At 48.6% G+C, this 68,011-nt stretch overlaps 5 protein-coding genes and 1 long non-coding RNA gene across 30 annotated transcripts in view; 3 read left to right on the top strand and 3 right to left on the bottom strand.

The window, feature by feature from the left end:
- ZNF250 (zinc finger protein 250) overlaps window positions 1-14,111 on the top strand; it is a 20,815-nt gene extending 6,704 nt beyond the window's left edge. For 4 of the 6 annotated variants that reach the window (XM_060611633.3, XM_060611634.3, XM_060611636.3 and 1 more), the window contains exons 2-6: window positions 271-366; window positions 602-743; window positions 948-1,061; window positions 1,529-1,591; window positions 10,448-14,111. In XM_060611633.3, coding sequence (XP_060467616.1) covers window positions 325-366; window positions 602-743; window positions 948-1,061; window positions 1,529-1,591; window positions 10,448-11,772 — 1,686 coding nt within the window. In that variant the 5' untranslated portion in view covers window positions 271-324 and the 3' untranslated portion in view covers window positions 11,773-14,111. The remainder of the gene's footprint in view (window positions 1-270; window positions 367-601; window positions 744-947; window positions 1,062-1,528; window positions 1,592-10,447) is intronic. The other 2 variants (XM_060611637.3, XM_060611640.3) reach the window with 1 other exon arrangement.
- Window positions 14,112-20,657: 6,546 nt separating this feature from the next.
- Window positions 20,658-35,762, bottom strand: ZNF34 (zinc finger protein 34). Of its 3 annotated transcripts, XM_060611651.3 has the most exons (7): window positions 34,285-35,762; window positions 33,818-33,913; window positions 29,705-29,788; window positions 27,757-27,806; window positions 27,253-27,338; window positions 26,257-26,376; window positions 20,658-24,319 (listed from the first exon to the last, which is right to left on the bottom strand). In XM_060611651.3, exons 4-7 carry the CDS (start codon window positions 27,795-27,797, stop codon window positions 22,959-22,961), a joined length of 1,608 nt encoding a protein of 535 aa, XP_060467634.1. In that variant the 5' UTR covers window positions 27,798-27,806; window positions 29,705-29,788; window positions 33,818-33,913; window positions 34,285-35,762; the 3' UTR covers window positions 20,658-22,958. The 3 variants fall into 3 exon arrangements, with proteins under 3 accessions (XP_060467634.1, XP_060467632.1, XP_060467633.1); XM_060611649.3 differs by lacking the exons at window positions 29,705-29,788; window positions 33,818-33,913; window positions 34,285-35,762 and adding an exon at window positions 26,814-26,958 and having other exon boundaries at window positions 27,757-27,776; XM_060611650.3 differs by lacking the exons at window positions 29,705-29,788; window positions 33,818-33,913; window positions 34,285-35,762 and adding an exon at window positions 26,814-26,940 and having other exon boundaries at window positions 27,757-27,775.
- Window positions 35,763-35,867: 105 nt separating this feature from the next.
- RPL8 (ribosomal protein L8) lies at window positions 35,868-38,594 on the bottom strand. The gene is made up of 6 exons (XM_060611702.2): window positions 38,466-38,594; window positions 38,088-38,234; window positions 37,867-38,008; window positions 37,119-37,337; window positions 36,296-36,411; window positions 35,868-36,065 (listed from the first exon to the last, which is right to left on the bottom strand). The coding sequence occupies exons 2-6, from the start codon at window positions 38,223-38,225 to the stop codon at window positions 35,907-35,909; spliced, it is 774 nt and encodes a 257-aa protein (XP_060467685.1). The 5' UTR covers window positions 38,226-38,234; window positions 38,466-38,594; the 3' UTR covers window positions 35,868-35,906.
- Window positions 38,595-43,858: 5,264 nt separating this feature from the next.
- Window positions 43,859-44,874, bottom strand: LOC132664778 (uncharacterized). Its single transcript, XR_009603829.1, has 2 exons — window positions 44,802-44,874; window positions 43,859-44,603 (listed from the first exon to the last, which is right to left on the bottom strand). It is a non-coding gene; the product is annotated as an uncharacterized LOC132664778 (long non-coding RNA).
- On the top strand, window positions 44,227-53,847 carry ZNF517 (zinc finger protein 517). Of its 4 annotated transcripts, XM_078442425.2 has the most exons (6): window positions 44,574-46,386; window positions 46,493-46,630; window positions 47,124-47,268; window positions 47,945-48,071; window positions 48,356-48,469; window positions 49,256-53,847. In XM_078442425.2, the coding sequence occupies exons 1-6, from the start codon at window positions 46,331-46,333 to the stop codon at window positions 50,455-50,457; spliced, it is 1,782 nt and encodes a 593-aa protein (XP_078298551.1). In that variant the 5' UTR covers window positions 44,574-46,330; the 3' UTR covers window positions 50,458-53,847. The 4 variants fall into 4 exon arrangements, with proteins under 4 accessions (XP_060467645.1, XP_078298551.1, XP_060467644.1 ...); XM_060611662.2 differs by lacking the exons at window positions 44,574-46,386; window positions 47,124-47,268 and adding an exon at window positions 44,227-44,281 and having other exon boundaries at window positions 46,493-46,631; XM_060611661.3 differs by lacking the exon at window positions 47,124-47,268 and having other exon boundaries at window positions 46,493-46,631.
- A 2,343-nt stretch (window positions 53,848-56,190) lies between these two features.
- The window catches only part of ZNF7 (zinc finger protein 7), a 16,084-nt gene continuing 4,263 nt past the window's right edge, over window positions 56,191-68,011 (top strand). For 2 of the 15 annotated variants that reach the window (XR_013553812.2, XM_078442410.2), the window contains exons 1-5: window positions 56,856-57,234; window positions 58,193-58,235; window positions 58,573-58,732; window positions 63,811-63,927; window positions 67,391-68,011. The exon at window positions 67,391-68,011 is cut by the window's right edge. Coding sequence is in view for 14 of the 15 variants with exons in the window: in XM_078442410.2 (XP_078298536.1) it covers window positions 57,020-57,234; window positions 58,193-58,235; window positions 58,573-58,732; window positions 63,811-63,927; window positions 67,391-68,011 (1,156 nt within the window). In the remaining variant the exon portion in view is untranslated. The other 13 variants (XM_078442421.2, XM_078442418.2, XM_078442419.2 and 10 more) reach the window with 13 other exon arrangements.

Below are 68,011 nucleotides of genomic sequence, written 5' to 3'. Positions count from 1 at the left end.
GCCTGGCCTGGCACCCACACCAGACCTGATGAACATTTCACACCTATGTGAATGCTCTGGCATGGGCCCTTGTGCCTAGACTGTGGGCCTGAGCAGGTGCCTCAGAGTCCTTGCTAGCTCCCTAGCTGATCATAAAGACCCCAGGTCTGGAGAGCAAAACCTTGTGGCTGGGCCCATGGGAAGAGTTCACAGTGGGGGCTGGACTCCCTCAGAACTCAGGGTCTGTGGGGGCAAGGGTGGGCCCCTCATGTGCTCCCTCCTCTTCCTCAGCCCCACAGGCTCCTCTGACTTCCATCTTCCTTGGAAACCTCAAGGGATCACGCGATGGCAGCAGCCAGGCTCCTACCACCACCAGCAGGACCCCAGGTGAGCTGCCTCCAGGGCCTTTGTTGCACCCCTGGATTTCCTCACAACCCTCCCATGTCCAGGGTTCTGGGTGACAGCCTGAGTGTCACTGTATCTCCTGAACAATGTGGCCCCTTCCTGATACCACCCATCTGCTCGCATGTGTTTCCCTTCCCCCCGTGACCCAGGGCATCTTCACTCCCCCCACCCACATTGCTCCATCTCAGACATGGAGACTCAATCCAACCTTCAGCAGCCCCTGTCATTCCAGGCCAAGGTGACCTTTGAGGATGTGGCTGTGCTCCTCTCCCAGGAGGAGTGGGACCGCCTGGGCCCTGCTCAGCGGGGCCTCTACCGACACGTGATGATGGAGACCTATGGCAACGTGGTGTCACTGGGTATGGCCCCTCAGCAGGCCTCTTCTGTGTCTCTGTGCTTGGCCAAGGGCAGGGACCTGGGGTGGGGGGTTTGGGGTTGCCTCCAGGTGTTACAGCTCTAGAGGGACATCACACCTCTCTGTCTCATGCCTACAGATCACTCAGGTGGGGTAGGGGTGTTCACAGATGTTGTGCTGACAAAAGGCCTTCCTTCCCCATGAGCAGGACTTCCAGGATCAAAGCCCAACGTGATCTGTCAGCTGGAGCGAGGAGAAGAGCCATGGGTCCTGGATGGGCAAGGGGCTGAGGAGACTGGGGGCTTGGGCATTGGCCATTCAGGTGAGTGAAGGGAGCTGGCTCTCCTTCAGTTGGACTGATCAGTTCCTAGCAGCTGTGCACACTGACAGGTGACAGAGAGCAAGAGTAGCTTCCACCTGGGGCCTCTTCTGCCCGAGGAGCCTGTGGTCTTAACTTTGTGAATTGCACTTACCTGCTGTAACAGCCAGTGGAGGAAGTTCCTGCTCTTTTTTTTTTTTTTTTTTTTAATGTTTGTTTATTTTTGAGAGAGAGAGAAATAGAGTGCAAGCAGGGTAGGGACAGAGAGAGAGGGAGACACAGAATCCTAAGTAGGCTCCAGGCTCTGAGCTATCAGCACAGAGCCCAACGCGGGGCTCGAACTCACAAGCTGTGAGATCATGACCTGAGCTGAAGTCGATCACTTAACCCAGTAAGCCACCCAGGTGCCCCAGGAGTTCCTACTCTTAAAAACTGTTTTGTTCTCTCTTAACTCTCTTTTCTTTTTGCAGATAACTCCAAACGTGACCACATGGCAGCTTGTAGGCAGCAAGACAGTTCACCCTGTCCATGGGGTAGGTGTATGTCTTATCTTTTTAACCCAGTACAATCCCTGAAGGTGTTAATGCTGATGATTCACCAGAACGTAAAGAAATTCCTGGGGTTCTCTGATGCAGAATGTATGCTCTTGTTATACAGTACATACACTCTATACAAAATCATGGAGAGGGGTTTTTTAAATTAAAATTTTGTTTCAGTGGAATTTTTTTTTTTCCTTTGTTTTGTCCACTGTAAAACATTCTTCCTAGTCTGTACTTGAAACAACAGCTGAAGCTGTATTGTTCTGAAAGTGAGGGCTCTGCTCTTGCAAGTTTGGTCATGTGTTGCTTTTATGCCATGGATGATTGAGTAACCTTTTGTACAATTATTTATTAAAGTCATTTTGCTCATCTCGTTACTTTGGCATCAGGAAAGACACTACCTATTTAGGAAGCTTCAAACAATAGAAGAAATACTTTTCAATGGAAATGGGTAATTATTTCTTTGGCTTGCTAACTTTATGAAGATGAGGCTTCTTAAGTAAAAAAAAAAAAAAAAAAACCATGTGTTCTCCAGTTTAAAAAACATATAGTATAACTTCTAAAAAATGAGGTGTGTAAAAATTTTGTTGGCCATAAACCCAGATTTTTTAAATGAAGAACTTATTGGTATTGCCATTTTTCAAAACAGTATATACACTTAATAATTGCTCTGAAGAGAATTTTAAAAATGCAGAAATATCAAATAAGAAAAGTGGGCACAAAACTTGAACAAGTTCTATAGAGGAGGAAATCAAAGGGCTAATAAATGTGAGAACGTGCTCAGCCTCATTATTTATCAGTGACATGGAAATTAAAACTGCTGTGATATACCGTGTTAGACCTTCAGTATCAAAAAAAAATAGATCTGACATTATCAAGTTTGGTTGAGAATATAAAGCAGCTAATGATGATGTAAACGTGCACATTCACTTTGGAAACCAGTGTGCCATTATCAAATGACATTGAAAATATGGATCCCTATGGCAGATGTTCCACTCTTAAGTGTACAGTAAGGACGTTTGTGTGTAAACCCCAAGAAACATGTACAAGAATCTTCAAAGAAGCATGTTTCAAGATAGAAAAATCTGGAAACGACCCAAGTGTTCATCAGCAGTAGGCTAGACAGATAAATAAGCTATGGTGTTGTAATAGAACAGAATGTACTGTAGTGAAAGGGATTTGATAACTGTTGTAGAACAATATAACGAATCAGGAACACAGTCTTGAGAGGAAATTAAGTTGCAGAACACCAGGTAACACAAAATTCTAGAAATCTCAGAAATATGCCTAATTAAGTTATTGGTTAGAGATCCAACCTTTAATATAAAACTATTAAAAAACCCAGCAACAACAAGGGCTTCTATTTCCAGCCAAGATGGAGTAAACAGAGATGGTAGTTACCCTCTCACTTGAAACAACTGAAAAACTGGACAATGTATATGAAACCTCGGCTCTCAAGATGTGGGACATCATTCTCTCAGTGGAAGTCAGTCAGTGAAGGAAAGTAATTCCCAAAAGACAGGAAACAAAGGGATGATCCCTACAATTGTCCCAGCTCACCACTTGGAGAAGATCCCAGTGCAAGGAGGGGAACCCTGGCAGAGCCCAGTGGCGTCCCAGACTTGAGGACATTATTGCCAGGAGTCCCGAGATGCCAGGGAGGCCAGAAGTCCCACAGGGGAGTCTGTTTGACAAAGAATTCTGGAGATCTGCAGGAAGACTTCTTGAGTATTAGCAAGGAAATCCAAAGCCAGGAAAGAGCTGCCTCTTTAGAAGGAGTAGTAACTGGTAACCAGGATTTAAGATGGTCCTCATAATAGAATGAATGTTTGTGCCCCTCCCCCATTCATATGTTGAAGCCCTGACCCCAGTGTAAATGTATTGGTGATGGAGGCTTTATGGAAGTAATTAAGTGACCTCGTAAGGGTAGGACCTTGATTTGCTATGATTAGTGTTCTTAGAAGAGGAAGAAAGACCGGAGCTCTCTTTCTCAGCACAGGACCTGCCCTGCCTGCATAATCCCCAAGACTGTGAATGTGGATTTTATTCTCGTGATTATGTTACGTTAAGCTTTTGCCTTTAAGGAATGGAGAACTCTTTAAATCGGGGTCTGGGGGGTCTGGGGGTTGGAGACCGAAGCCAGATTCAAAGAATGGGAAGAAGGATTTGATGCACCATTGCTGCCTTGAAGGTGGAGGGGGCCACATGGCAAGGAATGCAGGTAGCAATCAGGAGGTGAGGGTGGCAAAGGAAACAGTCCTCTTAGTCCTATAGCTACAAGGGGCTAAATTTTGACAACAGTAAGAATGAACTTTGAAGTGCATTTACTCCCTGAGCCTCCACATGAGTATTCAGTCTAACACTTTATTTTTCAGCCTTGTGATACACTGAGCAGAGAACCCATATGGAATTCTAGCCTGCAGAGCTATAGGCTGGTAAATACAGTGCCCAATGCTCACATAAGGCTGGGAATGCTATCTGCTCCCAACGGCAAGAGTGGGAAACTTGTAACTCACAGGGAATCCTCAATTAGAGAACTAACGTGTGTGTGTGTGTGTGTGTGTGTGTGTGTGTGTGTGTGTGTGTGTGTGTGTTGGGGGGGAGTAGGGGGAGGGCTGGTGAAAGAGCCCTAAGCACTATTCTGTTCTGGTCTAGCAAAGTTCAAAGGCAAGAACCATACATGCTACTTCCAAGTAACTTAACCAAGAATACTTAAGTTCAAGACAATTTCTAGAAATAAAAAATATCCAACATGAAGCAAGGTAAAATTCATAATATCTGGCATTAATAAAAAATTATCAAGCATTCATAGAAGTAAGAAAACCATAATTAGAAGAAAAAACAGTCCTCTTAAACGGACCAGAAGTGACATCAGTGATAGAATTGGAAGACCAGGAGGAGTGCCTGGGTGGCTCAGTCCGTTAGGCATCTGACTTAGACTCAGGTCATGATCCCATGGTCAGTGAGTTCGAGCCCCGCTTTGGGCTGTGTACTAACAGCTCAGAGCCTGGAGCCTACTTTGGTTTCTATATCTTTCTCTCTCTCTCTCTCTCTCTCTCTCTCTCTCTCTCTCTCTCTTTCTTTCTCTCTGCCCCTCCCCTGCTCACATGCTGTCTTCTCAAAAATAAATATTAAAAAAATAAAAAGATTTGGAAGACCAGGACATGAAAACAAAATAAATTTATTCTGTATGTTCAAGGACTAGAGGGAATATTCAGCATGTTAAGTAGAGTCTTGGAAGATACATGAAAGGCCCAGTTCTGATCTCTAGAGATGAAAACAATGCATGAGATGAAGAGTTTACTGGGTAAAATTAGTGACAGGTTAGATATTGCATAAGAAAGGATTAGTGAAAACAAAAATCCTAGAAACTACTGAAAAGGAAAAGGAAGGAAAAAAAGACCACAGGACATTAGTGAGCTGTGGGACAATCTGAAATTGCCTAATATATATAGCTGAAGCCAATAAAGCAGAGGTGGGAGCATCAGAAAAAATATTCTAGGAAATGATGGTTGAAAACTTTCCAAATGTGATGAAAACCATAAACTCACAGATCTAAGAAACTCCAATGAACCCCTTACATAATAAACTTGAATAAAATCACTAAGCTATATCATAATCAAAAGAAGTGTTAAAGCTAAGAAGCCAACAAAGGAGATAAGATAGAATTATGAGAAGTAACTTAATTTTTTTAAAGGGAGAAAGAAGAGGGAACAAAGAACAGATGGTTAGTGGCTGCCCTAGGGTTCACAATATACATCTCCAAACATTCAAAGAACACAAACACCGTTTCATATGTGTTAGAAGACTGTTGGGGTAGCATACTTGTTTATTGGTCCATTCAGGCTGCCATAACCATGCCATGCCATCGGTTGAGTGACTTAAACATGAAAAATTTCATTCTCACAGTTCCCTAGGCTGGAGGTCCAAGACAAGAGTGAGTTGGGGTGCCCGGGTGGCTCAGTCGGTTAAGCATCTGACTTCGGCTCAGGTCGTGATCTCGCGGTCCGTGAGTTCGGGCCCCGTGTCAGGCTCTGTGCTGACTGCTCAGAGCCTGGAGCCTGTTTCAGATTCTGTGTCTCCCTCTCTCTCTGACCCTCCCCCGTTCATGCTCTGTCTCTCTCTGTCTCCAAAATAAATAAATGCTAAAAAATTAAAAAAAAAAAAAAGAATTTGGTGAGGGCTCTATTCCTGGCTTGCAGTATGGCCACTTTCTGTGTGTTCACATGGCCTCTGTGTGCCTGTGGGGGGAAAGTGAGTAAGCTCACTGAGGTCTTTTCTTAGAGGGCAGTAATGCCATCATGGGGGCCCCACCCTTGTGACCTCATCTAACTCTCAATTACCTCCCAAAGTCCCCACCACCAAATACCATCACATTGGGGGTTAGGGCTTCAACATGTGAATTTGCGGGGAGAGACACAAACATTTGCTCCATTACAACTATTTTTTTCAGGTTTATTTAAGTAATCTCTACACTCAACATGGTGCTTGAAGTCATGACCCCAAGAGTAAGAGTCCCATGCTCTTCCAACTGAACCAGCCAGGTGCTCTAGTGTGTAATCATTTTTGCTTTGGACAATTCTCTTAGAGTGATTTAGAAAACCGTTTTACATAGTCTTTTATATTTACCTTCATTTTATTCCAAAAGCCTTCATTTCTTGTATAAATCCAGCTTTGTCGGGTATATTTCTGCAGCCTGAAGAATTTCCTTTAACATTAGTTTGGATTTGATTGTTGGATGTTCTCTCCATTGGTGTTTGTAAATTGACTTGTTTTTTCTTTTTCTGCCCTTCAAGGGTGTCAGCCCATTGTTTTCTGACTTGTTTCTGATGAGGAGTCTACTGTAATTCTTACATTTGTTCCTCTGTGTTGTATGTGTTTTTCCTCTACCTCTAAGATGGTCTCTTTGGTTTTTGGCAGTTTGAATATGATGTATCTAGTCAGATTTTTTTCTTTTTTTTTTTTTTTTTTAATGTTTATTTTTGAGGGAGACAGAGACAGAGCATGAGCGGGAGAGGGGCAGAAAGAGAGGGAGACACAGAATCCAAAGCAGGCTCCAGGCTCTGAGCTGTCAGTACAAAGCCTGATGTGGGGCTCAAACTTACGGACCTGTGAGATCATGGCCTGAGGCGAAGTCATATGCTCAACTGACTTGAGCCACCCAGGCGCCCTTCTAGTTGGTATTTTAAAAACATGTTTGGGGGCACCTGGGTGGCTCAGTCGGTTAAGCGTCCGACTTCAGCTCAGGTCACGATCTCACGGTCCGTGAGTTCGAGCCCTGCGTCAGGCTCTGGGCTGATGGCTCAGAGCCTGGAGCCTGCTTCTGATTCTGTGTCTCCCTCTCTCTCTGCCCCTCCCCCGTTCATGCTCTGTCTCTCTCTGTCTCAAAAATAAATAAATGTTAAAAAAAAAATTTTTTTTTTTAAAAAAAAACATGTTTGTAGGGCGCCTGGGTGGCAGAGTTGATTGAGCATTCCACTCTTGATTGCGGCTCAGGTCATGATCCCAGGGCTTGGGAATTGAGTCCCATGGCAGCATGGAGCCTGCTTAAGATTTTCTTTCTCTCTCTTCTCCTCCCCCTACCTGTCTCCCCCACTTGCACTTGCGCTCTCGCGCTCTCTCTCTCTCATATTAAAAACAAAACAAAATGTGTGACACTAATATCTTGAATCTGTGTTATGATGTCTTCCGTTATTTTTAGGAAAATCTCAGCCATTATCTTTTCAGATATTTTTACTTCCCTGTTCTCTTTCTCTTCTGCAATTCCAACTACATGCAGGTTAGGCCATTTGATATTGATCCATATCAATTTTATTTTTATGTTTCATACATTTTTGTCTTTGTGTTTCTTTTTGGGTAATTTCTGTTGACCTATTTTCAAGCCCACTGGTCTTTTCCTCATCTGGGTTGAGTCCGCAATGAGCCTATCAGAGGCGTTCATATGTTGCTATATTTTCTACATCTAGCATTTCCAGTCCTTTCTTACAGAATCTATCTGCTGAGGTTCCCCATCTGATCATTCACATTGTTCAACGTATGGGTCATCTCTAATTCTGGTTCTGTTGGTCACTTGTTCTCTTGACTCTGTGTGTGTGTACACACAAGCAGTCTTTTTCCTTTCTCTTGGGTGTCTTATAATATTTTATTGAATGTCACCTATCATTAATTAAGACAGGAGATATAGAAGTAAATCTGTCTGGGAACATAGCCCCTCCTACTAGGTGGTTAGTGTGAAAGCCTGAGTCAGGAGTTTGGCTGGGTTCTGTTCCCATAGTTGCCTTCAGTATACCACTGGATTCCCGTTCTTCTGGCATTTCCTTGTGCATAGGGTGGGGACTTTCAGTCTTCCAGGTGTGCCTGCAAGAGAGGGTTTTCCTCTGTGCTCTGGCCACCAGCACCCCCCACCCCCAGCAGAAGTCTTCTGTTGCTTGTTACTCAGTGCTTGCTGGCCTTTTCGATAGCAGGAGGAGATGACCGCGTGCTCCACTGTTCTGATCTATCCTCAATTTTAGGCAGGTGTTGTATTCTTGGGTCACAGCCCTTCCCCTAGTTGAAGCAGACTTCTCAATGTCTGGGCTCATGATCATTTTCCTGCCCCTCCCTCAGGAGTAAAGGGTAGTTTTCCCTTCCCAGCCATTGGGATGTTTGTCTGTGCCCTAGAATGAGAAGTTTGCTTTCCTTTGCCCAGTGACTTGCAGCTTTCATTCTGTCGAGGAGAAGGGTTCAGGTGGGTGCTTGTGCTCTCCTCTTGCAGTCTGAGCCACCAAAGGAGGCTTCCTCTGGATCTAGCCCCTAGGGGGAAGACCATGGACATGAGCCCCCGTGTCGAGGTGAAGAACTCTGAGTATCTGTGTCCAGAATGCTGCTGAATTTGGGGTGGGTGTGGAGAGCAGGTTAATCTAGCCTGGAGTGGGACCCCAGCCTCTACAAGGCCCCTCACACTTGGGAATCTCCCAACTTCCCACTCCTGCCTCTTCTCAGATGACCCTCTGCTGAGGGTTTGCTTCAGTCTGGCTGCTACCAACTTCTAGAAGAAGTATTAACATTTGGTATGTCTTTGTCCCTCCAAGGTAACCATTCCTTGTCTGTCAAAAGGCAACATAAATTAAAACAAGTGTATTTTTTTTATTTAATTTCTTGTAGTCCTATTTTTTTTTTTGTAAGTTTATTTATTTTTGAGAGAGAGAGACCGCATGAGCAGGGGAGAGGCAGAGGAAGAGGGAGACAGAATCTTAAGCAGACTCCATGCCCAGCACAGAGCCTGACATGGGACTCGATCTCATGATCATGAAATAGTGACCTGAGCCGAAATCGAGAGTTTGACACTTAACCAGTTGAGCCACCCAGGCACGCCAAGCATATTTAATTTATGGGCCACCTTGGCCCAAATGTTTTTCTAAACATCAGTCAGAAGTCGTTTTAGAAGGTCCCTTGGCTTGGGGTACCAGGTGACCCACTATATAGCATATGTCTTCCCAGACCAAGTTAGGAACTTACTAAAAAGTGAAGCTTATATCCCAGTAATGCTGTTACCAGCAAGGTGGGGGGCTTATTGGACTTGAAAATATCCTTATTACAGATAGGACATGATTGGAAAATCGTTGCTGGTCCACATCATTTCTGGTAAAGAACCCCGGAATGAAGCATACTTGCCACCAGATTCAGGTAGGGAAGGACTTACACAGGCCCCTGTCTTGTGAGAATACCTAGGCCCCTGTCTAAGCTGAGAATACCCAGTTCTTACCCACGTGAACCAGTGAAAAAGTCATTCTTCTCACACCCCTGAGAAGTTTTGGGTCTTTGAGTGGCATCTTGTCATCTCAACGGTTTGGTTTCCAAGATCTAAGAAACCTGTTCTCAGGGGCACCTGGCTGGCTTAGTCGGTAGAGCACGTAATCCTTGGTCTCGGGGTAGTGAGTTGAAGCCCCACATTGGGCGTAGAGCTTTCTTAAAAAAAATTGGGGTGCCTGGGTGGCTCAGTCAGTTAAGTGTCCAACTTCAGCTCAGGTTATGATCTCATGCTTTGTGGGTTTGAGCCCCACATCGGGCTCTGTGCTGAACGCCTGCTCAGAGCCTGGAGCCTGCTTTGGATTCTGTGTCTCCTTTTCTGCCCCTCCCCTGCTCATGCTCTGTCTCTCAAAAATAAATATATGTTAAAAAAATTTTTTAAAAAAAGTTATCAGCACATCCTGTAGATCCCCCAACCTGGTACTAACAAACCTCTACCCTAGTCTTCTCTGCAATGCTCACTGCTGCCCTACAGGACTCCTCTCCAGCCTAGACATGGCAAGACTCCCATTGTGTCTCTGTTTCACGTTGCCCCCCAGTGCCTTCTCCACAAAGAAGAGGTCACAGTCCCCCATGTATAAGTCTTCTGGTCCTGTGTCTGTTGGACATGCACACGAGAGTTCACACATCTACCAGCCTGACACTAGGCTTCTCTGTTCCTGTGTTGCTGTCAGCCCCACAAAGCTCCTTGCAGTCATGGGTGGGGTCCTACGTTTATTCCTACCACAAGGACTCCAAGGAAGGCGGGACTCAGGTGGTAATGGGCTGTAGCCCTGCTGCTGTGTGACACGTGCACTTCACGCGGTGGGGGGCGGGGATGACTCAAGACTACAGGTCACACCTGTCCCTTAAACTGCCCTGTGAGCCTGGGCACATTTCTAATTATTGGACACAGTTGTGATTTTTCTGCACTGCGGAAAATGTGTAGCCATGGGCATTCAGGGACCGCACCCCTGATGGCCACCTCTTGTCAGCTAAACACCTTCAGGTTGCACTTTGCTCTGCTGTTTTGAGTGGGTTGACATTTGAGTTAACATTTTTACTTTGGTTTTGTTGTTTCAGAATATGAAAACAAGGGAGAGAAGCAAAATAGGGACGTGAGTCGGAAGCCATTTATTTCAGAGGAAATATCGGTGATCCTGGGGAAAGCACCCAAAGGGTGGACTGATCCAAAAAGTTATGAACCTGAGCAGAGTTTCTGTGTGAGTCCAAGCCCTGTTGGCCCACCTGAAGTTCAGGTCTTGAGCCAGAGTGTGCCTCTCTCTCGGAATCAGGCTGTTCCTAGTGGGGAGAGACCCTACAAGTGCACCGAGTGTGGGAAATGCTTTGGTCGGAGCTCCCATCTCCTCCAGCATCAGAGAACACACACTGGAGAGAAGCCCTATGTGTGTGGTGTGTGTGGGAAGGCCTTCAGCCAGAGCTCTGTCCTCAGTAAACATAGGAGAATCCACACCGGCGAGAAGCCCTACGAGTGTAACGAATGTGGAAAGGCCTTTCGAGTGAGCTCAGATCTTGCTCAGCATCACAAGATACACACGGGAGAGAAGCCACATGAGTGTCTTGAGTGTCGGAAGTCCTTCACTCAGCTCTCGCATCTTATTCAGCACCAGCGGATCCACACGGGAGAAAGACCCTACGTGTGCCCGCTGTGCGGGAAGGCGTTCAACCACAGCACCGTCCTGCGCAGCCACCAGCGGGTGCACACCGGGGAGAAGCCGCACGAGTGCGCACAGTGCGGCCGCGCCTTCAGCGTGAAGAGGACGCTGCTCCAGCACCAGCGGGTGCACACCGGGGAGAAGCCCTACACCTGCAGCGAGTGCGGCCGGGCCTTCAGCGACCGCTCCGTCCTCATCCAGCACCACAACGTGCACACTGGGGAGAAGCCCTACGAGTGCGGCGAGTGTGGGAAGGCCTTCAGCCACCGCTCCACACTGATGAACCACGAGCGCATCCACACAGAGGAGAAGCCCTACGGGTGCTATGCGTGCGGGAAGGCCTTCGTGCAGCACTCTCACCTGACCCAGCACCAGCGGGTGCACACCGGGGAGAAGCCCTACGTGTGCGGCGAGTGTGGACACGCCTTCAGCGCCCGCAGGTCTCTGGTCCAGCACGAGAGGATCCACACGGGCGAGAGGCCCTTCCGCTGTGCGCAGTGTGGCAAGGCCTTCAGCCTAAAAGCAACACTGATCGTGCACCTGCGGACCCACACTGGGGAGCGGCCCTACGAGTGCAGCCGCTGCGGCAAGGCCTTCAGCCAGTACTCCGTGCTCATCCAGCACCAGAGGATCCACACGGGCGAGAGGCCCTACGAGTGCGGGGAGTGCGGGCGCGCCTTCAACCAGCACGGGCACCTGATCCAGCACCAGAAGGTGCACAGGAAGCTGTGACCTCCTCTGCCACTAGGAGAACTCCCCTCCCCCGCCCCCCCAGCCCAGGAGAAGGTTCTGGTAGCTCCGTGGGATGCCATTGTTTGGTCATTTAGTGTCACAAGTAACTCCAAAGAGAAGCACTGAGCATGTTCCTATGGAAGAATGATAGAGCATGCCTGTTTTGTTTTTCTCCACATCTTGAAGTTATATTGAAGAGTAAATGACACAACTATGGTAAATTTTGGTAAAGACACCCATAATTCTTTAACATTAGAAAGTTTATTGGAAGAAACTGAAGGAATTGAAGACATAAGGATTACTATCACAATGAAACTTTCTTACATTCTAAATAAAGATTTTTCTTAGAATATTACATGCCTTTCCTAAAAACAGTAACTATTCTAATTATTTCCTCTAAAATTAGAATTGGATTATGTGCGGTATTCTGTGAAAACACTAAAGTGTGTGGATAAAATGATATAAAAAAAGATTGTCATCAAGTGTCATGATGTAATATGGCTAGAAATGCTAAGTGTGTGGAACCACTTGTTTTGTATGAAAAAAAGAAAAAGTCTAAATATTAGTGAGAAAACACTTCATCTGGTGTTTGAACTTTATTCAAGATGAGAAGGGATGTCCTAACTTTTTAGTGAAAATTCAACTCAAAAATGGATGTTTGCCTCAAAACCCACCCTTATGACTTACAGACCTTACGCTCTGGAACTCCTAGGACGTCTTGGGTCTCTGGACCCCATGTGGGTAGGAAGAGAGCTTTGCCCTCAGAGCCCAGACCTTATAGCTGCTACACCAGCTGGGTGCCTCTTTACACATTGTGGTGTTTCCCAAAAGTTTTACTGAAAAGACCGTTCTTTGATACATATTTTTTATGATCTAAAATTTTCATTCCTGTGTTTGAGGTTTTTATTTTTTTACATGCCAAGAAGACTCTGGTATACATTATCATATACTAAAATGAATCTATTCATAATTTTTAAGTTCTCTCTCTCTCTCAAGCCTCTCAGGAGAAATGAAGGACCAGAGTTGATCCTCGAGGGCACGGCAACACACTGACACTGATAAAAGCTCCTTTTCCCCTCGCTGTGATACTGCTGAGAAGATAACATCACAGGTGAAACTCTGGAAGTTGAAGTAGCCGGTGTTACCTCAGCAAGGAGATAGGCTCCTTCTGAAAGGGACTGATGTCACTAACACGTACTGCAGAGCAGGTGGGGTCACTAAGGCGTATGTTAGGAGATGAGATCACACAGGTGTTTCTTCAGAGATGGCTGAAACCCCCGAGGAGAGACTAGTGGAGTCTGAGGTCGTGGGGCAATTCAGAGGAGCTGATCACTGGGTGGTTACTTCAGAGGAGAGAGCAACAGTGTCCCTTCAGGGAAGCTGAAGTCCCTCAGATGTTACTGCAGACAGTAGCTGAATCACTAAGATGAAACTCCAGATCAGTAGAGTTCACAGAAGCATTACTTAAGAGAGGAGCTGAGACCAGTGAGGTGCTAGCTCATAAATTCCCACAGAGGGAAGCTTCCGCCCCGTGCTGGTTGAGTTCCTGGCTGGCATCTGACTCAGTGGCTGCCCCTCAGAGCCCACCACTGCCCGGGGTACAATTCCTAATCATGTGGAAGAGTTAGAATAAGAAATAGGCATATTCCAGTCAAGATGAGAACAGGAGTTCAGTTAAATACAATGTACAGAAATACTTGTTTGGGAAGACGCTGTGTGTCACAGGACAACATAAATTACACAGTACAGATCGTTCTGGATCACTAAACCCAAATCTAGGGTTTTCAGGGGGATCAAGATATATAGTTGGCTTTTTTATCTTCTTAAATGAAGTGAACTTAATATTCTGCCTTTGCTTGCTATCAGCCGCCATTGACCCACTGGTGACTATAAGGCTCAAGTGTCTCTGCAGCTGGGAGGTGGCTTCAGTGCCCTTCTTCCTGGGGAGGATGCCTGGGCCATGCATTTTTGCCACTCACCTCTCCAAGGACCAGGAGGTAGTATATAACCTGCCAGAACATATGGTCAGTCTCCCTTTTTTTGGAAGTGGTATCAGGCACCAGAATGACTTTGGGGTCCCTTCACCCTGTTAATCGCCATTACCTCCCACCCCGGACTGGTTAACAGTATTCCACACTTACTTTGGATTTTTTTTATTTTTATTTAGAAGTTTTTCCATTTTATGCATTTAAACTTTTATCTTATTTCTCCTTACTGCTACCAAGAATTTAACAGTTCTCAAGTTTTCTGTTACTTAGAAAACACCTGGAACTTTATTTCTGTGTACTGTGTATAATCAGACATATTTTCCAATAAAAAAGAAGTGACTAGAACACCTACTTGTGGGTGAAGGAAGATCAGTAATTTTGGCATAAGGATCAACTACAAATCAGTGGGCAGAGGGCATGAGCCAGCTGTTCCCAATAAGGGGAAATACAATGGGGAAAGCTTGAAAAAGGCTAAAGCACACCAATTTCAAACAAAACCATGTCACCTCTTCCTGATCAATTAGGAAAGATCCTGTAATACAGAGCTATGAAGGTATATTGAGATGGGTGTGTTCGTGCATTGATGACAACCTGGTCAAGTGTGGGGGCATAATTGCATGATCCATCACTTCTCTGCAGGAAGGTGACTGCACACCAGGACCCAGCTTGGCTGAGGCCGGGCAGTCCAGAGGTGGCCCTAAGGGAGGCAGGAGCACTCCTGGAGGACATGCTGGGGAAGCTCAGGCCACTCTGTATAGAGGGGCTAGTAGTAAAGGCCCAAGAGGATCTTTCCTAGGAGTTGGGTTTGCCCTAGAGCAGAGGAAAAACCACCAGTTGGTGGGGACAGCATTACTCTGGCCCATCTGGGTGAGTTTGGGGAACACTTGGTTTCATGCATAAAAGTTTCTGAGCTAAGAAATGCACGTGAAGTACAGGGGTCCCCAAGACTGCCCACCCCTCTGACACCAATAACAAATTTGGGGATTCCCAAGATCACCCTCAAGTTCAGTAATTTGCTACAAAGACTCCTAGAACTCACCTTGAAACCTGATATACACATGGTCACAGTGTATTACAAGTGACAGACACACATTAAATTCAGACAAGGGATTGCACAGGGATAGAATCCAGGAAAAATACCAAATGTTGAGCTTCTGCAAAGTCATGGGCAGTATTACTTCCCTGGCACTGATGTGTGACAATGTGCATGGGGTATTGCCAAGAAGGGAGGCTCGCCTGAACCTTAGCATTGAGAGTTTTTACTGGGGCTTGGTGACACTGACACACATGACCACCTGCACGACTGACCTTGATCTCCAGCCTCTCCACAGATTGAGTAGATGCCACATGGCCAAAAGCGCCTACCATAAACCATAATGTTACCATAGACTGGCTCTGAGTAAACAAAAACACTCAGGGAGGACACTCCAGCCCCCCAGAATCCTAGGGCAAAGGCTACCCCTCTCTTGGTGTCAAGTTAATCCTTTCTGCACAAGTGGGTCTTATCCTGGGCCCACTTCTGTCTGTTCTGTGACCTTGATCCAATCACATCCCTTCCTTAGCCTTGGCTTCTGACACGTAGATGAGAATATCACCATCCACGTCACAGGGCTACCTTGAAAATTAAATGAAATCTACAGGAAGACCAGCCTAGCATTCAGTTCTGTCCAGTCTGTATTGGAAGTTAGTACAACTCTGAACAGGTGCAGCTATCATGGGAGGCAGGAGACCACAGAGAGCAACAGGCTAGGGGAGCTGCTCACCCGCCACAAGGAGACAGAAATGCTCCCCAACCCTAAGTGATCATGGAGAAGCTCAGCCCACAGTCATGCAATGCGTGCAGGAAACAAGCTGAGGCAGGGCAGGGCACAGCTGGTACCGAGCGAGGACTCATTTCCCTCCTCAGCATGAAAGGCCACACGGCCACCTCCAGCAGGGACTCATGGACAGCCCAGAGGTCACTAAACTCAGGGGGCACCTGCAGACTGGTCCAGCCCTTGAGGAAGGGTGGGAGGGCCCAGATCCAGCTATCAGTGGCCCTCTGGCTCAGATCTGATGCCCTGCCTGGGTCCTTCTGCCTTAGGGGTATGTACAGGGCCACCCACAAAGGTGTGGGCATGGGTACCACACATGCACACTGTGAGCATAACCTTGCCCAGACTTACCATGACCTCTGGGTTAGGTGCTATTACCTATTTTACCTGGGGATACTGACTCAAGTCTTCCCTAACAGGCCAGGGTCCTCAGCTGTCTGATCCTCTGACACCAGTAGTTCACCTCCCTGATAACTGCCCAGAGCTATTGACAATTATTAATAATCACCCTGTGGTCTGAAATGACATTGTTCCCAAAGGCCCTTTGCCATCAGCAGGCTGACAACTCAGTTTCTAATCCTGTGAGCTGAGGAGGCAATAGGACACCTGCAAGGAGTTAACCCACCAGACACCCAGGCATGACTGTACAAATGGCCCAGTGGAAACATCCAGAACCAATGAGTCCCTTTGCCTGCACTCCCTCTCATTCTTAGATGGGCTTGACACTTGGCCCCTGTGAAAATGTGTCACCAATTCATGTTGCCAGCCCTCTTAAGCCAAAACCAAACAGCCAAGAGAACTTGTCAAACCAAATGTTCTCTAGTTTTGCACAATGAAAACCACCAGCATCTTTTTTTTTTTTTTTTTCCAGGCATTTCCATTAAATATGCTTCTTCAGACTACACTGCCTCACCACACCTCCCTGGCCCCACTAGCCCTCCCACCCAGAGCTTTAATGCTCCCTTCCAGGCCACAATCCTTTGGGGATGCCACTGGTTTAGAGGACATTGACACTGATGGGAGGAAGGACCCCCAGAGCAGGGGTTCTTAACAAACAACCCAATGAGAAAACATCTGGGCCACAAGCAGCGACAGGGCAGAAGATATGAAAGGAGAGATGGTTCCTATAAAAACCAACACAGAGAAATACAGGTTTCCTGAGTAATCAGTCAAATGCAACACCAGCCAAAGTCATGCCTATTTAATTAGCAAGCAGAGGTTAAAATTACAATATCCTGTACAGGGGGGATGTGTGGAACTCAGACATGCTCTGCTCAAGTTTACATCCTGACACAGAAGATAAATGTTTACAATGATTCAGTGCTGGTGACATGGTATATTGGGTCAGCCACCCTGCTTATGTACATCAGTGTCCATGTCATGCAGGAATCCACCCCTCCACCTAAACAGCTATTTGGCTGACAAGAATTGTCTGAAGTAACTATTCTGGAACACCAGAGTCTAGTCAAACACTTATGTGCAGCTTCCAGGAGTGAACCTGATGAAGACGGTAGTAAATTTCAGCAGATTTCAGTGAAATTCCACCTACCATGCCCACCTCTTATCCCATGGCATGCGGCCATGTGGATAGCAGTCTGAATTCCTGGTGTGGCTTGCTGGAGCCAGTATGGACAATAAGGGCCTGGTCCTCCAAATATCAGGGTTGTGTGTTTTGATGGTTTATTGCCATTTTTTCAATCACTGAGGGGCTGGCATCGGTTTAGCTGCCATTGTTTTAAATGCTGAAATAGTTTCTGGGAGAGAGTAGAAAGATTAGAGATAATGCTTGTTTCTTCCATTTTTGGGAGACAGACACCTAACAAAATCTTTTTCAGGATGCTGGATGACCACGCACATAGCAGAACAGAACAGAAACATCAGGAACCACACACATCAAAGAATAAACACTTTGCAAAAAAATAAATTGAAAAAGTCACAGATGGCTCTAGCCATCAACAAGCAAGATTCATCAATCTCTGAGAGTCGGGAGACTCAGAATTTCAGAATGCTCAAAATGTCCAGTTCTCAACAAAAAATATTACAAAATATACAAAGAAACAGTAAAGTATGGCCCATTCACAGAGAAAAAAAATAACTTGACAGAAAACCCTCCTGAGGAAGTCCAGACACTGGAATTATTAGTCAAGGATTTTAAATTAATGGTATTAAATATGTTGAATATGCTAAAAGAAGCTCTAGAGAAAAAAACTAAAGGAAATCAATAAAATGATACATGAATATTAATAAAGAGACATAACTTATAAAAAGAAACCAAACAAATTCTGGAGCTGAAACTACAATAACTAAAATGAAAAACTCACTGCGGCAGTTCAACAGATTTGAACAGGCAGAAAAAAGGATCAGTGAATTTGAAGAAAGGGCAACTGAAATTACCCAGTATGAGAAGCAGAAAGAAAACATAATGAAGAAAAACAGATCCAAGAAACCTATGAAATGTGATCAAAAGTACCAAAGTACACATTATACAATTCCAAGAAGGAAAGGACAGAAAGGAGCAGAAAAAGGTATTTGAAGAAATAATGGCTAGAAACTTCAAAATCTGAGGAGACATGAAAATACTTGTCTAAGAAATTCAGTGAACTCCGAACAGGATAAACTAAAAGAGACCCACACTGAGACACATTATAGTCAAATTGCCAAAACCCAAAGATAATGAAAATGTTGAAAGAAGCAACAGAGAAACAATTCCACATGCACAAAGGAGCCTCAGTAGGATTAACAACTGATTTCTCTGAAGCCAGAAGGCAGTGGAGGGGGGGGGGGGGTATTAATAAACTTGAAAGGAACAAAGTTGTCAACCAAGAATTCAATATCCAAAAAAACTATCCTTCAAGAATGAAGGTGAAATGAAGACATTTCCACATAAAGGAGCACCTGGATGGCTCAGTTGGTTGTGTCCGACTTCAGCTCAGGTCATGATCTCATGGTTTGTGGGTTCGGGGCCCACATCAGGCTCCATGCTGACAGTGTGGGGGACTGCTTGGGATTCTCTCTCCATCTCTCTGTCCCTCCCCCATTTGCACTTTCTCTCTCAAAATAAATGAATATACTTAAAAAAAAAAAAAAAAAAAAAAAGGAAATGATGGGGCGCCTGGGTGGCTCAGTCAGTTAAGTGTCCAACTTCAGCTCAGGTCATGATCTCACGGTCCGTGAGTTCGAGCCCCACGTCGGGCTCTGCTCTGACAGCTCAGAGCCTGGAGCCTGCTTCAGATTCTGTGTCTCCCTCTCTCTATGACCCTCCCCCATTCATGCTCTGTCTCTCTCTGTCTCAAAAATAAACAAACATTAAAAAAAAAAAAAGGAAATGAATTGTTTAGAAATTCTGGAGGTCTAATAACTTTTAGGGAGAGGAAAGAAGGAAGGAAGGAAGGAAGGAAGGAAGGAAGGAAAGAAGGAAGGAAGGAAGGAAGGAAGGGTGGGTAGGAGGGAGGAAAGTTGACAGAGCTCATTAACAGTACACCTGCTCTACAAAAAATACTTTTCAGGAGGCACCTGGGTGGCTCAGTCAGGCGTCCGACTTTGGCTCAGGTCATGATCTCGTGGTCTGTGAGTTCGAGCCCCGCGTCAGGCTCTGTGCTGACAGCTTAGAGGCTGTAGCCTGTTTCAGATTCTGTGTCTCCCTCTCTCTCTCTGACCCTCCCCCATTCATGCTGTCTCTCCCTGTCTCAAAAATAAATAAACGTTAAAAATTTTTTGAAAAAAAAAAAATGCTTTTCAGGCTGAAATGAAAGTACATTGCACAGTAAATCAAAGCCATAGGAAAAAATAAAGAACACTAGTAAAAGTAAATAGGTAACTATAAAAGATAGTATTACTTCACTTCTGTTACGGTTTGTAATTTTTCCTACATGATTTGATATTCAACTGCATAAAATAATAATCATAAGTCTCTTAGTGGGCATAAAACATAAATGTGTGATCTATGACCATAACAATGTGAAGGGGGAAGGTCAGCATTAAATATGAAGAGTGTTTATACTATTAAAATTAAGCCAGTATTATTCAAACTAGGTTGTTCTATTGGGGCACCTGGGGGGCTCCATTGGTGGAGTGTCCAACTTCGGCTCAGGACATGATCTCACAGCTCATGGGTTTGCAGCCTGCGTCGGGCTCCGTGCTTACAGCTCAGAGCCTGGAGCCTGCTTCTGATTCTGTGTGTGTCTCTATCTGCCTCTACCCGCTCGTGCTGTCTCTCTCTGTGTCTCTCGAAAATAAACAATAAATAAAATCTTAAAAAAAAAAAAAAAAAAAGAGGGCACCTGGGTGGCACCATCGGTTAAGCAACAGACTCTTGATTTCTGCTCAGGTCATGATCTCACAGTTCATGGGTTCAAGCCCCACATTGGGCTCTGCACTAAGTGTGGAGACTGCTTGGGATTCTCTCTCCCTCTCTCTGCCCTTCCCCCTCTCACACGGTCTCTCTCAAAGTTAACTTAAAAAGAACAAGTTGAAGGACTCATTTCCTATTCTAAACTTCCTAGAAAGCCACAGTTATCAACAGTATGGTGCTGGCATATAGATGAATTGAACAGAACCCAGAAATAAACCCTTGCACATATCAATTGATTTTAGATAAGGGCACAAGACCATTTGTTATGAACTGTTTGTGTTCCCTCCCCCCGTCCCCATTTAAACATTGAAGCTCTAACCCCCAATGGGACTGTATTTGTAGACAGGGCCTGTCAACTGGTGATAAAGTTTAAATAAAGTCATAAATATGGGACCTAATCTGATAGGGCTGATGCCCTTATAGAAGTAAGAGACATCTGAGATCTCCTTCTCTACCATGTGAGAGCACAGTGAGAAGGCAGCTGTTTGCAAGCCAGGAAGAAAATCCTCACCAGGGTTGAATCAACCAGCACCTTGATCTTGGACTTAGTCTTCAGAACTATGACAGATTTGTTTTTGATAAATTTGGTTTTTAAGCCACCAGTTCTATGGTATTTTTATGGCAGCCTGAGCCAATACAGGCATACCTCGTTTTACCATGTTTTGCTTTATTGTGTTTCTTACAAACTGAAGATCTGTGACAATCCCATGTCAAGCAAGTCTATTGGCAGTATTCTCCCAACAGCATTTATTCACTTTGTGTCTGTCACATTTTGGTAATTTTTGCAATAATTCAAACTTTTTCATCATTATTACATTTGTTATGGTAACCTGTGACCAGTGATAATGATTCACATGATGACTACCATTTGTTTGAAATAAACTGTTCAAGGTATGTACGCTGGTTTTTTAGACATGCTATTGCACACTTAATACGCTGTCCCGTAAATGTAACTTTCATATGAAATGGGAAACCACAAATTCATTTCACTTGCTTTTACGGACATATGTGCTTTATCACAGTGGTCTGGAACTGAGCCCTCAAGATCTCTGAGGTATGCCTATACACCATTCGATAAGGAAAGCCAAGTCTTTTCAAAAAATGTTGTAGGATGGGGTGCCTAGGTGGCTCAGTCGGTTAAGCACCTGACTCTTGGTTTTGGTCATGATCTCACAGTTTGTGGGTTCAAGCCCCACATTAGACTCTGCGCTGACGCACAGAGCCTGCTTAGGATTCTCTCTCCCCTTCTCTTTGCCACTCCACAACTTGTACTCTTGCTCTCAAACATATATGAATAAACTTTTAAAAACAATGTTGTAGGGAAAATTGGAGGTCTACTTCCAAAAGAAGGAATTTGGACTCTTACCTTATACCATATTAAAAAATTAGCTTAAAATGGATCAAAGACCTAAAACTACAAACCTCAGAAAAAAACAGAGGGGCAAATCTTCCTAACCTCGGACTTAGCAATTTCTTGAGTAGGACACACAAAGCACAGGCAACAAAAGAAAAAAATACACTGAACTTCATAAAAATTAAAAACTTTTGTGCAACAAAGGACACTAATAACAGTAGACAGAACTCACAGAATTAGAGTAAATATTTCCAAATCATATACCTGATAAGGGATTACTACGCAAAACATACAAAGAACTCCTACACCTCAACAATAAGAAAGAACCCAATTCAAAAGTTGGCAAAGGACTAGGACAGACATTTCTCCAAAGATGATATACAAATGGCCAATAAGTGCCTGAAAAGATGTTCAACATCATTAGTCATCAGGGAAATGCAAACCAAAACCACAATGAGATACCACTTCACACTTATTAGTATAGATATTATTTTTAAAAATGGAAAAATTGGGGTGCCTGGCTGGCTCAGTCAGAAGAGCATGCGACTCTTGATCTCAGGGTTGTGAGTTCAAGACCCATGTTGTGTATAGAAATAAATATATCAAACTTTAAAAAATGGAAAATAACAAATGTTGGCAAGGATGTGGAGAAATCTATTCATTGCTGGTGGGACTATAAAACGGTACAGCCACTGTGTGGAAAAGTCTGGCCGCTCCTCAAAAAGTTAAACGTGGAATTACCATATGATCCAGCAATTTCACTCCCAGGATTATACCCCAAAGTACTGAAAGGATCCAAAAAATACTTGTATACAACACCCAAGTGCCCATTAAGAGATGAATGGATAAATAAAACATGGTGTCTACAAATCAAGGTCATATTTTTCAGGCATAAAAAAATGACATTCTGATACAGGTTACAACATGGATAAATCTTGAGGACATTATGCAAAGCGAAATAAGCTAGATATAAAGGGCAGATACTATATGACTCCATACCTAAAGAAGCCAGAATAGGCAAATTCACAGACAGAAAACAGAACAGACTGTCAGCAGCCGAGAGAAAGGGAGAGTTATTATTTAATGCGTACAGAGTTTCTGTTTCAGATCATAAAACAGTTCTGGAAATAGTGGTGATGGTTATACAACACTGTGAGTGTATTTAATGCCACTGAGCTGTACACCTAAAAACAGTAAGATGGTAAGTTTTAGGTTATGTGTATTTCACCACAATATCACCTCTATTAAGATACACGGAAAAGCATGAACATTATGCTAATCTTTTTAAATTACAATATGTAAATATGTAGAATTTTTCCAGTGTGAGTTTTCTAGGATCGGGGAAATAACAAAGGTGAAGATCCTCTGTGCTGCAATGACAAGCACGTAGTATTTTCTTTTGACAACGTGCTGAACTGTGTGAAAGGAAGCTTATACTAAATCAGCAGTAATGGATTCATTTTCTAAACGGGGGGAATCACAAGGACTTCTTTTTGCCTACCTCTCTCTCAATTTCTCTAAAATGAACATGCACGGCTTTGGGATTAAGGAAAGAGTTTCGTTTGTTTTTAATTAGAAATGCCCTTCATCTGCGACAACACTGTACGGACAATAAATAAAGGGGTGGGGTGGGTCATATGGAGAAGTGCACAGCAGAACTCATGGGCCCTCGTCCACAGTCACCTCGCAAAGTCCTCCCGGAGGTGAATCCTCTGATGCTGGCACATGTTGGAACTGTGCCGGAAGGCCTTCCCACACTTGCTGCACTTGTAGGGCTTCTCCCCAGTGTGGATCCTCCGGTGCTGGATGAGGTAAGTACCCTGGCTAAAGGCTTTCTTGCAATCGCTGCATTTGTACGGCTTCTCTCCGTGGTGTGACCTTTGGTGGTGGATGAGTCTGGAACTGTTGTGGAAGGCCTTCCCACACTCACTGCACTTGTACGGCTTCTCTCCCGTGTGGATCCTCTGATGCTGAATAAGGTGTGTGCTTTGGCTGAAGACTTTGCCACAGTCATTACACTCATAGGGCTTCTCTCCAGTGTGGCTTCTCTGATGTTCAACCAGTTTGGTTTTTTGGATGAAGGCTTTCTCACATTCATTGCATTTATAGGGTTTCTCCCCAGTGTGAATTCTTTGATGTTGGATAAGGTTAGAACTTTGGGTAAAGCCTTTGCCACATTCTTTGCACTCAAATGGCTTCTCTCCAGTGTGAGTCCGACGATGCCGGATGAGGATTGAGCCATCGCTGAAGGCTTTCCCACAGTCATTGCACTTATAGGGTTTCTCTCCAGTGTGGATTCTCTGGTGGTAAATAAGGGAAGAATAGGCACTGAAGTGTTTCCCACAATCACCACACTTGTAGGGCTTCTCCCCGGTGTGAATCCTCTGATGCTTCATGAGGTTGGGCCTTTGGTTGAATGTCTTCCCGCACTCACCACACCGGTAGGGGATCTCCCCTGAATGCATCCTTCGGTGACTGATGAACTCGCAGCTCTGGCCGAAGGCTTTCCCACACTCTTCACACTTGTAGGGCTTTTCTTCACTATGAAGCCGCTGGTGCTTGACGAGGTTAGCACTGTACCTGAAGGCTTTCCCACAGTAACCACAATGATGCAATTTTTTCCCAAGAGGAATTATCTCAGCTTCTTTAGCCAGATTTGCACTGAAGAATTCCCCGGAATCATGGACTACACTTATCTTTTTTGTCCTGTGTACACGCTTATGGTTATTGAGGTATGATCTCTGTTCAAAACTTTGTTCACATATATCACACTTGTGAGGTCTCTGGTCAGAGATCGGGCTTGACTGGAAGCTGAGGCTCCCTGCAGACTCCTGGATGCTCTCCTCATTAGTCCATGTGACTGGCCTCAGGCATCTCTGTTCCACAGGCTCGTCCAGGCTGTCCTCTGGCTCCCGGACACACGCACGGGCCTCTCCGGGCTCAGGTCCCTGGGAAACGGCACTCTGGAGTCGATCCAGTTCTTCCCCATCAAGCATTTCTCCTGAAGACAACTCACTGTACTCAGTCCTGGTCCCACGAGCTGAAACAACAAACACATCTCTGGACCACCTGTTCTGACTTCAGAAGGAAGGTACGAAGATGCTGCCAACCATCGGTGCCGTACCGATTCCACCATCTCCAGGGTTACGACACCTTGCAGAGAGGAGAGCCGGTAGCTCAGAGGCTTAAAGAACTTACCCAAGGCTGCAGTCATGTGGCAGTGCAAGTATTTAAACCAGGCCTGACGAATTCTTCCTGCCCGCCTTCTGCCCACAAAACCTTCCTAAGTGGGGCTATAGGGCGCAGGTCCTCATTACAAAGGGACAGAACATGGAAGCTTCATGCCACCATGGAGACCAGGGGGCCCTGAGAGTCACAGAGGACATCTGACAAAGAAGTGAGTCTGAGGCCACTTAAACAGCTAATTCACCCCAAAATTCAGGGTAGGAAAACCAGGTGCCTCCTCAGGACATCAGAAGGCCAACCTCGTGCCAACCGTGGGCCTTGGTGTCCCTGAGCTCCCCCTAGCAGGCTATACCCATTCCTGTGTCTTTTCTCAGGGGCCTGAGAGGCAATTACCAGCCCCTTAAACTCAAGGTGCCACACAGAATGGTTCCTGATACCTTCCTGATACCCTCAAGCCTCCTCTCCTTCCTGCCTTGACCAGACATTCATACACCAACTCCCCTTGCAGAAACATACCACCAGAAAGGCACTTTCTGTGAACCAAGAGAAACATCCACAACGACCCCAAAACGGGGACAACCAAATGTCAACAAGAATGGAAAATATCTTGGAGTGCCTGGGTGGCTGTCGGTTAAGCATCCAACTCTTGATTTCAGCTCAGGTCATGATCTCACAGTTCGTGGATTCGAGCCCCACATCAGTGTGGAGCCTACTTGGGATTCTCTCTCTCCCACTCTTTCTGCCCCTCCCCTGCTCTCTCTCTCTCTCAAAATAAATTAAAAAAAAAAAAAAAGGAAAATAATTTGTGGTAGATTCACATGGCAGAACATCATGTGGCAACGCAAGAGAACAAACTGAGTACACCACAGCAGCCCTCACAACGTTCAGATGCGTGAGACAAGACACAGAGCTAAGGGGCAGAGTGCGGTCCCCAGGAGTCAGAGAGAAGCGTCCTGTGAGGAGCAGTGGGAAATGACAGGAGGCCCAGTGGGCTCCCAGGGAACTAAAAAAGTTCTACATCTTGATCTGGAAGAGGATTTTTATAAAAATTCACTGAGTTATAAGCAAGATTTACCCTGGTTCTAGAAGTATTTATATTTGAATAAACAAATTTACAAGAGAGAAATTCAAGTCCTTTGAACCAAGAGTTGCTTCTTAGGACATCACCAAGACGTGCAAAATAACGCTTATCAGAGTTGTTCATGGCAATGAAACTACAGAGCACCCTTCCCACTGGCACTTCCAACAAAACCAGTGACTTGTGCATAAAGATGGACACTCACTGAGTGAAAAAGGAGGTGACAGCAGTACACTTGGGAGCACTGCATCCCTGTCAAGAAGCAACATTCGTATGGGCGTGAAATAGCACGAGAAAGGGGAGAGTAGGAACACACTGGTATCTGGGTGATGACATATTCTCTCTTTCTTGTAATGGTCCATGATTGCCAAGTGGCAATTTTAGTAAAGGAGAATGAAGCGATGGTCTCCATACTATGGCCCTGCCTGACCCTCCTCACAGGGCATGAGCTCTGGAGGGCAGGGCTCCATGAGGTCCCATGGACCCAGCCTTCCCTCACAGCACACCCGAATGCCCTTCCCTCTTCTCCTCTGCCAACAATGCCCCCTCTCACCCTCCTAGAAGATTCAGCTCAAGAATTACCACAATGAGGTACTCAGAATAATGCTGCCCCAAGGCACCTTGTTCTCAATTCCGGAACCATTAACCATACACCCTGGACTCCAACAGATGCCTGTTCAGCAGCTGTTGGGGAAGAGGCCCCCTTCACGCACCTGAGACACTGACTCTCGGTCGCCCTTTCCCTTTGGCACCCTGTGCATCCAGGACCCATGGTTCATCCCCTCGCTCCAACTGTGTGATCACCCCAGGCTTGGGACCTGCACGTCCAGCTCCTAAGAAGAAAACAGGGCCTGGGGTTGGTGCCAAGGAACAGGGCTGCACTGAGCATGATCTCACAACATCTCCTTCCTGTGGCAGGAAGAGAAGCACAGGCAAAGTGGGGTGATGGGGAGTCTGGACACTCTGGAGGGCTGGGGGCAGTCGTAAAGAGGCAAATTGAACACAGGGAACAAAAGTGCAGAGGGCTCTCTCCTCTTGGAAGGTACACAATCCCTCTGGGGAGGGACCTGTCTCGGGTCTGGAGCAGGAGGCACTCTTATCTGGGAGCTCAGAGTCAGATGACAGAAGCACAGACCCAGCCCTGCCTGGCCCCTCCTCTAGCAGACCAGGCCTGCCCAGGACCAGGGGGAAGAGGCCCCCAGCCCAACCCCTGCTGAGCCCTCAGTTCCCGGGGCTGTTCCCTGAGCTGCATCCTAGCGAGGGGCCTTACCCAGGGAGACCAGATTCCTGTAGGTCTCCAGCATCACGTCCCTGTAGAGGCCCCTCTGAGTAGGGCCCAGACGGCCCCACTCCTCCCGGGAGAATAGCACGGCCACGTCCTCAAAGGTCACCTCAGCCTGGAATGACAAGGGCTGCTGCAGGCCCAGGTGCGACTCAGCGTGGGCCCTGGGGGCAGGTGCCGCAGAAGCATTCTAGGAGCAGCAGCACAAGGGCAGCTACAGGAATGATCCCCCAGCATGACCCAGGGGAGTGGCCCGGGCCCTTGGCTGCTAAGCCAGCTAACTAAGGAAGGCCGGGGGAATCCCAGGGTCACTCCTCCTCTGCTCAACGCCCCAGACCAGACATGCCTCACAGTGCCTGCTGAGGCAGCAGAAGCAGGAAAGCCCTGTGTGGAGACTTCACACCTCCCAGGGAAAACGGATGCTCACCTGGGGCAGGGCAGACAGGTGCAAAGTTGCCATCGCCTGGCACCCTGGGCTTCCAAGGGGAGGAAGTCAGCAGTAAGCCACTGGTGCTGAGGGAAGAGAAAGGAACACGTGGAGGCCCAGCCTGGCCTCTCCTGTGGGCACCTTCAGGACCATGTTCATCCCCATCAGGGCACAGCTGGCCTCCCAGGCTGACTCTGCTCCCTGCCTGGGGCGACCCTGCCCAACTTGGCACCCAGTACACAGACACGTGCACAACTCCTCGGGTCATCTGCTCCCCTCAACTTCCCTGACACGCCAAGCTGTCTCATTCAGGAGAAAGACGGAGATGCCCATTCACTTTACATGAAAGAGTAAAGACAACACGTTAAGTATCGAGGAGAAAAAGAAAAAGAAAATCGATGGAAGGCATAGAACAAAGTCAAAGTACGGATGGCAAAAAATACAACAGTAGTAGAAACAATTCAGTGGATGAGTAATGATAAGAAATAAAACAATTAAACTCACCTACTAGAAGCACAAGACTCCAACAGATGCACACAACGCATCTACATAACCTAAAACAAAGTAACACAAAGGCTGAATATAAGACAGGTTAAACAAACGCTAATTAAAATAAAGCTGTAGAAGATATATACCTTTTCTTTGCCTTTAAAGCTCTTTAGTGAAATATGACATTTATGAAGAAGAGTTGAGAAATCCTGAACACACAGCTCCGGGGGCAATCACAAGGGCCCACACCCACAGAACCAGCACCAACGTCAGCCCTCCTGCCCCTGCAGGCACTACTTCCTCCCTGAACCCCAAGAGTGAAGCTCTACCCTGGATGCCACCACCACAGATCAGCCGTGCCTCTGGTGAGTTTTTTATCAAAGGAAATATAAGCTGTCTATACTCTTGACTTCTTCCCCTCATTCATGGTATTTGTGAGCTTTTAATATGCATTGCTATGTGTGGATCAGCATTTATTTAAACCAATTAAAACAGAACTGAAAGCAAAAATTATAGGAACAAAAATAACAACACACGTTAATAAAAGGAAAATCCACCAAAAAGACGTAATTACAGACGTGTATGTATCTACCAACAAAATGCAAATGTAGAAAGCCGATGCTCTAACTGAAGCAGCAAAGAGGAACCTGGCAAAGCTCCACTGGAATGAGAGATTCTAACACATATCCCTCAGAAGCAAGAGAACTGAGTAGAGAACTGCCACTTAAAACATAGAGAATAGACACTTTCCAAGATGCACATCCAAAACTATTAAAATAACATCATGAACCAGGTGACAATGAAAGTTTCAACAACTTCCAAAGGCTGACATCATTTGGAAAAACATTCTCTCACCAGACTGCTGTTATGCTGGAAATATATGCTAAAAACAAGTACCCCTTTCCAGAAAACCATAAAAATGGAAACAAAGGCCACCTAACAAAAAAATATACATTCTTTAAAAATTTTGTTTTAATGTTTATTTATTTGGAGAGAGAGAGCACGAGCAGGGGAGGGACACAGAGAGAGAGGGAGACAGAGAATCCCAAGCAAGCTCCGCACCATCAGTGCAGAGCCCAACGAGGGGCTTGAACTTACCAAACAAGAGATCATGACCCGAGCTGAATCCAATAATCAGACATTTAACCAACTGAGCCACACAGATGCCCCGAAAAATGTGCATTCTTAATGCACTTATTTTAGCATAAGAGAGACTGAAATAAACTATCTAAACATTCAATAAGAAATTAGACACAGACTGAGAAAAGTGGATTCAAGGAAATATTAAAAAAAAAAAAAAAAAAAGAACACCACTCAATTTAAAGAAACAAAATAATATCTGGGGCACCTGGGTAGCTCAACTGGTTAAGCGTCTGATTTGATTTCAGCTCGAGTCATGACCTGACCTCACGGTTTGTGAAATTGAGCCCCGAGATGGGCTCCACACTGACAGTGTGGGAGCTTGCTTGGGATTCTTTCTCTCTCTCCTCTCTCTGCCCTGCACCCCCCTTGTGTGTGCTCTCTCTCTCCCTCTCTCAAAATAAGTAAACATTTTAAAATACATAAAATAAAGAAACAGAAAATAACACTGGTCCTTTAGAATGCTAATAACAAATATCTGGCAAGTCCAATGAGGGGGATGCAACAGAAAAGATAGAAAAAGAAATACTAAAGTCAGGGAGGGGGGCACCTCAGTGGCTCAGTCAGTTAACCGCCCAACTCTTGATTTGGGCTGTCATGATTCGAGGGTTGTGGGATCAAGCCCTGTGTCAGGCTCCATGCTGAGTATGGACCCTGCTTAAGATTCTCTCTCTCTCTCTCTCTCTCTCTCTCTCTCTCTCTCTCTCTCTCTGCCCCTAGCCCCTCTCCCCTACTGACGCTCTCTATGAAATGAAATGAAATGAAATGAAATGAAATGAAATGAAATGAAATGAAATGAAGTGAGGGACACAACTCTACATACCATACATTCAACAATGGCCATCAAGTGTTGTCCAAAATGCCAGGGACAAAATGGTAAAACTTCACTGAAGGACATCAAAAAGACCTACGGAGAAACAGACAGTATTCATAAATAGGAGGATTCGATTTCATAAAAATGTCAACTCTGCTCAAATAAACCTATTAATTCTGTGCAATCAAAATTGCAACAGGACATAACACGAAACCTGACAAAAATGACTAAATATCAAAATAATCCACGATGAACTAAGACAATGCCAAAAAAGAACTAAGGTAGGCAGAGGCATGCCCTACCACTTATCAAGACTTACTGTAAGGCTACGGTAATAAAAGCAAAGTGTAAGCAAAGTAAAGAAGATAAGGAACAGACCCATGCATATGTTAATGACATGCTATTCATAATGGTACCAACACAACTGATTTTCCTTAGGAAAATAAAATTCAATCCCTGCCTCCTATGGCCAACAAAAATATATTTTAAGCACATAGAAGACCTAAATATTTTTTTTTTCAAATTACAGCTACTCTAGGAAAATAATACACAAAATACAGTCCATAGAGGGAAAGTTGCTTAATTTTACTCCAAAAATTTTCTGTACAAAACACAAAATTAAAAGACAAGATGCAGAGTGAAAGATATTTGCAGACATAATACATAAGAAAAGATACACAGAATATATCTTAAAACACACACACACACACACACACAAAGGAAAAGACCATTCATTTAAGAAACTAAACACAGAATGACTTGGTATGTCACAGATGATGAAATCAAAGAGTCCATTAAACATTTGAAACGATCTTCAACGTCATTGAGAATTGGAGAAATGCAAATTCAAGACTTCTCTCCCCACAGTTTGGGAAAAATATAAAATGCTTCGCAATATCAAATGTTGAAGACATAAAGAACAATGAGATTCTCAGGGTCCTGTGGGAGTATAAACTGGTACAGTTACTCTGGAAATCCACCTGGCACCACCTGGAAGAGCTGAAACCCTGTAAATTCAGTCAGGAAACCTAATTCTAGGTATGTGCCCTATAAAAACTCTTGCTAATGCACACAACAAGATACACAAGAATGTTACCATGTGGCTGCGTGTACCAAAACAAACAAACAAAAAAACACCCCAAAATCAGAAACTTCAGTATCTACTATCAGGGAACAGTCACGGTCACAGCGATTGAAAGAAATGAACCACATCAATGTCAGAGGCAATACAAAGCTATAAGGTTGAATGAAACTGTTAAGTGTAGAATATCAATAGTACATAATGTACGGTATGCAGACTTTTAAACACAAAAACTGTAGTGGGTATGTAAAGGTATAAGAAAATGTGTTGACAGCAAAATAATAATCAACAGAGTGAAAAGGCACCTAAGGAATGGGAGAAAATATTTACAAACCATGTATCTGATAAGGAACCAAGATCTAAAATATATGAAGACCTCACACAACTCCACAGGTTAAAAACCAAAAACCCAACTTAAAATGGGCAAAGAACCTAAATTTCTCCCTCAAAGCATACAAATGACCAACAGGTACATGAAAAAGTGCTCAACATCACTAGAGAACTGCAAATAAAACCACAATGAGTTATCACCTCACACCTGTCACAATGAGCATTATCAAAAAGCAAAAGATGGGGCGCCTGGGTGGCTCGGTCGGTTAAGCATCCGACTTCGGCTCAGGTCACGATCTCGCGGTCTGTGAGTTCGAGCCCCGCGTCGGGCTCTGTGCTGACAGCTCAGAGCCTGGAGCCTGTTTCAGATTCTGTGTCTCCCTCTCTCTGTGACCCTCCCCCATTCATGCTCTGTCTCTCTCTCTCTCAAAAATAAATAAACGTTAAAAAAAAAAAAAAATTAAAAAAGCAAAAGATAAGTGCTGGTGAGGATATGGAGAAAAGGGAGCCCTTGTGCACTGTTGGTGAGAACGTAAATTGGGGCAGCCATTATGGAAAACAACGCAGAGGTGCTTCAAAAAATTGAAAATAGAACTAGCACATGATCCACCAATCCCACATCTTGTTATATTATCCAAAGGAAATGAAATCACTCCCTGAAAGAGAGATCTGCACTCCCATGGTCACTGCAGCATTATTCACAATAGGCAAGACAAGGAAACAACCTAAGTGTCCAACGATAGATGTAGGGACACAAGATGTGGTACGTATACACAACGGAATGTGACTCAGCCACAAAGAATGAAATCTTGCCATTTGCTACAACATGGGTAAACCCGGAAAATATCATGCTAAGTGAAATAAACCAGACACAGAAAGACAAATACTACATGATCTCACTAACACGGGGTATCTAAGGGCCCAAATCACAGGAGCAGAGAGTAGAATGGTTTGGCTGCCAGGGTTTGGGGGTTGGGAAAAATGGAGACATATCCATCAGAGTACAAACTTTGAGTTGCGCTAGATGGGTAAGTTCTGGAGATATAACATACAGCACTGTGACTACAGTTAACATGACTGTATCGTAACTCTGAAACTTGCTCAGAGGGTAGATCTTAAATATCCTCACCACAGAAAAAACAAAAAAAGGGCACCTGGGTGGCTCAGTAGGTTAAGCATCTGACTCGATATCAGCTCCAGTCACGATCTCACTGCTAAGATTGAGACGTGCATCGGGCTCTGTGCTGACCAGCAAGGAACATGCTTGTGATTCTCTCTCTCCCTCTCTCTCTGCCCCTCCCCTCCTAGTGCTCACTCTCCCTCAAAACGAAAAAAAGAAAACAAAAAAAGCAAATGGTGCCTATGTGAGGTGCTGGATGTGATTATCTCACAATGGACACCTGTATCAAAACATCAAGTGTACACTTAAAACTTCCACAATTCCTGTTTGTCAATTACACCTCCATAAAACTAAAACAAAATAAAAAACTGCTGAAAGTATGTCCAAACTAAGGGTTGCTTAGGGAAGCAAATGGGACTGGGGACCCTGCCTCTAAGGGCAATTTCACTTCAACAGCTTTCTTAAAAAAAACAAAAAAACAAAAACTAGGAGCGCCTGGCTGGCTCAGTCAGTAGAGCATGCAACTCTTAACCTCTCAGGGTCATGAGTTCAAGCTCCAGTTCAAGACTCTCATGGGGTCTACTTTAAAAAAAAAAAAGGAGGGGGGGGACGCCTGGCTGGCTCAGTCCCTATAGTACGCTGCTTCCTTAACCTTGGGGACACAAGTTCAAGCCTCACATGGGGCATAGAGATTGTTTAAAACAAATAAATAATGTATTTTTTAAAAATCGAAAGCTTGAAATACACGTGGCAAACCCAGTCACTAGGGTTTGCTATAGGGTTTGCTAATCTATTCTCCATGTTTTTAAGTTTTCTCTAAAAAAGATTTGTTTTAATGTTTTCAAAGCACAAAAGCATGGTGTATCTTTTTAAATAATTTTTTAAAATGTCTTCAGTTCCTGACCTTGAATAGAGGCCTCTAAGAAGACACATAAAAACGTGGCTGCTAGGGGAGCCTGAGTGGTTCAGTCAGTTGGGCGTCCGACTTCAGCTCAGGTCATGATCTCGCAGTCTGTGGGTTCCAGCCCCCATCGGGCTGTGTGATGACAGCTCCGAGCCTGGAGCCTGCTTCGGATTCTGTGTCTCCCTCTCTCTGCCCCTCCTACACTCACGTTCTGTCTGTCTGTCTCTCTCTCTCTCTCTCTCTCTCAAAGATAAAACAAACATTAAAAAAATTTCAAAAAAAAAAAAACACCAAAAAACGTGGCTGTTAAGAGAAGTCCTTGGAGCGCCAGAGGCAAAAGAGGATGGTTAGGAAGGTACATCGGTGGGGCAGGCATTTCGGGGAATTGCTAAAGGCAAGAGGGAAGCGAGGGGCACGGGAAGGGGGATGGTAAATGGGAAGGACAAGAGCCGAGGAGAAAGAGTGTGTTTTGGCATTAACTGACCGAAGCTAGAGACCCGGTGAGGAGAGAGATGGGGCTAGGGACAGGGAACAGGACGACTCAGTGGAGAAGCGGGGGGGGGGGGGGGGGGGGGGGGGGGGGAGCTGGGGAGGAGTGGGTAATACAACCTGGACCCACATGCGAGGGAAAGACTCGGCTCAAGCCGGGGGCTATGGTAGCGGGGTTTATTTGGAGAGCTGGCTTACCGTCTGCGAGGTGGAGAGGAGCTGGCAAGGAGAGGGCCTTGAGTCACCAGGCCATGAGGGTCCCGGGCATCCGGGGACGCAGCCCTCTAGGGCGACCTGGGAAGAGGAATGCGGTGGAGAGACGCCGAGGCTCCCGGAGTCATAAAACCCGGGAAGGGGAGTCTCGGGCGGGGCAGGGGCCCGGCAAGGAATGACTCCCGGCCAGGGCGATCGGAGAGCGGGACGCCAGGCTTGGGGAGGACACCAGTCGGGGTTTGGGACCCATCGGAAAACGCCGGAGCAGGAACAGGGCTTTTCGTGAGGACTCCGAGAGTGGGGAGGGAGCCTGCCCGAGGGACGCCGGGCGGGAAAGGTCGTCGACAGCGGGGTGGGCCTCGGCCCGAGCATCGCGTTGCTACAGGGAAGCGCTGGCACCCCGCGCCCGGGAGACCTCGCGGTCACCGCCGCCCCCACCCAGCCACACTCACCTCAGCACCGCAGAGGAGCCGCCGCCGGGCCAGGCCCTAACAGCCCCACCCGCGGCAGCACGGCAACCCAACCGGAAGTGACCTCCCCACCCCGCGTCCGAAACCGGAGGTACCCTGGGGCCGCTCTGGGAAACGGACTCCACGTCTCTGTAGTCTCCTTAAGGAACTGTAAACTCCATGCCGGAAGCCGGGAGCGCTGCCACTGGGTGGCAGCCTGGAACCATGACCCCGAAGCTTCAGATCCGAGGCAAGGGGAGGCTTAGGAACCCATTTCGAAGATTAATAAACTACAGCAATTTTCAGGGGAAAGCTCTCTAGTAATTCCTCAAGGCACTGCCACCAACAAAAGAACAGGTCCTTTCCTTTACAGAGAATGGCAGAGAAGCCACGTGACGACCAAGAAAGATGCTTATTGGTTAGAGCCCCTTTAGTTCAGCACACTGAACGCAAGCTGCGTCCACTCTATCTGGGATAAGGGGTTCCCTGGTGCTTGCGAGTAGAACAAAGCCTCCCTGGGGCCACTTCTTGGCCAACGATCCAGACCACTTTATCCAGAAAGGGAAAGCAGTGGCAGGCAGGTTATTCTACAGATCAGGTGACCAAGCCTAGCCCTCTTTCGTTAAAGAGGAAACCCCAGCCTCCTGTATGTTCTACCCATTACCAAGGGCTAGCCCTGCTAGGTTCACTGCCTAGGTGTGGTGGGTGGTCAAGAGGCCAGTGGAGACCGGGAAAGCAAGACCTGTGGGCAAGGTTCATGCTGGAGACAAGTGCAGACCCCACCAAGAAGCCACCTGGCAACAACAAAAAGGTCTGCTCTCTGGTGGGAGACGCCTGACTGCACACAGCCTCTCGAAACAACCCTGAGGTGACTGGTTCTGATGCACTCTGGGAGACGGTCCCCAGGAACTCTCAGTCCCTTGCCTTCCTGCCCGTGGTCTGTACAAGGAGTGTTCTACCTCAAACAGCCACCCACCTCTCTGCCCCCAGCCTTCCTGCTTCAAGGTATCACTTACAGAGGGCTGCAGCCCCCGCTTTTTACACAGGTTCACAAAGGGAACCACTGGGGCAGGGAGCTCTGGGAAGCAAGTGTGCTGGTTCTGAGGCTGCCATTACCATCTCTGCGCCGGACTGGCTCAGCATTATCTGCCTTGGATCTACCACCTTTGATGAACTGTCAGAAGTTTGGGACAAGGTACCATGAGCCAAACAGGGAGCCCATTTGTCCTGAGAAACTAACCTATCCTGGTCCTGGCTTCCCACTGTAGGATGGCTTCCTGGCTCTCCAGCCTGCAGCTTCAGGAGCACCACTCTCACCCCAAAGAATCCATACCCTGACCTAGATCCTCCAAACACTCGAGAGAAGTTAACACAGATGTGGGCAGAATTCTCTGCTCTGTGTAGTGCACGGCACAGTAGTTTCCAGGAATCAAGGTGTGAAGATCCCTAGCACCCCACCTCTTCTTTCCAGAGCTTTCACTGTTCACTGGTGCATCTAACTTCATCTTCCTTCTCCTTACACAAAGAGCTCCATGGAGGTCCTCCCGGCAAAGACCCTTCCCTCTGAAACCACAAGCAAGCACAGCTTAGTGGCAAAAGGACAGATTTTATTGAGCTCCTCGTCCCTAGTTTTCTTTCTCCTGCACAGTCTTGGTTCCCCGCAGACGCCCGGTCCGGCGGGCAGCAATAAGACCCACTTTGCGGCCAGCAGGAGCATCTCTGCGGATAGTAGAGGGTTTGCCAATGTGCTGGTGGTTGCCACCTCCAAAAGGATGCTCCACAGGCTGCAAGCAGAAAAAAGTGGTATTAACATAGGGATGTGGACCCCGTCTACCTCAGGACTTGGTAAGAGCAGGATCAACTGACACGTGCCAACAACCCGTAACACAAAAAAGGCTCACGTTACGTACCCTCTACCACAGAGAGGAGACACTCCAGGAAAGCACCTGTCCATCCAGCCTCCCAGCCCCCAAATCTCTCAACACCCCAACTGCCCGATTTCTGGGTTACTTACATTCATGGCCACACCACGCACACGTGGCCAACAATTCCTCTTTGCCTTATACTTGTGGTAAGCACGCCCAGCCTTCAGAATGGGCTTGTCAATGCGGCCACCTCCAGCCACCACACCTGTTGGGGAAATCAGGCACCTGAGGGAGGTGCACCATACCCTCCCTCCCAGAACTTCAGGACCCTATCAGGCTCTGAGCATCCTTGCCAGTACCCCACCCCCACACCAACCACCCTCTCACTACAGTCCTACACCATCACACAGTTCCCAAAATTTCATTAACGCCCCAAAACTACCACTGAGCATTAAGACCCTTCGCAACCCAGTAGCCAACATTAAATTTTTCTGGATTTCTCAGGCAGCCAAGCCAACCAAGCCTTTCCCCACGTCATCTGTGATGTCGACCTCAACCCATGATTCTCCAGGGAAGCTCCCACTTTGCTGTGTCGGAGCGGATCACTCAATCTAACCTCCAAACACCAACAGGATGGCTAACCCAGCCTGACACTCGCATCTTGGCCAATTTTGCTTACTTCGTAGTAAACATACACTCAACAGCATCCCTTGGGTATGCCACGAGAATAAAAAAATGTTGCCCAAACAGCAAAGTGAACCAGGGCTCAAATCTTCCTTAAAGCATTTCCTAGTAGTTTAAAAAAAGTTACACATCCCTGAAAAAGCTCTTAACTACATGGACATGACAGCAGGAATCACGGAAGGGCAGATTAGGCCACACTACAGACAAGTCTGACCAACAAGTCCCAAAGCCCAGCTCTAGCTGTTGACTTCACAGGCACACAGTGTTCAACTGCTGCCTGCCACTCACCAACCACAGCTCTGTTGGCTGAAGAAATTACTTTCTTTGAGCCGGAAGGCAGCTTCACTCGAGTCTTCTTGGTCTCTGGATTGTGGGAGATGACAGTGGCGTAGTTTCCGGAGGCTCGGGCCAACTTGCCCCGGTCACCAGGCTTCTCCTCCAGACAACACACAATAGTGCCCTCGGGCATAGTGCCCACCGGGAGCACATTGCCTATGTTGAGCTGGGCTGCAAGAAGCACCATAGGTCAGTACAGCAAAGTGGTCCCCCTTAACTACTGCTGATCGGAAGCAATGCAAACCCAAGTCCCCAAGAAGGCCAGCACAGCCCACAACATCCAGCCTCCTCCTACACAGCTCTCTGGGCATCCCCTCTCGTGTGTTTAGCCAAACAGCTCTAAGTGAGACTTCTGCCTGGATGTTCCTCCTGAATTACGATGTAACCCTCCTCCCAGCAACCACAGGTCCAATCCCCTCCCCATCTCGACCTTCCACACCACACGCAAAGCTTACCCTTTTAAAAAAAAAAAAAAAATTTTTTTTTAATTTGAGAAGAAAAACAAAAGTAAAAACAAAAACGTGCGCGCAAGCGAGTCAGGGGCAGAGAGAGGAGGAGAGAGAAAATCCCAAGGAGGCTCCACACTGTCAGCGTCAGGGCCACCGCGGGGCTCGACGCCTCCAACCGAGATCAAGACCTGAACCGAAATCAAGAATCCGACGCTTAAGAGACGGGCAACCCAGGCGTCCGCGAAGCTTACCTTTCTTGCCGCAGTACACGAACTGGCCGGTGTGGATGCCCTCAGCAGCGATGAACAGCTCCGTCCGCTTCTTGAACCGGTACGGATCCCGAAAGACTACCTTGGCGAGGGGTGCACCGCGGCCCGGGTCGTGGATGATGTCCTGCGGGCCGAGGTGGCATGAGTGGCGGGTCCCGGCGGGGCGCCCCGTGTCCCCACCCGCCCGCACGGGATCCCCGCACCTTCACGATGCCCTTGATGTAGCCGTGTCGCTCAGCGAAGTCCACGGCTCGCAGACGCGCAGCGCCCTTGCGGTGCTTGACGTGCGCGCGGAACACCGAGCCGGCGCCCTTTCTCTGCCCACGGATGACGCGGCCCATGGCGGCTGTCTGGAGGCGGCTTACGGTCAGCGCCCGGGCGGCCCAGGCAGCCCCACCACCCTAGCTTCAGGGTCCCAGGTCCCCAGGATCCTCCCTCCAGGTCCCGACCCTTTCCCACCCCCATCCCTGGCCCTGCACCCCAGCTCTCTCTCAGGAATCCCGCCGGGGTCCCTAGCTGACCCCAGGGCAGCGGATGGCGGCGGATAATGCCAGAGCCGCCACGCCACATACACGTCCTACCTGCTGCCGAGCGCGGCCGGAAGAGGAGACACAGCGGAGGAGAGCCGCCTTATCTTCCGGGGCGGGGCCGAGAGCCCCTTGACCTTCCGGCACGGCCGTGAGCCCAGTGCACGCCGGGATTTGTAGTCATCGCGCGGGTGCCCGCGGCCCTTACCCAGCCGCCTGGCGCCAGGTCACGCAGGTGACCGGATCTCTTGCAGCGGGGTCCCCGTGGACGGGGCCCGGGAGGAGGCGGGAGGGATGTCCGGACTTCACAGAAGTCTCACGGAGGACGAGCGTCGCCCACTGAGCGGCCGAGGAGACTCCCCCCCCCCCCCCCCCCCCCGAGAGGTTGGGTGACTTTCCAGGGTTACGCGGACCCGGATAGAGCGACTTACTCCGGGCGCGGAGTCGCAGGGGTCCTCTCTTGGCCTGGTGAATGCCCCCTTATATAGCTAGAGCTCCTTGCAGAGTTACTGGCTCCCGTCTGGGGCAAGGGCCGCTTTCTAGGGTGAGGCCCTTCCTTGTAGGGTTGTGGGCCCCCTTTTAAAATGGGTGGACCGTTTGGGGGAACGTGGTGGCTTACAGAAGACGGGGGTCTGGACGAAAAATAGCAAATGTTCAACCACCGCGGGTGCGGCCGTTCTGGGCACGTTGCGACTCTGTGCACTGATAGGTTTTCGGAGAGGTCAGAGTGGCCGTACCCGGATGTGGGTATTGGGGAGAGAGACGGGGGCACCCTGGTCTTTGCTTGGACGACCCGGGCAGGGCATGGTTGGCGACGGTCGAGGAGGCTGCCACGGACAGACTGGGCGACAGTAGAGGTGCGGGAGTTTCAGTTGGGATGGTGGGACCTCCGGGGAGGAGGAGTGTCGCCCTCCTGCTCCCTACACCACTCCCTCCCGGGCACGTGGAGGAGGGAAAGTGAGGCCAGGAAATGGAGAGGGCAGAACTGGGGGCTTGGGAAGGGGGAGAAGAAGAGAGTGAACCATGTCACCGCTGCGAGAATGAGGAAAGGGAGACTGGACAAATGACCCTGAGGTGAGGGAACAGGATGAGCCTGCTCAGAACCCTATAGGGAGGGGTGGGTGAGGTTGGAGTTGAGAAAGGGAACAGCTGGTGGGGGACCCTTGGAGTGTGAGCTGGAGACAAAGATCAAGTCTGCCAGGGCAGGGAGCCCCCAGCTGGGCGTATGCTGCTGAGTGAGGACTTTCCGGAGTTCCGCCCCAGAGGAGTGGGAGGAGCCTTCAGGAAAGGGTGCCAGGGGTAAGACCTGGGGGTCACAGAGAGTGAGAACTGCCCACAGGCAGGTCCAGGTAGAGCTTCTTGACTAGGGTTGTGGGTGTGCAGGGGAGACCAGTAGCGGGAGAGGTCGCAAGGTAAGGGGAGTGAGGACAGGGGTCCCAATGGACAGAGACTTGCACTCAGGACTTTGCAGTAGGGTGTTTGCTAGCAGCAGTGCAGTCAGGTAGGCCTTGGAGGGGCGGTGACAAGAATGACATCGTGAGAAAGTAAGAAGGGGGCCACGTGGCCACATGCTGAAGCGAAGAAGCAGAGGGGACTCGTGAGGCCCCAAGAGAGGCAACAGTTGGGTCAGCAGGGTTGGGGACTCAGGAGGCATGGCAGCCCTGGCAGGGCCAGGGGCTGAGGGTGATATGGGAAACAAAGGCAGAAGGAAATGGCAGATAAAGTTAAATTTCCTTATAAGCCACAGCCCATTGGCAAATACTTGAAGCAGGCAGAGTAAAATGTTTCTCCTTGAACTCCCCACTGTCTTAATGGTAATGCTTGGCTAGAGGGAAAAACAACCTTAGTTTGACAATAGCTAGGCCTCCAGTATCCTGTGAGTCTTCTCTAGCACATGAAAATCTCTTTGGGAACTTCCCCTGGACTCTACCTCCCCTGACTCCATGGTATAACCAGTCTCTCATGGTTCCCAGGAGAGCTCTTTCTGCTCACGGGTCCTGTCCCCGTGCTTTAATAAAATTACCTTTTTGCACCAAAGACATCTCAAGAATTCTTTCTTGGCTGTTGGCTCCTAACCCCATGAACCCCATTATCACCCCAAAAAACCTCATCAAGGGGCACCTGGGCCTCCTTGGGGCAGAATGAGGGGTTTTGAGGTCAGCCCAGGATAGGCTCAGAGGACCAGAAAGGCACAGGGAGTGGCAGGGAGGTGGGGACGGTACTTGGACACTCAGGCTATGTGGTCCCTAAGAAGGTCTCAGATCTCTGGGATGAGATATGGTGGAGGAGGGCCCCCACTTTCTCTTTGCCCTAGAGCTCAATGCAGCCAGAAGGTGGCTAACCAGGCCTACTGCAGGACATGTGTTCAGAGCCTTGCCATAGGCAGATGGTCAGTAATGCCAGCCCAAGAGTTCCAGGGGATGAATGGCAGCTGTGAGCCCCCAGTGAAGGTTCTGGGCCCAGGGAAGCCCCAAGAAGTGCTGTTGGGGGCGGGGGGAGGCTTGCTTGCTTGGATGCTTCCTCCTGAAGGCCCACCTGGAGATGGCAGGCATGGACTGACTTAAGGGAGGGCAGCCAGTTCTGGGGCTCTCTGAGGTGCAGACACTTGCCTGATATTTATTGTGCCCCTGCCTCAAGCTCAGCGCATCTGTTCTTGCAGAGATGGGGATCCTGGCTGGTGCCCTCCCCCTTCAAAGTCCAGAGATCTCTGACTTGCCTCCATCTCGCTAGCCTGAATGTTAGTCCCCATGTGAGGGGCCGCCAAGCCCGGCACACAGCAGGGACTCCACAAATCTGGGTCACCTGATGATGGGGACCTCTCCAGGGGCAGCCACACTGGGCATGGGGGTTCTCAAGCCTTCAAGAGGGGCCCATCTGCCTTTGCTCATGCTGGTGAGCCAGCCACCTTTCCCATGCCATCCAAGGTTACCTCTTCCCAGCATTTCAAACTTTATTCTTAGTTCTTTATTTTCTTTTAAAGTTGCTTTTTAAATATTTTTTTTGTCATGTACACACAAGAGTAATTTGGTTTAAAGTTTTGTTTTTTAACATTTATTCATTTTTGAGAGTGGGAGAGACAGAGCATGAGCTGGGGAGGGGCAGAGAGAGAGGGAGACACAGAATCCAAAGTAGGCTGCAGGCTCTGAGCTGCCAGCACAGAGCCCGACACGGGGCTCGAACTCACGGACCGCGAGACCGCGAGATCATGACCTGAGCTGAAGTCAGACGCTCAACCGACTGAGCCACCCAGGCGCCCCAAGAGTAATTTGGTTTAAACATGCACGACCACGACTCTCTTCTGTCTTTTTGCACTTGGCTCCCCGCCCCCACATCAGCTGCCCTCGGGCAAATAACAACACTATGCTTCTATTCTTTCGTGTGGGAACAATAATACTGTCTTTCATACGGTTATTGTGGGAGTTAAGTGAGTGGATATACACCAAGGACAAAAAGCGTGCCTACAAAAGTCATCAGGGCTAGAGAAGTCAGAGTGGGCACACTTGGACACCAACCAGAGAGGTGTTTTGAGAGCGACCCGAAGAGAGCCCTAGGAGGCTTTGAGGTACCCAGACAAAATCAGCTTGTTGACATGGGTGCTAGCTTCACAGGATATTCAGGGTGTGAAAATTCATCTGGCAGTATGCAAAAGGTATTTGTAACTCCTTCCTATGTATTCTACTTTTAAAAATACTGTTTTTTTGTAAGTGTGCATGAAAACTAGTAAAAATTCTTGGGATGTCTTTAGACCTCCAAAAGCTGTGGAAGGGGTGGTGTCCAACTCCGTACCTCCAAGCAGAAAAGGGGAGCCCAGCTAATACCTGGGGTAAAATTGGAGTAAAGGATAATTCTTATATATAAATATCCAAAGCAAAACAAAAATGAGGAAAATATACATGTTGAGACAAACCAAACAAAATTTAAGTGAAAAAAAGAAGAATCAGTTCTTTCATTCATGTTTTTAGTATCTGCATATATGCGCTGAAAGGTTCTAAGTGTATGTAAACAGGCATACCTCATTTTATTTTTTGCTGATACTGTGTTTTTTACAAATTAAAGGTCTGTGGCAACCCTGAATTGAGCAAGACTGTTGGTGCCCTTTTTCCAACACCATTTGCTCACTTATGTCTCTGTCACGTTTTGGTAATTCTTGAAATGTTTTAAACTTTTTCATTATTATTTGTTATAGTGATCAGTGATAGGACTTGCCGAAAGCTCAGATGATGGTTAGCATTTTTTAGCAACATAGATATAGATATAGATATACATACACATATACATATATATACATATACATATAGTTATAAGTTATTTATTTGAGAGGGAGAGCACAAGCTTAAGCAGAGGAGGGGCAGAGAGAGGGGAGAGAAAGAATCCCAAGCAGTCTCTGTGATGTCAACGTGGATCCTGATGTGGGGCTCCAACTCACAAACCATGAGATCAAGAGTCAGACACTCAACCTACTGAGCCACCCAGGCACCCCTAGCAATAAAATATTTTAAAATTAAAGTATGTATGGTGCTTTTTTAGACCTAATGCTATTGCATGCTTAATAGACTACTGCATAAACATAACTTTGTTATGTACTGGGAAACCAAGAAATTCGTTTGGTTTGTTTCATTGTCATTATTCACTTTATTGCAGTGGTCTGGAACCAAACTTGCAATATCTCCAAGGTATGCCTGTATATATATGTAAATTCATTTGTATCCTGCAAAGTATTTTCATTTTCTTTCAATTCCAAGTATGATTTTCTCTTCCTCCCGTGAGTTATTTTGCAGGTTGCTGTTTAGTTTCTAAGCATATTTGTTTAAACTATTTAGCCATATCTAAATGTAATATCTTATTTTCAGATAATGTAGTTTGTATGATGCCAATTACTTGCAATATAGATGCCTCCCGGGACCCCTGGGTAGCTCAGGTTACGATCTCACGGCTTGTGAGTGGCTTGTGAGTTCGAGCCCAAGGTCAGGCTCTGTGCTGACAGCTCAGAGCCTAGAGCCTTCTTCGGATTCTGTGTCTCCCTCTCTATCTGATCCTCCCCCACACGCACTCTGTCTCTTTCTCTCTCTCTCTCTCTCAGAAATAAATAAACATTAAAAATATTTAAAATATAGATGCCTCCTTTGCTGCCTTGTAGATTTTGGCTATTGTGTCCCTCTTCAAAAAGGTGGTCTCTGCTTTTGTCCCCCCTCCCCTTTATAAAAATAAGAAAACATTTAAAGAAAAATATACGAGATTTCATCGCATAAGACTAAATAGTTTTGCTTAAGTTCTTTTAAAATTACTATATGTGTAAGCATTTATTCATAAGCATAGATTTGTGCGTGTGCTGGGTCACACTATAAAGCATTTTTTACTGTGTCACAAAAGTTTGAAAGACACGATCGTAGAGAAGCTTTTTCAACTGTAGGGGAAGAGGGTGAAGGATACACAGGACCTCTCTGTACTGCCTTTGCAACTTGCATGATTTTATAATTATCTAACAACAAAAAGTTGAAAGAGAAAGGACGCTGCCTCAGCACCCGGTTGTCTGGAATGATGCTCGACTTTTCCATTTGCCTTTCTCGAGGTCTCGCGTGGACGCGTCTGCTCTCAGGCTTGGGGGCTCTGCGCCGGGATCCCCGACTCCCGCAGCGGGCTCGCCCCTCGGATTTGGGGGTTCACGGGAGATCAGGTCCAGAACAGCGCCCCGCCCTCAGCGGCCCTCTTCCATCACCAGCCTCGCGCCGTAGGAGCCAAAAGGCGCCCACCGAGGCGCGTGGTCCTCCGAGCTTCCTAGAGCGGCGCTGAGACCCGTTTCCGGGGGCGGGCCGGAACCGGACCGCCTGCTCCCGGCGCCCTCTGCGCGCGGTCCGGGATAGTGGCCCAGGGTGAGTAGGTCCTGGCCGCGGGGCGGGGACCGGAGTGGGGTGAGTGCGGTTCTCTGAACCCGGCCTGGCTGAGGCTGTGGTCCGCACAGAGGCCGCGCTGAGCACCGCGGGGCGCTGACCTGCAGCCGGCGCCGCCCCCTCGTTTTTCCTTCGTTCTGGGCCTTAGGGAGGGTCCGGAGTCCGGTTCCCACCGGCTGGCGCGGCAAGTGTGTGGGCCGGTCCCGCAGAGCCTGGGTGGCTGCGCAGAGCTGAGGCTGCAGTGGTGGGAGACCTGGGAGGACCGGTTCTGTCCGGGTTGCGTCCCCCTCGCGCCTGCAGTTGCCTGAGCACACCCGCTCGTGAGCAGCTCGTGCCGGCTGGCCACCCCATGCGCTGCCTCTCCCCTGCACCCTCGTTTTCCAACCAATTGTCAGCCCGACGCCCTTGCTTTATACCCTGTGCGGTTCTTCGCCCCCGCCCCCTCTTCGCGGGGTTGCCTCATTCATTGGACGACTAGCATTCGGACAACTGGCATACTTACCTTGTCCTGAGGACCCTTCTAGTGCTGGGGATACTGCAGTGAAGGGGTAACATCCCTGACTTCATGAAGCATCTGTTGTAATAGAAGTGAGGCATTAATGCAATAGAGGCAACAAACAAGAAAGTAATTTTTTTTGAGAGAGAGTGTAATCGAGTGAGGGAGGGGGCAGAGAAAGAGCATCTTAATTAAGCCAGCTCCATGCCCAGTTGTGCTCAATCCCACCACCGTGAGATCTTGACCTGAGCTGAAATCAAGAGACGGATGCTTAACCGAGCCACCCAGGTGCTCTGAGAAAATAGTTTTTGATGATTTCAAGGGCTATGAAGAAAATGAACCAAGAGGATAGGTTTGTGAGAGTTAAAGAGTTAGGGGTGGCTGTAGGTGAGCAGGGAAGGTCTCTGCAAGAAGTTAACATTTGAACTGAAACCTGGTGGCTGACAGGCCTTGCTAAGCCCTTGTAAGCAAAGGAAAGTGCATCAGAATGGCATTGGCTAATTTGAGTAACAGAGAGAACGCCAGCTTGGCTGCAGTGTAGTACGCAAGGGGGTAGGTGAGGGAGTGGAGCAAGGTGCCCCAGTCCCCTGAGGAACAGAGGTTTTATTCAAAATTGGAGGGAAAGAATGACTCCTGCTGGTCCTCCAGGCCCCAATTAAATGTAATCCCCTCAAGAAGCCCTCCCTGATCCCCCATGTAAGTTAGCGCTCCCCTTCCCCTTGATATTTTCTGTCTCAGGACTCCGAGCAGGAACCTGTTTTGTTATCATTGTATCCTCTCCTCCACTTTTTTCAACTTAGCGCTGTTTTTCTCACATTAAAGACTCATTCCCTGGCTCCAAAGATAGGACTAAAATCAGGTCTTTTCCCCTCTAACCAGGTGGCCCCTCCCTGAGGACATGCATTCCCCAGAAATAAGCAAAGAGACAGGCATGGTAACTTACAACTGTGGAGAGTGGTATGTGTTGAGTTGACAGCCAGGTCTTCTGAGATGCTCCTCCTCTTAAGATGCTGTGGCTGTCTTGTCGGGGTGAGGAGGACAATAGCTCTGTCAACAGGGGCAGCAGCAATGGTCCACGCAGACTGCCCTGGACAGACAGCCCAGTGCGGTGTCTAGTAGTGGTGTGGCCCTGCTCTTTGCATTTGCCGTTTGTGCTGTCCGGGCACAGATGACTCACCAAGCCTCTCAGATCATCTTCTGTAGCCTGTTATACTCTCACATGTTAAAAGGGCCTTCCTGCCAGATGTTAACCTCATAGCATCATAACTGCAGGATTTCTGCTGTTGCCAAAAGGGACATCGCTTTACAAAGCGGCAGCTACTTAGGAGGCTCAAGCCCCACAGAAGAGGGTACTCTAGATACCTCCACCCAATACACAGGAGCTCAAGTGTCCATTGAGGAGGGGACACAGAGACCAGAGTCTACTCTGAGCACCTAGCCAGAGCAGATCGTATTTACTGGCTTCTATAAATAATTTTTCCTCAACTGCGACACATATTTCAAAATAAGCAATAAGTCTTAGAGAAATCAGAAAAATGAGAAGAAGGAAAATAAAAACTACCTTGGAAGAAACTAAGGCTCATGGGCTGGGGTATGTGCTGCCAGATTTATTTTTTTGCTTAGAGTCTGCTTATTTCACGTGGTAATGCAGTAACAATGTTTTCTGGTGTTCCACAACATGGTTTTACTGGTTGCAGAATCACCCACTGTCAGGGAACCACTCATTCATTCCACAAGTCCTTGCTGTGTATCAGGCCCTCCCCCAGGCCCTGGGGGTACAGCATGAATAACCAGACTGCAGGCCTCATCTCATGGGGGAAGGTGGATAAGAAGCAAGTAAGTTGACTGCATTATGTCCGATAACAGGTGCTATGGATGAAAATAAAACGGAATGAGGATAGGGAAGGAATTCTGCGGTGGGGATGGCATTTTATTTATTTATTTAAGTTTATTTATTTTGAGAGAGAGCACACATACATGTGAGGGAAGGGTGGGGGGGGTGGGGGGTGGGAGAGAGAGAACCCCAAGCAGGCTCCAGTCTGTCAGTATGGAGCCTGACTCAGGGCTTGAACTCACAAACTGTGAGCTCGTGACCTGAGTGGAAATCAAGAGTCACACTCTTACCTGAGTGAGCTATCCAGACACCCGGGAATATCATTTGAAGTAGGATGGTCCCAGAAGACATCCCTGGGAAAACCAGGAGTGAGAGGTGGAGGCTTGTGGGTGAGCAGGTCTCAGGTTGTGGCTTCTTGGGATGTGAGGGGTCGTCTGGGCTGACCGGGATGTGCTTGCCTCATGTCTCACGCTTTCCTGTCTCTTCTGTATCTGGGTGGTCCTTCTGGGAGACAGGGACAGGGGTGGATGGGCCTTAGGCCTGGGCTCTTCCTACTCAACACTCACCGTCCCCAGCGCCTGCCTTTCCCCTGAAGGGGACCTTGGAATGGCGGTGCCACTTGCGACGCCCAGACTCCAGGTGAGTGTCCCCTCTGAGCCTTTAGGCTGCCTTCATCCCCATCCTCAGCTTTTCAGCCCTGAGGACCTCCCCAGGGGGCCCTAGGCCCACCCATGTAGCTCCCACTCCTGCAGGTGGGTCACAGGGATGGATTCGGTAAGCCAAGGGTCAGCCTCCTCCCTTCGAAGACTCACAATGGCTCTGTCAACTCCTTCCTGAGGCTTTGGGCAGAAGTAGGCTGCCCACAGTCTCCTGAAGCCCCTGAGCTTCAAGGGTCAGCAAGCAAGGTCAGGGGCCCTGTCCCTCCCCAGCACCTGCCTCCATCTGGTGTGAATGGTCAGACCTTCTTGGTGCACACAGCCTTTGGCTTCTCCACTAAGAGCGGAGAACCAGAGAACAGGACAGGAACTCTCCCCACCAGTGTGGAGGCTCGGCCACCAGCATCTCGAGGGTGCCCCTACCCAGGCCAAGGTTGAGACCCTCACTTCTCCCGTGGCTTTGGCAATAGGGCTGTTCCACTTTTCCTTGGAGAGTGTTGAGGTGTACCCCCTCCCCCCCATGCCAGGCCTTAGGAATGCAGCAGTGACCATACAGAAGCCTTGACTTCCCAGAGCTGAACAGGTGTCCTAAATATCCCTGACATGGTCTCCGCATCTCCTGCCCAGATAGCCCCAGACAGCAGAGTTTGTGGTTGCAGGAGGCCGTTGTGTTTGAGGACGTGGCTGTGTACTTCACGAGAATAGAGTGGAGTTGCCTGGCCCCCGACCAGCGGGCACTGTACAGGGACGTGATGCTGGAGAACTACGGGCACGTGGCCTCACTGGGTGAGGCTTCCCCTTCCATCCTGGGGCTGGGCTCAGACACAACCCTGCTTCTTCCACCGGCCTCCTGGGGGAGTTGGTTCCTTTCCAAATTCAAAGCCTAACATGTTCAGAGGGGAAATTGGAGGGGTTCCCTCTCATCTCTCCATGGCCACCCAGCTGCCCTGCTCCTGGGAAAGTAGGTGTTCCAACCCACCCCAAGTGTGTTTCCTCTGAGGCCTCCAGCCAGGCAGCCAGACACCCTTCCTCTTCTCCCTGACACATGCTGCTCTCCTCCCTGCACGTAGGCTTTCTCGTTGCCAAACCAGCGCTGATCTCCCTCTTGGAACAAGGGGAGGAACCAGGGGCTTTGATTCTGCAGGTGGCTGAGGAGCAAGGGACTGTGGCCAACCTGTGCCCAGGTAAGTGCAAGGCACAGCAAGGCCTGGCCTTCACACAGCTCCTTGTAGCCCCCTGGTGCTTGGAAGGCTGTACGTTTAGTTCCTCACAGCATGGCCAAATTTCTTACTAAACACCTTGCTTGTCATCCAAGGTCACCCAGGACTAACTTGTACAAGAAACCCAAGTGCATGAACATCCTTCCTGGTGCCCCGAGGTGTTGGGCCAGATCTGTGGGGGCAGTGGGTGTGTGAGGAAGACCCAGCAGGGAAGACCCTTGAGCTGCTTTGATCCTTCCAGCTCCCTGTGGCTCACATGCCAAGGCCTGAGTTTGGGACTGCACAGGCTGCAGAAAGGGAGGAAAGGTGGCCTGCGGTCCATGGGGCCTGTATGGGCAGGACTCTGACCTGTCTACTGAGTGGATGACCTGTGAGTGAGTGCCGGGAGGAAGAGGTGAGCAAAGGATAGCAGTACCCCACACCCTGCAGGTCCCACTCCTGCATCAGGCCTGCTCCCTACCCCCCAACCTCTGCCCCAGTACTTTGGGCAAAGCTCTGCCCTCCCCTGTCCTCCTGATGCCCCTCCCTGGTCATGAGTTCCCCTCTTGAGCTAACCTCCCACAGTGCTTAAGCCCTTAATGAACCTTCCTTTGGGTCCTCTTATACAAACCCTGATTTTACAGTTTCTTTCTTGCAAGAAGTTTCCAAACCTCTCTACCACTTTGACATGAGGATTCTGTCTTCAAATCAGAGTTCCTTTTGTGAACGTAGAGGCGAGGTCACCTTTCCATTTTCTGTTCACTCTTCCAGATTCTAGGATGGAGGCTGGGGTCAAGGAGTCTTCTCCGGGGAGAGTGTCCTCTAAGCAGTTAGGACTGTTGGGCACAGTTTGGGGGCGCCTCCCTGAGGAGAGGAATGGCCGTCCTAAAGATGGGTCAGATAAACGACAGCTCGACCCCCAGGCAGGCGGCCTTGGTGGGGAACTTAGCACATCCCTGGGGACCCTGGAGGAAAAACAGCCAGGCTTGGGCCCTGCAGAGGCTGCTGGGGAGAGAGTGTACAGGTGTGCTTGCGGCAAGGCGTTCAAGTACAACTCGCTGCTGCTCAGGCACCAGGTCATCCACACGGGGGCCAAGCCCTACCAGTGCACCGAGTGTGGCAAGGCCTTCAAGCAGAGCTCCATCCTCCTGAGACACCAGCTCATCCACACTGAGGAGAAGCCCTACCAGTGCAGCGAGTGCGGGAAGGCCTTCCGGCAGAGCACTCAGCTGACCGCACACCACAGGGTCCACACGCGGGAGAAGCCCTACGAGTGCGGCGAGTGCGGGAAGGCCTTTGGCCGCAGCTCCCGGCTCCGGCAGCACCAGAAGTTCCACACGGGAGAAAAGCCCTACGAGTGCGGCGAGTGCGGGAAGGCCTTCTGCCGCAGGTTCACCCTCAACGAGCACGGCCGCATCCACAGCGGGGAGCGGCCGTACACGTGCCTGCAGTGCGGGCAGCGCTTCATCCGCGGGTCGTCGCTCCTCAAACACCACCGGCTGCACGCCGGGGACGGCCCCCGAGACGACGGCGGCCGCCAGAACCCCCAGCCCGGCGCCGCACAGAAGACCGCCTCGGGCGACAGGCCGCTCGAGTGCCCCGTGTGCCAGAAGCCCTTCAAGCACAACTCCTTGCTCCTCCTGCACCAGAGGCTGCACACGGGCGAGAAGCCATTCGAGTGCAGGGAATGCGGCAAAGCCTTCAGCCGGAAGTCCAACCTCACTCTGCACCAGAAGACCCACACCAAGCAGAAGCCCTTTGCCTGCACGGAGTGTGGCAAGGCTTTCCGCAGGAGCTACACGCTGAATGAGCACTACCGGCTCCACGGCGCCGAGAGGCCCTACCGGTGCCGGGCCTGTGGCGGGGCCTGCGGCCGGCCGTCAGCCCCCATCCAACACCAGAAAGCCCACGGGCCCGCGTGTTCCCGGGAGGGTGGGGAGGACAGACGGGTGCCCCACTGGGCTCCCCGTTGAGTTGATGACAGGCGGAGAACTCATCCAGGAGGGGGCCCCAAGGCAGAAGGCTGTCGGTCCTCCCCGCTTGGCTGTGAGAAGGGTCAGGGCCAGGGCTGTGCTCGAGCAGCCCGGGGGAAGGGCAGTGAGGAAGGCTGAGCCAGAGCGGGTCCCCCCACGACGGCTGAGCCCAGATGCCCGCGGGAGAGCGGCATTTCTCAACCGTCCAGGTCTGCGCCTGGAGGCACGCGCGGGCTCCAACTCGAGTGGGGGTTGGGGGTGGGTTTCGTTTTCTTTCCACTCCTCGGTTTTCCAAATATTGACTTGTGATGGGGGGAGGGGAGCGGAATCTGTTGGCTTTTTTTTTTTTTTTTTTTTGGATGTTCATTTGTTACTAGAATTGACCCAGATCAGACTGTTGGCAGGGGACCCAGCCACCTAGTGGGGCAGAGGACTAGAATCCACACAGCACCTGCCATGGAGATGTTGGGAACTCTCAGGTAGACCCAGGGTTTGTTGACAAGCCACGGCAAAGCTGGAGGGGTAGTGGTGGCTGAAGCAGGACTCGGGAGTGGGGTCTGCAGGCTCCCAGGCAGTGCCTTGGGAGCCCCAGCCAGGCTAAGTGTGATCCCTCAGCAGGCCTGTCGGCAGAAGGTATTCACTGGGGAGAAGCTTCCCTGGGTGGCCGCTGGTGAGAGGGGCCATCTCTTAGTGACCCTTCTTCTTCATCAGCCCCCCGACCCCAGGAGCCCTGAGAACACTGAGGGGCTTCTACAGCATCTTACAAAAGGTGTGCCAGAAAGGAACCCACCAGCCCCAAGCAGAACTACCAGTGAATGTGTATTTTTTAATCATTTTTCCCCCAAATATAAATTTATTTTAGGACATTTGGGAAATGCAAGAACTTAGAAATGTAAAAAACTGCCCTTTGGTCTCACTCTTCAGGGATCACTACAGCGATGTTTGGTGTGTTTTCTTAGCCTCTTTTTAAAAATTTTAATGCTTATTTATTTATTTTGAGACAGAGAGAACATGAGTTGGGGAGGCACAGAGAGAGGGGAGAGAGAATCCCAAGCAGTTTCTGTGCTCTCAGCAGAGCTCGATCTCATGAATCACAAGACATGACCAAAACCGAGATCAAGAGTTGGACAGTTAACTGACTGAGCCACCCAGGCACCCCCTTAGCCTCTTAAAAAAAATTTTTTTTAATGTTTATTTATTGTCGGGAGACACAGGGAGACACAGAATCTAACCCAGGCTGCAGGCTCTTGCTGTCAGCACAGAACCCCGACGTGGGGCTCGAACCCACGAGACTATGACCTGAACCAAAGTCGGATGCTTAACCAAGTGAGTCACGCAGGTGCCTCCCCACCCACTGACTCTAATGCACATGTATGGTATTTGTTTTACAAATCGGGGTTTACTTTGCTTAGAACCGTGTCCCTGCTGACTGGTTTAGGTAGCAGCTTCCTTACTGTCACACATCTGTCCTTTCCTCACACCTTCGCTGTATTTGTTGGCCCCGTAGCAGACCTGTGCACATTTGCTTGTGGCTGAGGTGGACTTTCCCCATCAGGGTTACAGATGTGGAGGGACTGTTTTTAACCATTTGATTAATCATGAAAAATGCCAGTCTTGTTTTCATTTATATTTCTTGGCCTTTTCGTGAGTAAATTCCCTGTAAGCTCTTGTACCTATTTTTATTAGGTTTTTAAGCCTCTGTGTTGAGCTCCAATCCCTTTCCCTTAATACCTGTTTCTTCAACTGTGATACAAACCACAGGTCTTTTGGTGGTGGGTGAGCATGGGAGAGATGGGACAGAAACTGCGTCATACACTTGAGGAAGTGATATATTACAAATATTTTTTCCCAGTTCCTTATTTGCTATTAATTATGAGGTTTTTAATAAGAAAATACATGTTCCCTATGGGCAAAACTGTCTTGTTGTGATTAGGAAGGCCTTGTCCACCCCAGGATTTTATAAAACACTTTCTTTACTTTGGTTAAGTTACAGAAATACTACATATTTGCAGTAAAACAATAACGAAATCTCAATACAAAAATAGGAAATATTTCCCTCTTCCCTTGTCCCACATTCCCACCTTACTCCCCAGACATACACCTGTTAAGTCTGGGTAGTTCATTCCAGACTTTTTTCTCTACATTTCAAATATTCAGCATATGTGTGCCTGTGTTTTTACAAACAGGATTACTCTAGTGTTTGAAAGGACTTTTAGTGTGTCAAGTCACCGGGCTAAACTGCCCCCAGAATTCCTTTTCAGCTGAATTCCTGAGTGGCAGGCTATGCAGGAGGAAGGAAATGGCGGTCATTTGTAGCTCACACACCTACCTAATACTTAGACACTAACCCAAAGGCTGTTGTGATTTTGCAGATGTGATTAAAGCACCTAATCAACTGATTTTAAGTATCCTGGTAGGTCTGGAGTAATCAGTTAGAAGGCCTTTAAAAGCTTAGGTTGGGGCGCCTGGGTGGCTCAGCTAGTTGAGCGTCCAACTCTTGATTTCAACTCAGGTCATGATCTTGGTTTGTGGGATTGAGCCCTGAGTCAGGCTCCAAGCTGCCCTTGCCCACCTCTCTCTCTCTCTCTCTCATTCCTCTCAGAATAAATAAATTAGCTAACTAAATAAGCAAGCAAACAAGCTTAGGTTTCCCCATGCCTCCAGCCTGTGGAAAAGCATCAGCTGGTGATCTTGTCAGCAAATCCTCGAAGTATTTGCAAAATGTGGTTTTCTCACTAAGTAAACTAAGAATATACTTGAAGAGGTGCCCTTTTTCAAAGCACAAAGCCAGTTTTCAGCCCTGACTTTTTTCCAAAATTTTAAAAAAACTGTGGTAAAATATACACAGTGTTTGCCATCTTAACCATTTTTAAGTATACAGTTTGGTGGTATTAAGTGTATTCATACGGTGGACCCATCACAACCATCCATCTCGAGAACCCTTTTCATTTTGTAAAACTGAAACCATTCCCATTAAACAAGTCCCCATTCCCTTCTCCCAGATCCTGGTAACTGCCATTCTACTTCATGTCCCTATGATTTCTGACTACTCTAGGAACCTCATCTTAGTGGAGTAAAATAGTATTTGTCCTTTTGTGCCTGCTGATTTCACAGAGTATAATGTCCTCTGAATTTATCAATGTTGTAGCATGTGATACAATGTCTTTCCTTTTAAAAGGTTGAGTAATATTTACTATTGTATGGTTGGACATTTTCCTTATCCACTCATCTGTCATGGAGACTTGCATTGCTTCCACCTTTTGGCGACTGTAACTAAGATTGCTGTGAACATGGGTGTACAAACATCTCTTCCAGACCCTGCTTTCAATTCCTTTGTGTATTCACCCAGAAGTGAATTGCTAGGTCATAAAGTAATGGTGTTTAATTTTTTTACTGTTTTCTACAGTGGCTGCATCATTCTACACCCCGACCAGCAGTGCACGAGGGTTCCCTTTCTCCAAATGCTCGTCAACACTTGTTGTTTTTTGTTGTTTTGATAGTAGCAATCCCAGTGGGTGTGAGCCCTGACTTTTTTTAAACAGCAGTATTCAAATGGACACTAACAGGAAGCAGCTCTCCTCTGAAAAAGAATTCAAAAGTATCAGTGACATCTGGTAGAGTGAATTTTGTAAAAGGTGTGTCTCTGAGTACCACTTCAGCCATATTTCAGTTCCATTCTAATTAAACTTGAACTCCCGTTCTGAGTGCAGGAAATCCACATAATTTTTGGAAATCCTATTTTTCAGTTTTTATGTTCCTTTAAAGAAAAATAAGTTTGCTGACTCAGGTTACTCAGTCTTTCAAACAGGTTTCTATTGAGCATGTGATCCTTGTTGAGCACAGAAGAGATGCATGATGGAAACATCACAGGCTCTGCTTTTGAGGGACCTGGGCCTGAGTAGGAGAAAAGGAGTCACACAGGAGAGGGAGGAGATGGGGCCTCAGGAAGAGCCTGGTGCCAACAGACAGCCCAGGGGTGGGGACAAGGTCTCTCTGTGCTGGACACAGGCCCTTGTCACCAACCTCCTCAGGCCCTCTTGGCCCTACTTCCAACTCCCTTTTTGTTCTCAGGATTCCCAGCTCCTGACCTTCTCAGGCTGGGGGATTAGGGAAATTCTGCTTCTGTGCAAGGCCCTTGGGTCTATTGGTTCCTCCCACCAGCTTTGGAGCCAAGCAGGCCTAGATCCAAAAGACATTCCTAGAAATAGCAAACAACCCTTTAGAGCAAGGCTTTGATACAAGCCAACAAATCCAGATCCCACACTCCCAACTATCTCCTTTATCAAACTCACACACCAAGGCAAAGCTCCTCCTGCCCTAATTCATCCCAGAGCCGCTTATCAATTAGAAATCACATTTCTACCCTGGAGCTTGCTGAAATTATTCAAACTATCTGACCCTAATTTTACTTAGTGTACCTGCCCTGCATTGCCCATTCCTTCCTGCAGAAACCCCAATAAAGGCTCTGGGCCACACTGTACCCTCCCTCTCTCCTGCCTCCTGACTTATGCTGGTGCTTCCCAGTGTGGCCCTTCATGTTGTGCCCTGCCTTCTAGAGAAACTGAGTATAATTATCTTCCTTCATGACAATCATTTGCAAGTCTGCATGTCTTACCATACCAGACTAAAACAAGCCCTAGGTATATTGTAGTATATCATGAGACTCCTGAGTGCCCAAGGATGGCCTGTGGAGAAGCTCTGTTCCAGTTTGTTGAAAGTATTATTGCTCTGGACTACCTACTAGGATACAGAAAAAGTCCTTAGAAACACGTCTTCTTGTAAGTGATTAAGGTAGACTTTTTCCCTAGTTACATTTATGATGTGGAATCCTATTCCCAGGCTGGAAATAGCTGGAAAGCAATCTGGGCTGGCTCAGAGAAGGGACACACTGACCATTCATAGTGTTTAGGCCTCTGGCTATGAACAGTTGGTTTGTTTGCTCATTGGGCCCAGGTTCAGTGAGGATTGTGGGACTGGGGCATGGAGGTCCTGGAATGGCCTGCAATGGATAGAAGAAATCCCCATCACTGCTGCCCCGCCCCCCCCCCCCCCCCCCCGCAGCACCCGCAGGGCCTTAGCACCCTGGTATCTGCACCCCCAACACCGCCCAGGTGTGGGGTGGGTGGGCGCTCTGGACCAGGCTCTCGTGCTGGCTGAAACAGCTCTATCCTAAGGGTCTTTGCCTCCCCTTCTTGCTCTTTGAGTCATCTTGGGAATGACCCTACCCATCTACCTAGAACAGGCTAGCCTGGGGCCAGGACTCCCCCAGCTTTCGATGCTGCTGTGTGAAGACTCCAGTTGGAAGGCTCCCAGTAGGTAGGTGGGACCAGAAGTGTGCTCAGCGCACCCGGGTTTCTTTCTGGAAGCGCTTTGGTTGGGGATTAGTACCTGGAGGGCGGCTGGGAAGCAGGTATGTTCCCTGTCCTTCCCAATTCTCTATTCACTCGTTTATTCATCATTTGCACAGATGCTCCCTGTGCGTAACCAGAGAGGATGTGGGACTGGTAGAGTTGAGTTAGGAGCGGCGGTGTTGCAGGCTGTGAGCGCTAGGACCGAGAGGCTCGGGAAAGGAGCTGATCTCGCCGGAGAACCCCGCAAGGCCCGCTTTTCCCTAGTACCTCCCCTCGGGGTCGGGGCGGGGGGCTGATTCAGTCCATCTCCTCCCGTAGGGTTTGCGCCAGACTTCACCGCGGCTGTCAGGGACCCCGATATTTGGGTCGTCGACGAGTCGAGTGCTAGGTCTCTTCTACCGAAAAAGTTCTGCGCATTCTCTGCCCCGCCCTTCCCGCCGCCGCCGGGGCGCATTCTTCCGCTTTAGGTGCCCTGCGCCGCCCGCCCAGCTTCAGCGGTGTCCGCGGCCTGGACCACGTGCCCCAACCACCCAGACAATACCTGCTGTCTCCACTCGGCTCCTCTGCCCTCCTCCCAAGCTAGCCGCTCCCCCGTGCCCACTCCGCCCGTGGTCGGGGCGTCTCCGTTGCCCGGTGCCTGGACCGTGCCCAGCGGGAGCTGCCTTCTGTAGAAAAGCCCGGGCACAGATCCGGTGCGGGGTCCAGCGTCCCCGAGGTGATAAGAGGTAGGCGGGGCCGGGCCCGGGCCACCTCAGGCTCTCCACCCGCTTCGCCAGGACCCCCCTCCGCCCTTTGGCCTGCACTTCCGCCACCTTCCGCGGGCCCACCCCTCCCTTGACCCCAGCCCCGCCCCTCCCTTGACCCCAGCCCCGCCCCTTCCCCCGCGCCGGGGCGGGGCGGCTGGGAACCATCGAGACGGCCGAGCCTCCGAGCCGCCCAGAACGCCCGGAAGTCTGTGAGAAGAAGAGGGAGCGTGAGCCCGAGGCCCGTTTCCGGTTTTGTCCCGCGTTTCGAGGCTCGGGCGGCGCACGGGGAGGGTGAGTGGGCGCGTCCGGCGCGGACTCGGGTTGGGGCACCTTACGTGCTCATCGCCCTCGGACGGAGTGGCAACCGGCCGACCCCCGCGTCCTCCCGCCTCCGGCACTGCGGGCCCGGCGATCCCCTGCCTCCCCGCTGGGAAGCGCGGATGTCGCGAGCGGCTTGGGGAGGCCATGGGCGCCTGGCGTGGGAGGTGGTCGAACTGCGGCCGCCTTGGCCCGCGGAGGCAGGAGGCATTTGGGCGAGTCCTGCAGGCCCGTCGCGGGATTCACCCGCGGCCTCCCACGAGGTGTAGGCCTGCTCGAGAGGGGATCCCTGATTCTCCTTTCTGCATAACTACAGCTTCTCAAGTCGTCTTTTCCCCTCATTTACTGCCCGTGGGACAGTGGTAAAAAAAGGGCTGTGCCTAGGGTAGGGTGGGGTGTTTCCCTTCTCAGGGCCTGTCCGTTTCTACTGGGAACCTGGGATCCAGCGCTTCCAGGTTCACTCTTGGCCCGTCGCAGGTGGGGGCCCACCCGACAGTGCTCACTACTGCCTGGGTCAGCTTCACTATGCCCACGGCCTGGAGCTTCCGCCCACAAGCCACTTTCTGAGCCAGAAGCTCCCATAGGAAGCCCACTTCTCATTCAGACTGCCTAGGGGAATGCCTGGGATTGGGGCCAAGTTAATGTAGATTGCTGGGGCGGGGCGGGGGGGGGGGCGGGGATTCTGAATCCGTTCCTTTTCCTAGTGTAATCCACTGTTCTGGCGTCATCCTCCAGTCACACCACCACTTCCCCTTGCTGCTTGTGAACAGCTCCATGGACTCATTCTGCCCATTCTGTTTTGCTTCAGTCCCTTTGCACATGCCTTCCCTGCTGCCTTTAGCGCCCTCCCTACCTCCATCCTCTTGGCCTAGTTAGCTCCCCTGGGAAGTGACTCATCATTAAACCAGAGTTTCCTAGTTTAAATGCTTTCAGAGTTTTCTTGCACTGGTCATGGTTGTGATGTTGTGTTTGTATCGTTAACCCTTTAGACTGTGCTTCATGATGGGAAAGTTCTCAAGCGTTGTGCACTGCTACATCCCCATTGCTTAGTCTAGCACTTACCACATGTGGCAACCACCCCTTCTGTGTCTGGAGTGATTCCCACACACCACACACTCTGAAGGATGAAGCTTTGGTGGGGAGTGGGGGAAGATACTTAAGTGCTGTGGCTATGTTGGTTCCACCTTATGTCCTTGCTAATGAACATCTGGGGTTAAAGGCAAAGGATTGGAGAACACAGTACCCTCTCAATTAGCCAGGAAGTCAGGGCTAGGGGTCCTCCAGTACCCTGACCTCTGATCCTTTCACAACTGCCAACAGGTCTCATCCAGGACACGTGGATGCCCACCCACCGAGCCTCATGGTAGGAGTCTGACTGCCTCCGTTCCCTCACTTGCTCTGTGAGGGCCCCTACCTTTTCTTCTGAGAACCCACCCTGCCCACTGGGCCTTGGCCTAGACCCTCCATTGGCCCCTTGTGGCCATTCCCAAGCTCAGGCAAGCCCATCCTCTGCCCAGACTGGGGCCCATCTGAGGCTCTTGTGGGGGGAGGTTTGTAGGTCTGGCTCCTTCCCCCTCCTTCATACTGCCACTCCCCTTGATTTTAGAGCCAAAGGGGCTTGGTGACTGTCTTGCCCAGCCCTGTGGTACATGTGGCTGAGACGCACCATGAGGTGGAGCCAGGATGGGGCTGGCACCCAGGTTTCCCTGGGGTGCTGGTGTATGTTTTTTCAGGAGGCTGTGACGTTCGGTGATGTGGCCGTGCACTTCTCGAGGGAGGAGTGGCAGTGTCTGGACCCTGGCCAGAGGGCCCTCTACAAGGAAGTGATGCTGGAGAACCACAGCAGTGTGGCTGGACTAGGTGAGGCTGCATCTTGGGACCCCCCCCCCCATCATTGGTCAGCACCCACCTACCAGGCCCTTGTCAGGGCTGTGGTTATGGGGGCCGTGGGTCTTTGTGGGTCAAGAGCTGACCCTGGGAGGTGTTGTGGTGAGTTTTGTGCATTGTAAATAACTTTTCCCGTTCTCTTGTGTTTGTTACCTTTTTAAAAAAAATTTTTAATGCTTATTTTTGAGAAAGCGAGAGAATGCAAGCAGGGGAGGGGCAAAGAGAGAGGGAGACAGAATCTGAAGCAGGCTCCAGGCTCTGAGCTGTCAGAACAGAGCCCCACGTGGGGCTGAAACTCACGAAGCATGAGATCATGACCTGAGCCGAAGTCAGGTACTTAACTGAATCGGGTGTCCCAGTGTTTGTTAACTTTGTGAGGTCAGATTTTAATGAATCAAATCCATTAGTTTTTGCCTTATGGGTTGTATCTTTGAAATTTTATTTAAAAGTTCTTTCCTCTCCAAGGTCATAGAGACAGTTTGTACGTTCGCCTGTGGACTTTATCTTTCTTGTTTAGATCTTGGCACCACATTTGTGTCTGGAGTTAGGTAGGAGTCTTGCTTTATTTTTGTTTATACACTGAGCCATTTCCTGGTATCACCGCCTAAGCAGCCCGTTGTCTTCCGTTGATTTGTGGAGCCACCTTTTTTCATGTGTGTGACTGTGTTTCTGAGCTGGCCTCGTAGTGTGTCTTAAAGCCTGGTAGGACAACTTCCCCTTTTTATTCTTTCATAAAACTTTGCTTATCTACTCGTGGGTAATAAGGTAATTCTTTCATATAAGTTTATAGTAAGTGAGTTATTCAATACTTGGAACTGGAATTTTTATTGGGAGTGCTTTGAATTTCTAGAACTAACAAGAGAAGAACTGATCTCTTCCTCATTAACTGTTCCCACCCAAGACCATGGAATGTGTCTCCATTTATTCTCTGTAATTTATTAGAATTCTAGAAATTTAGGGGCGCCTGGGTGGCTCGGTCGGTTAAGCGTCCGACTTCATTTCAAGGCATGATCTCACGGTCCGTGAGTTCGAGCCCCGCGTCGGGCTCTGTGCTGACAGCTCAGAGCCTGGAGCCCGTTTCAGATTCTGTGTCTCCCTCTCTCTCTGCCCCTCCCCTGTTCATGCTCTGTCTCTGTCTCAAAAATAAATAAACGTTAAAAAAATTAAAAAAAAAAAAAAAAAAAAAAGAATTCTAGAAATTTATTAGATTTTCTCCAGAGTGGTCTGGTCCCTTCTAGATGCTTTATTTTTGGTTGCTTTGTGAATGTATCTTTTTTTATGTTGCTATATCTTTAACTGAGTATAGCTGCTCTACAGAAATGCTTGTATTTGGTAACTTTGTTGAACTTCCTGCTGCTCTGGTGCTGTATTCTAGGAGGAGTCACCTGCAGCTGAACCAGTGGTGGTTTGCCCCTTGGTGCCCCCAGTGTCCTGGCCTTTAGCTGTGCCCAGAGCCACAGTGGTGTGTCAGACAGGACTTATGTGGATATGCCTGTTTTGTTCCTTATTTAATTTTTTTATTTGAGAGAAAGTGAACGTGTGCAAGTCGGGAAGAGGGGTAGAGTGAGAGAGGGAGAGAACCTTAGGCAGGCACCATGCTCAACAAGGAGCCCTACTTGGGGCTCGAGCCCACAGCCCTGGGATCATGACCTGAGCCAAAATCAAGAGTTGGTCTCTCAACCAGATGAACCACCCAGGCGCCCTTTGTTCCTCGTGTTAAAGGGAATACTTCAGGGCACCTGGGGGGCTCAGTCGGTTGAACGTGCAACTTCAGCTCAGGTCATGATCTCAACGGTTCGTGGGTTTGAGCCCCATGTCAAACTTTGTGCTTTGGATTCTTGGTCTCTCTCTCTGCCCCTCCCCCACTTGTGTTCTCTCTCAAAAATAAACATAGAAAAAAATCTAAAAGGAAGATTTCTAGGGGCACCTGGCTTGGTCTGTGGAGCGTGCATCTCCTTCATCTTGGGATTGTGAGTTCCAGCCCACGTTGGGTGTGGAGATGACTTAAAAAATAAATTAAAAAATAACTAAATAAAAAGACCCTCCCTTTTTTTTTTTTTTAAAAAAAGGAATACATTTAATTAACATCAGAAGTTGGCTAATCATAATCGTAAACAAATTCTTTTTCTGCATCAATTGAAGTGTTTGTATGATTTTTTCACCTTATTAGTCTAGTAAATTTTAGTAACGTGTTTTGTATTTCTGGAGTAAACTCTACTTAAATTATATTTTACATATAAATTTCAGTACTATTTTGGATTCAGCTAGGCAGTATTATGTTTCAGAGTTTTGCTTCCCTGTTCATGAGCAAAATTGACTTTTAATATGTTTCTTTTTATTGTTTTTTGTTGTTTTGTTTTTTTTTTAATGTTTATTTTTTGAGAGAGAGAGAGACAGAGAGACAGAGCATGAGTGGGTGAGGGAAAGAGAGAGAGGGAGACATAGAATCTGAAGCAGGCTTCAAGCTGTCAGCACAGAGCCCAATGTAGGGCTTGAACCCACAGACTGTGAGATCATGATCTGACCTGAGGTTGGATGTTTAACTGACTCAGCCACCCAGGCACCCCTGGGTTTTTTTTTGTTTGTTTTTTGTTTGTTTGTTTGTTTTTGTGTTTTCATTTAAAAAAGGTTTAAAAATTTTTTTTTTTGAGGAAGAGAGAAAGAGTGTGAGCGGGGGAGAGGCAGAGAGAGAGGAAGACACAGAATCCGAAGCAGGCTCCAGGCTCTGAGCTGTCAACACAGAGCCCGACGCAGGGCTTGAACTCATGAACTGTGAGATGATGACCTGAGCTGAAGTCATTTGCTTAACTGAGCCATCCAGGTGCCCCTATATGTTTTCTTTTTGTGAATTTTCTATTTTTTTGGCAAATGGCCCTTGGCATATGCGTTTCATTAGATGAACTGGGCACATTTTGCTGTCTTTAATTTCTGGAAGAATTTATGTAGGTGGAATTACAGTGTTTGGTAAAACTCACTGGTAAAACTGTCTGGGCCTTGGGGCCTTGGGCCCTTGGGAAAGGAAGGTCTTGCGCTAGTGTTTTTTGCTTTTAGTTTTGTTTTTGTTTGTTTCTTTCTTTTTTTAATGTTTATTGATTTTTGAGAGACAAGGAAGGGGCAGAGAAAGAGGGAGACACAGAATGTGAAGAAGGCTCCAAGCTCTGAGCTGTCAGCACAGAGCCCGACGCGGGGCTCAAACTCACAAACCGTGAGATCATGACCTGAGCCATAGTCAGATGCCCAAGCGACTCAGCCACCCAGGCGCCCCTGGTTTTGTTTTTTAGTGAATAATATCTGTCAAGTTTGCAAGTTTCCTTTTGTGCTGATTTTGTCATTTTTAGTTTTCCTGTAAAGTGATGTGTTCGTTTAGATTTCCAAGTTTTTTAGCATCTGTTTGTTCATAATACTCTTTATTTATTTATTTATTTTTTAATTTTTTTTTTAACGTTTTATTTATTTTTGAGACAGAGAGACAGAGCATGAACGGGGGAGGGGCAGAGAGAGAGGGAGACACAGAATCGGAAGCAGGCTCCAGGCTCTGAGCCATCAGCCCAGAGCCCGACGCGGGGCTCGAACTCACGGAACGCGAGATCGTGACCTAAGCTGAAGTCGGCTGCTTAACCGACTGAGCCACCCAGGCGCCCCTCATAATACTCTTTAATTTTTAGTCTGCATTGTGTGTGTAGTTGTTTTCCTTATTTATTTTATTTTTTCACTGTGTTGACCTCAATCAATTTTGCCACAAGAGCGGTCGTATTCATTTTTTCAGAGAACCAGGTTTTGGTTTGGCTGATCTTTCTCTGGGGGTGGGGGATAGTGTTGTTGCCTTTGTTCTCTATTTCATTGAATCCCACCCCACCTTTATTATTTTCTTCCTTTTTATTTATTTGGGTTTGCTGTGCTGTTTTGTTCCTAACTTCTTGAGTTTAATGTTTATCTCATTTGCGTTTTACTATGCTCATTTCTATAATAAATGTATTTAAAATGTAAAATTTTATTTGCAAATACTGTTTCAGCTTCATCCCATGAGTTTTGTAGTAAATAGAGCTGCTACTTAGTAATTCATTATTTAGTTTTCAAGTAGTTGTTTGTTTTTAGTTTTTTAATGTTTATTTTTGAGTGTGTGTGTGTGTGTGGTGGGGGGGGGGGGGGGAGGGGCAGAGAGAGAGAGAGAGAAAGAAACACAGAATCCGAAGCAGGGTCCAGGCTCCGAGCTGTCAGCTCAGAGCCCGATGTGGGGCTCGAACCCATGAACCGCGAGATGATGACCTGAGCCGAAGGGAGATGCTTAACTGACTGAGCCATCCAGGCGCCCCAAGTACCTAATAGCTTTGAGCTCCGTGCTGTCATAACCTTCACATCCAATTATATTTTGGGTTGGGGCACAGTGTTGTATTGTCTTGTGGACATGACTCCCTTCACATTTGGCCTAGAGTTGTTTTCTTTGTACATTCCACATGTTCTTCGAGAGAGCACGTTTCCTGCTGAGCATGGAGTCCTATGTGCACCTGAGGCCTTTATCCTGCAGGGTCTCTCTGCTTGCCCTTCCCCACCCCCACAGCCGGAAACCTGGGGGAGGGAAACCCTGACCACAGGGCTCGGCACCCTCCGAATTAAAATCCATTCATTTGTCGGCTTACTTTTGTTGTTTCTGTCTTGCTTCTTGGCCACTCCTATCTCCTGGAATGTTCCTGCCCTCTGAACTGAGGGACAGGCCATCTCTGCTGAGGGAGGTGCTGGCAGTGCCTGGCTGCTTTCTCCTAAAGCTAGACCTGGCCTGTTCCTTGCAGATTCTTTGGTGATAGATCCCCTGAGGATCCTGGCCCTCGTGTGGACGGGGATGGGCTGGGAGTCCAGGTATCTCTCATTGTCCAACTTGAGCTGGACAGAGAGGGCCACTGTGTCCAGACCCTCTCCCCATGATGTTCCCTTTGGAAGCTCTGCTTGTGCTCCAACAGCCCCCTGCCTCTTAATTCCTGGAAACCAAGAGCATTGGGCCCTGGGATGTACCCTCAGCCATGCTGACATGGTCCCCTTCTCTGCCATCCCCACAGCAGGATTCCTGGTCTTCAAGCCTGAGCTGATCTCCCGGTTGGAGCAGGGGCAGGAGCCATGGGTCCTTGACCTGAAGGGAGTCGAGGGGAGAGAGGTGGCAAGGACCTCCCTTACAGGTGAGGCTTAGGCCTGTGGCAAAGAGGTTTCCAGGTAAAGGAGTGAGGAGATGTTCGGGGAACCCATGCCCAGCAAGGGTTGAGGGTGGGAAGCTGAAGGCAGACCCCAGGGACCAGCCAAGAGGGCATGCCGGGCTGCCTGGGGGCACCACGGGGCCACAGGTGGGCCCGTTGACAGAACTGTCGCCTGGTCGTGGGGTTGTATTGGGAGAGACTGAACTACAGAAAAGCAGGGACATGAGACTCTTACGTGTTCTAGCAAAAACAGAGTTTGCTTTTCAGGCATAGGTTCAATTTCCAATTTTACTGATGTTCTTGTTAAGCAAAGTGCAAAGGTAATGATCCAAGGGAAGCACTAAGCTTGGCTCTGAGCAGCCTCTCAGGCAAACATCAGTCATCCCTGAGACAGTTGCCTCCCACCTGCCAGCAGCTCCTCCAGAACTGCTTGGGCTCCTGGGTGACCCCAGCCTCTCACATCAGGCTTCAGGGCTGTGTTGGGTCCTAGGGCTGCTGTACCAAAGCACCACAAACTTGAGGCTTAAAACCACAGAGGTTAATTGTCTCACAATTCTGGAAGCCACACGGCCAAAATCGAGGCATCAGCAGGTTCGTGTCCTGAGGTATGAGTGTATGGGCAGGAGTGTTGGGAACATTGACCCCAGCCCCCAGCCTCCTTGGCTCTATAATTGAAGGCCCTGCCTTCCTGCTTAGACCCCTTTTTGATCCTTCCTGGGAAGGAGGTAAAGCTGTAGGCTAGCCCAGTTAAAACCCAGCTCCTACTAAGTATTTCCAAGGTGGAGGAGAGATTTCAAAGAGGGTACCGTGGCGGAAAAGCTAGCTGGAGCTTTTCCATGGGTTTGTACGCAGCAAATGGTCTTTATGGTGATGAGGCAGCAGCAAAGAAAACCTCCCCACAATAAATGTAGACTTGTCACAAGCCTGAGACATAGGGCAAGAGTACGGCCTCACAGATGAAAACATGTGGAGCATGTCAGAAAAATGTAAGTACCCAGAGATGTTACCTGTGCCTGGCTAGTGCAGCAGGTAACTGAGGAGTGGCCCAGAGCGGCAGCAGGTTGCAGAGCCACACCCCTAACCCACCACCACAGCTACCTTTGTCCCCGGCACAAGAGACCTTAGTGCCTGTCAGCCTGCAGGGACAACATCTGTTGTCTGAGGGAAAACCACTTCCAGAAGGAGGCTCTGTTTTTTAACACGTGCTTGTATCCTCTCACAGGTTGTTCAGAGCTTACAGAGAAGGGCTTTCGAGTTCTGGGGTAGGATGAGAACTCTAGGCTTCAGTTATGAGTCCCCGAGGGGCCCCGTGGGCGGTGTCATGCATAGATACACACAGCGAGGCACTAGTTGAAACGGTGAGGATAGATTTTTCTTAATCCATAGTGATAAGTTGCGATGGAGAAAGTCCAGTGTGAGTGAACTCGGCTTCCATTTTTCACACATGATCAGAGCAGGCAGGGGGCGAGTGGGGTTCAGCTAGAGCCAGGAAGTGATGGATTACAAGAGCGGAAGGGAGTGGACCCTCTGACACCTACCTGGGCTTGCTGACCTCTGCTTGTGGCATCTGGGTCTTGCCCTCCCACAGAAGTTGGGAGACGACCTGTCCCTCAGGTGTGGCTGGAATAAACAGATCGTTCTGACAGCCTTGAGTTTTCTCAGGCACACACCTTAAGGAGGGCTAGGGTCATCCTAGGGAGGAAACCTTTAGCTGTAAGTAGCGACGTTAGTCTTTTGTCCTTACGGGCCAAGGATGAGGCCTGGTCGAGAAAGGCTCAGAGGAGCCTGGCTGAGCTGGTCAAGAGAGGGTCTTTGTCAGAGAAGGTGTCACTAGTAAGTAGGGTCACGTAAAAATGGGCCGTGCTGGGTACAAGTGTGACGTGGGCCCAAAGAGGAGAGGGACCATGTGGCTAGCTGAGCCTGAGGGGAAGCCTGGTGCGTCAGGAGGCTTCTCATAGACTTGGTTGCAGAAAGCCAGATGGAGGCAGACTCCAGAGAGGAGTTGGGTAGGTTTGTGGCTGCTGAACCACGTGGATTATCTTTCTCCTTCCTGTGCAGCGGGAGGTTCTAGGCTCACAACTATGGACGTTTCCACTGTGCTCTTCCTTGGCGTCCACGGTGGCCTTTGTTTTCCAGCAGGAGGGAGAGGAGAGCAGTGCGTGTCCACTGTCTCATCTCCAGAGTGGAGGGAGGCCTGGGCAGAGGACTGAGTGAGCCAGCACCATATGGCCACTCCTGCCCTGTTGAAAGGTTGTGTGATTGTGCCCCAGAGGCCAGGTAGGAGATGCCCTGTGTCATAAGAGCACAGAGAGGTTGAAGGGGCATGTGTTGGGGGAACAGAATTGGGTTCATTCCTGATTCTGTAATTAGCTGTGTGACTGGGGAACCACAAGCTCCTTCTCTGACTCACTACTGATCTCATTGGATTGTCACAAAGACTAATTGAGGAACGGCCAGGAACTAAGTGTTCCTTATGCCCAGAAGATGCTCAGTATGTGATGGCCTCTTCCTCACCCTAGGACTGACTGAGAACTTCAGATCACCGAGCTGGAGAGGGGACTGACATTAAGAGCCACCAGGAACCCTGGAACTGGGCCCCTGGAGGATATTTCTGTGGGGTAGAAATGGACTGGTTATAACAGTGGTTATTGCACTGGTTATGAAGTTGGTTGTGGTGTTAGTTATGACCCTGGGTGTGATCACAGACACCAAGGAGGTGTGTGAGTTTAGCAAGGGTACTCTCTGGGACTGCCGGTAGGAGAGGGGCTGACACTTATTTGGAGAGTCCAGAAGGAAGGCAGATGTCAGGAAGGCCTCGTGGGGGCCAGTCAGGGGTGAGTGGACTGACCAGAACCCCAAGGGAATGAGAAGGCAGTATAGGCCACCGGGTGTGGCCTTCTGGAAGCTGTGGGGCTGACGTACATGATCGGGTGTGTATCAGAGAAGGTGGCTTAGCAGCAGCTGGAGGAAGCCAAATTCAGGTCTGGGGTCCTGCTCAGTACTACCCCCCCTTCAGGCTCACCCAGGGTGTGCCCCACAGCAGCTGTCCAGCCTCATCTTCCTCGGAACCTGTCCGTTAACTCCCCTCACCACACCTCTGGATCCAGGAGCCTCTGGCACCTCAAGCCCAACCTGCCTCTTGCCACACTTGCCAGGCTCTCCATCCCAGAACTTCCTTATGGATTTTCACTCATACCGGTTCCCCACGGGACGAGCCTCTGCTGCCGTGTCCCCCCCCCCCCCCCCCACAGGAACACACGGTAGTTGAACGCATGAAGTAAAAGTGTCAACGAAGCTAAATCTTGAGAACTGTCCAAGGCCCAACTTCTGGTAGTGTTTTTCCATGTGGGTGTATTCTTGCCTGATGCAGCCTCCGCCACTGCCCCTGGTCTCTGTCCTTTCTCTGAGCACAGGGGATAAGAACCATTTTATTTCCTGTTTATTTCAGATTCTGCAGTTGGGATGGCAAGTGAGCAGGCCTGTGAGGACGTGGATGCCCTAAAATCGGAACCCTGTGTGGCCATGGTCAGAAGCTCCCCACAAGGTTTTCCTCAGAGTTCTGGCTTTAGAGACACCGCTGATTCTGAGGTCTGGTCAGAGAGTAAGCCAAGCTCCCTCCTCCAGAAAAACTGCTTGAACACTGGCACTGTGGTTCCCAGGAAGACCTTCGCCAAGGAGGGTGCCCAGGGATGTGGCGAGCTGGAGGGCATTGGCGTACTGGGTTGTCACCCTGACAAAAGTAAGGGAGGTGCTGCAGAAGGGACATCCCGAAGATGTGATATGTGTGGCAGGAGTTTCAGATCGACTTCGGACATTGCTCTGCATCAGGAAATTAATACACCGAAGAAACCTAACAGATGTCCAGAGTGTAAAAAAAAATTACCTGATTGCTTGCAGGGGAAACCTCGAAGTAACTGCCATGGAGAGAAGCCGTATGAATGTGAGGAATGTGGGAAGGTCTTCAGGTTGTGCTCGCAGCTTAATCAGCATCAGAGAATCCACACTGGAGAGAAGCCATTCAAATGCATTGAGTGTGGAAAAGCTTTTCGTCTGAGCTCAAAACTTATTC

The sequence above is a fragment of the Panthera onca genome, chromosome F2, assembly GCF_046562875.1.
Source record: "Panthera onca isolate mPanOnc1 chromosome F2, mPanOnc1 haplotype 2, whole genome shotgun sequence".
NCBI lineage: Eukaryota > Metazoa > Chordata > Mammalia > Carnivora > Felidae > Panthera > Panthera onca.
Note: the sequence above shows the minus strand (reverse complement) of the source record. Positions and strands in the feature narration are given on the sequence as shown.

Bases quoted from the DNA above. Each gene is read 5' to 3' on its own strand.
- ZNF517 (XM_078442425.2), top strand. From the start codon at position 46,331: ATGAGAAGAAGGAAAATAAAAACTACCTTGGAAGAAACTAAGGCTCAT. The intron at 47,269-47,944 runs GTGAGTGTCCCC...TTGTGGTTGCAG, and splicing joins TTGCGACGCCCAGACTCCAG to GAGGCCGTTGTGTTTGAGGA. The intron at 48,072-48,355 runs GTGAGGCTTCCC...CCCTGCACGTAG, and splicing joins CGGGCACGTGGCCTCACTGG to GCTTTCTCGTTGCCAAACCA.
- ZNF34 (XM_060611649.3), bottom strand. From the start codon at position 27,285: ATGGCAACTTTGCACCTGTCTGCCCTGCCCCAG. The intron at 26,377-26,813 runs GTAAGGCCCCTC...TTTTCTTCTTAG, and splicing joins CAGGAATCTGGTCTCCCTGG to GAGCTGGACGTGCAGGTCCC. The intron at 24,320-26,256 runs GTGCGTGAAGGG...TTGTTGTTTCAG, and splicing joins ACCGAGAGTCAGTGTCTCAG to CTCGTGGGACCAGGACTGAG.
- RPL8 (XM_060611702.2), bottom strand. From the start codon at position 38,225: ATGGGCCGCGTCATCCGTGGGCAGAGAAAGGGCGCCGGCTCGGTGTTC. The intron at 37,338-37,866 runs GTAAGCTTCGCG...TGCTTCTTGCAG, and splicing joins CGTGTACTGCGGCAAGAAAG to CCCAGCTCAACATAGGCAAT. The intron at 36,412-37,118 runs GTGAGTGGCAGG...TTTCCCCAACAG, and splicing joins AGCCAACAGAGCTGTGGTTG to GTGTGGTGGCTGGAGGTGGC.